The following is a 72089-nucleotide window of genomic DNA, read 5'->3' as shown; positions in this document are numbered from 1 at the left end:
CTTGCCTGCCCCATGTAAGATGTGCCTTTGCCTTCCGTCATGATTGTGAAGCCTCCTCAGCCATGTGGAACTGTGAGTCCATTCAACCTTTTTCCTTCATAAATTACCAAGTCTCAGGTATATCTTTATTAGCAGCACGGGAACAGACTAATATATACATCTCTCTCTCTGCATATATGGGCTGAAACAAGGAACTTAGTTTTTATAAATTGTTAGAGATTTCAAAAAATGTATTTCATTTTCAAACACCTCACAGAGGGGAGGGAATCATGACTCAGGCTGGTTCAGAAGCAGTCTCTAAAGGAAAACATTTTCTTCCTGGACCTGTCTGGGAGGAAGCTGTGCAGCCCCTTCTACCTGGAGGACAGGTTAGTGCAGACTTGGGGTCAGGGATCCCACAGCCTGGCCGCATTGCTCACGTCTGGACTGGGTGGCAGCTTTGCAGAGTCACGCTGAACCATGAGTGCACTGGGGGTGGCTCTGGTTTTGAAGTTTATGATTGAATTTGAGGTTAATTAGGGATCACTGGGCACACTGCCTTACCTATATTGCATTAAAACACAGGTTTCCAACTTGTGCTTGAAGTCAATAGATGAATCAGCTCAGTGATTCACTGTCTCCTTATCTTGTAAATTTTGTTATATCCTGAAAGAATCATCCTTGAATATTGATGGAAACCCTTTGAAGTTCCAATACATTGTGTTTTTCAAAATAAGGTCATCATTTTTCTCTAATCCCTGACCTATGAAAAATCTCTGCTTCAAAACCCATGACGATCCTCCAGCCACGTGGCCAAGCTGTTTACCGGCATTTCCTGCATGTGCTTCCTGGGTCCGGGGTGAGCTGCGGGTTCGGGGTGTGAGGCCCTGGGCTCTGGAAGGACTGTCTGTGTGGCCGACAGAAGGATTTGTGTCCCAGCCTTTGCTGCTCTTTGAACTACAGCGATGGTGCTGGACCACGCCCTGCAAGACGCCTCGTGGACTCTGTTGGATTAAAGCCGCTGTACCCGTGGTCCCCTTTCTCCTGTGCACCTGTGTGTTGGCTCGTGAAGCCCACCTGTTGGCTTAGGATGTAAAATGCCTTGGCATAATTCGTTCAGTAGCAGAAAAGTCAAATGCACACTCAGTTGGCCCCTTCCACTCACACAGTGACGCGAGGCGGCCCAGGCCCGTGTCAGAGCCTGCTTCCAGGTCTACGTCTGCCTCGCCGACTGGGCTTAGCAGTTTTGAAGTAGAACTCCACAGCCAAGCAGCCCAGGGACAATTCCTGCAGGGTGGCGCGAGGCGCGCTTTGTTTCATCTGGGAGTGTTTGGTTGTCAGAACAGAACCCTCAATCGTTTGGGCCGAGGCAGGAACGGGGCCGCTCCCGCAGCACTGCAGGGTCGGGGCTTCCACTCTGCCTCTTCTCCAGGCGGCTGCTTCGCTATTTCCTGGAAAACCAGCCCCCTGGGGACCCACAGCCCTGGCACAGTGCGGTGACCCGACCGCTACCCTCCCAGCGCGGGCTCCCGCTGTGATGCGCCCAGACCTGCGTCCCCGCCTCAAGCGCTGGGGGAAGGAGCCTGGGAAGCAGGCAGGTGCCCCGCTTCGAATCCAGACTCTCACTCAGACTGGCCGGTAGGAACGCCCGCCGGGGCCCCGGCTCTCGGTCTTGGGTGGTCCTCGCAGTGTCGGGGCTGGGATGGGTGGGTCGCGTGCCCTGAGGAACCAGCGTCCGAGCGCCCGCAGGACCCCGGCCCGTGCAGATACGTGGCCGTCACTGGGAGACGGAGTTACGGACGGTCCTGAAGAACCATCGGCGGCTGCGCTCCGTGACGAATGCGTTGTCCAGAACCACGTGGGGGTCTCGGTGTGCGGAGCAGGAGAAAGTTCTCAGACGCTGTGCGCCTCAGTTTTATGGCCACTGGACGGGGCCACAGGGATCCCGGCGTGATCAGGCCTTTCCCTGGGTGCCTCCGGCGGTGTTTCTGGACGAGGTTAGTGTTCACATCCGTCAGGCCGGAGCCCGCATGGAAGAGGCAGCCCTTCCCAGAGAGAGAGAACTCCTCCCGCCTGGGGCCCTGGGAGCAGAGAGAACCACACAGAGAACCACACAGAGAACCACACAGGGCTCTCCCGGCCCGGCTGCCCCTCGTCCTGCAGACCCGGCACTGACCGGCCTTGCCAATCAACAGTCCGCTCCTCACAGCAGATCTCCCTCTGCGTCTGTCCGCGCGTCCTGCTGCTTCTGTTTCTCGGGAGAACCCTGACCAATGCGGAGTCTGCACCGGGGAGAAGAAAGAGCCACAGGCAGAAGATGCCCTCCGGAGCCACAGGCCCAGTGCAGGCCTCTGATTGGACCAGATCACCACGCCCAGTGCAGGCCTCTGACTGGATCAAATCACCACCCCCCAGTGCTGCAGGCCTCTGATTGGACCAGATCCACATGCCCAGTGCCGCAGGCCTCTGATTGGTCTGGATTACCACACCCAGTGCCACAGGCATCTGATTGGACAGCTCATCATGCACTGGCGACACAGATGCGCACTGAGCACCCACCATGCTCAGGGCCTGCTTCTCATGGGGTTTATTATTAAAGAACCCTAAGAAGCTCCTGACATCCACAAGAACATTCTCCATGAAGTCCCTCGACCACACATTGTGGTAAAGAGAGCATTCCCTGGACTGACGTGGTGGCCTGCTGTCTGGGACTGTCTGAGACAATGGCTCTGGCAGCGGCCTCTGTGGCCGGCAGGTTGTGCCACAAGATAGGTTGGTCTTGTGAGATGCTGCCCGTCGGGGACCTGAGTGGCCTCTGGACAGTCTCCAGGAGCACCTGGAGACTCAGGCCGGGCCTCACTCTTGCCTCCCCTTTCGAAGTCTGGGGACAGAGTGGAGCCCTGCTGTTCAGCATGGGAAATGTGAGTGTTGAAAGATCAGAACCTTTATGTCAGTTTTACACAAATAATTTTTTCATCAGGGAAAACGACAAAGGACACCGCTGCAAGTGTGGCAGTGACAGAATTGAAAATGCCTGCCCTGAAAAGCAGGTGCAGACTCAGCTCATGGGAAGCCCCGTGGTTCCCCCAGGCAGGGTCAAGAGTTCTGGCTCTTAGAATTCTGCCACCTGCAAATTCCAGAATCGCCTGCAAGGTAGGAGAGGGGCTCACTGAGCCTGAAGAGCGAAGTCACATGTTAATACCTCCGTAGGCCTCGTGACCAACAAAAAAGGACTGAAAGTGAAAAAGCAAATCCTGTGTTTGAAGACCTTTGTGTACTCAAGTTGTCTTTTCCTTCGTTTTCTTTCATTTATCTTTCACAAAAGTCGCTATTACTCACGCACATAAATATCTCTACTCCTGACTCAAGTTGGCAACCTATGGAGATTTAAGATATATGTAACCCCAGGCAAACAGCAGCGCTCAGCAGAGCAGCTGGCTCTGAATGGAGCTGATGTCTGGGAGTGCTGCACTCAGATGAGCCAGTGGAAGATTCTATCATCTTGAACCTTCGCTGTGTTCACTGTGAAGTGCCTGACTCTGGGGGGACTGTGCCCTCACAGCTGCCGGGTGAGGGGGCCTTCGTCCCTCTCCTCTGGGTGAAGAGGGGGGCCATCTTCCCTCTCCTCTGGGTGAAGAGGTCCCAGCTCACACAAGTCACCCCTGGTAAGAGACAGAGTCCAGAGCAGGACCTGGGTAGACGCCAAAGGCAGCACTCCCTACTCCACACATGGGTTCCTCTCAAGAAAGTCACCAGCCGGGTGAGGTGCACACGGTGTCTAGGGAGACAGGACACCCTGTCGTCACCCTGTCGTCACCTCCTTCAGCCGGGAGGCCCCACACGAAGCACCACGGCCTCCACTGTCTGATGCCACAGGGCAGACGTCACGCACTGGCTAAGGCAGGAGAAACTGCGGGTCATCTTCCATCGTACTGGAAATCACTCGCTCACACTTTTGCCTCATCTTCACTCAGTACCCGCCGACTATACCAGCCATAGTGTAAAATAAACACAGCTTAAAGAAGTAGGAATCCTTTATTCCTGGGACTTAAAACCTCGACTTTCCACAGTAATTCAACGACCAGTGCCCATGGCGTGAACAGCTCTGATGCCAGGGTTGACAGCAAAAACAGAAGGGGTGTTTGTATTTCTGGGGCCTCAAGAAATGGGAAGGTTCTCCCAAGTACACTGGTAGGGGTATTGTTGCCCTATGTTAGAATTATTACCCCGAAGATCAGCAAATTGAAGTAAGTCGGTTGATCTCATGCCACAGCACCTGTGCTTTTCCAGCAGGGGAGGGACAGAGTCCAGTGCAGGAGTCCCCGTCACAGAGAAAATCGCTGTGATGGGACGTCTGGGAATTAGGACCCAACGGCAGGTGGGATAGGGTGGGGAGTCTACATATTTTTTATTTGGATGCTTTGATGGATTAAAGTTCCAAACCAAGTGTGGATCAGGCAGAGGGCAGTCCAGGCTGTGGTTCTGCTCTGTGAGGCTGGGAGTCCAGGCAGGTCCTGTGTCCACTGGTTCACTTTTACAGGCTGAAGCCCCTCGGCAGGACATCTGCACAGAGGCCTGCAGGTGACTCCAGGGTGCTGATGATTTCCACAAGGCGAGACTCTGCTAACCAGGGCACCCACGGCCACCTGTGCGGTTTTCTCCTGCAAAGAACAAACCAGTTTGCAAACCACACTTTGAGGCCAGAGGCATGGCGGTTACTCACCAGTGTCTCCTGAAGGCTGGAGCCCCCGAGGGTTGATTCAAAAACTGTATTTTCTCATAAAATGTAGTAACATTTGGACCTTAAAAAAGGGCTGGGGAATAAGCTTATCTAGCCTTTGATGTAATTTTGTAACTGAGTGGGTTGAAGGCTAAGGAACAAAGGCGTCTGGCGCCAGCACCCCTGCAGATCTCTGTCCTCCAGGGGTTTGCCTGGGTTGGGAGTCTATCCAGCAGAATCAGGCTGGAGAAATGAGATTCTAGTTAAACAAGGTCCACTGTTGCTTTAAGATGAAATGTCAAAGTTTTAAAAAATGTATTAACTTGCTCTTGTGGCCAAGAGATAAATAGATGTACTTCCTTCTACTCCACAGGCATTGAGTTGACAGAGAAGTGAGAGCTTGAATCATCAACATGGCGTGAGTGACCACGTCCCTCACTCCGAGCCCCACCCCACAGCAGATGACTTTGAGTCACCCCGGATAACGGTGTGCCCGGCATCCTGATGCTCTGATTAGTCCTGAATCAGCTGAGGTGGGCAGTGCGGTGGCTGGGCTGTCTCAGAGGGCACCACGGGCTGGGTGGATGAGGCCGGCCCGGAACAGGGCAGCGAGCATTTGACAGGGACTGGCAGGCTACTGTCTGCCTCTCCTGCAGTTTGCGACACTTAGGGTCATGGGTGGGACCGTTTTTCCTCACGCAGTGGCCTGAAAGACGAGGAAACTCCCGCAAGCGTTCAGAAAGCCTGCGGGCTTCTCAGGTATCACTTCTGCAGACATTGATGTCTGACCCAAAGAGCTCTGAATGTTTGCCAGGATGTGTAGTCTTAATCCCAAAGCCCTGAATGTTCTGATTTCCTCATTAAGACTGACTTAACACGAGCTATGTAGTCAGCTAAGTTATCAACTGAATGAAATAACCGGTGTTTCCCACTTACTTTCTTCTGTGGTCATTTGAAAACAGCCGTGGTGAGGACAGAGTTCATGCAGCCTTGATGGTGGCGTGTTCCCAGCTCCAGGCAGGCGCTAAGCCTTTCATTCATTTCAGTATAAACACGTTAATGAATATGCACACATCAATGAATATGCACATGTTAATGAATATGCATACATAATGAATATGCACACATTAAAACATACGTTAGTAAATTAACTGGCATAGTTTTAGTCCCACTGAAGTTTTAAACTCACCAATTTATCCAGCTTCTCTGCACTGGGTTTTTATTCAAGTGAACTATTCCAGTCTTGTGACTCCTGATAGAATAGGAACAACTAATATTTATTAGAACTCTAGTTTACCAAGCACTCCACATTTTATTTTTACAGTTTGTCTTTACAAACCCCCATGAGACAGGCATTCTCATTATTCATAGTGTTAATTGGCATGCAGAGGCTCAGGGGTTGAAATGGTTTTTCACTGAAGCAATGTGATCCAGTAGGCTGTTGTTTTCCCATTCTTCCTAATACTACCATGTTTAGATATGGGCGGCCGAGTGAGAATAGATCATTTCATGCACGTGTGTAGACATAACCTACACTCACAGGCAGAACACTGTGCAGGCTGAGAAGTGAAGCCCCCGGCTGAACGACCAACAACAGCGTTCTAGGACCCCCTCGTCCTTGCTCCGCAGGCCACACCCCTCACATCTCCTCGGAACCAGAAAGAAAAATCTGCAGTTGCTTCTCCCTTTGACAGTCAGCCATGGTTCTCTTCAATGTTCTCCCAGGGACTTGGGTCAATGTTCTCCCGTGCAAATCTTAGCCAGGCCCAAGGTTATTGTGCCTCCTATCCCCCGCAGGCCTCCTATCCCCCGCAGACCTCCTATCCCCTGCAGGCCTCCTATCCCCCGCAGACCTCCTATCCCCCGCAGGCCTCCTATCCCCCACAGACCTCCTATCCCCCGCAGGCCTCCTATCCCCCGCAGACCTCCTATCCCCCGCAGACCTGTCACGACACACGACTGCTCCAGACCGTATCTTGCTCACCCCGTCCGTGTCCTATCTGCCACCCGTGCCTCTGGCTGGGCTTCTTACGAGGTCCTGACACATGCTGTTGCTCTCACTTCATTTGCCTGTAGCTGGACGCATGGTTCATAGGAGCCCAGCTGGCAAAGCAAAACTACCCGAGACTGTGCTGATAAGCTACTCATCCCCTGCATCCTGGGCCGGTGAGAAGCTGAAGAGAAATGAAAGCTCTACCTGTGAAGAGGCAGCACTGCAGAGGGGAAGAGGTGGACATTCAGTCCTCAGTGCCCACGGCCCTGCCTGGATCTGGTTTTGCAGAGGGGAGGTAGAGATTCTGTCCTCAGCACCCAGGGCCTTGCCTGGATCTGGTTTTGCAGAGGGGAGGGAGAGATTCTGTCCTCAGCACCCAGGGCCTTGCCTGGATCTGGTTTTGCAGCCCCAGGGAAATGTTTTGCACAAATTCTCACTGGTAGCATTATCAGGGCTGCAGCACTTCAGTCTTCCCTGACCTGAGTCCTTTTAACATTAGCTGTGATGCTGAGAAGGATGAAATTGATGTTACCCACATCTGGTGGAAGACAAAAACCAGAGGGATTTCTACCCAGGCAGAGCCCCTCTGCAGGCCTCCCCTCTTGGTGGCCTGAGGTCGGAGTGGCCTCTGGAGCAAGCCAGGGGATGGAATTCTCAGTTTTCTTACATTTGATTATTTTCCTATTTTGACGTCTTTGAAAAACGGCTCAGCCTTGTGGTGCATGCGTTTTCTGATTGCTTTTGTCTTTGTTTTATTCTAAGTCAGGGACGGTGGCCACTGTGGGCTCCTCATCCAGGACGCAGGGACCCTCCGGGGCCTCAGTCCCTCCATGCTGCAGCACACGGCGATTTTCATGCAGAGGATGATCTCAGGGATCAGCTTGAGCTGGCAGAGAATTAAATTATACGGTTTATAAGATTCCTGCCTCAGGGTCAGTGACACCAGGCCTGTCTCTGCTGCCAGCAAGGCCGACTTTCTTACGTGCTCTCGCAGCGGTAACGGCCTTGCCCACATGATGAAGATCCCGGACCAGCTCCACTTGAGACAAATTTCAGCTTCCTTGCCTGGGAGTCTCTGGTGCTTCTTCAAGGTTCTACTGAAGACAACGACATCATCCAAGTACCTCGCAGTGCCAAAGTAGCTCTTGCCTCGGGAGCTCTGAGACCCCCTGTTGTCTATTTTCGAATTGGCCAAGTCCCCCCAGCCAGGCAGGGGATGCTCTGCCCATCCTCGTCAGCCCTCGTGTCTTGTGATCCTCCCGCAGCCTCCTGGCAAGCATCCCCGTGCTTTCCGTGGGTGCGTGTGGCTGAGCTCAGTCTCCCTTACTACAACCGCAGGCACCAGGTCTGCGGAACTAAGTAGGCGCCTCTTTGCTCACTGGCCTTTCCTGTAAGTCCTCGGTCACTAACCTCTGGCAAGACAATCCTTGTGTTTTCTGGTGATGGACTTGGGTGATTACATCTAAGCGGTGGCTCCTCCTGGGGGCATGTCCACTTTCCATTGTGAGGGGAGCGTCGCCCCTCCCAGGCTGCTGCTGTCCTCTCAGGACATGCCCACCAGGCCGTCCCCCCAGATGGCCTGGTACCCACACCGCCTGGGAATGGCACCTCTGCTGCAGCTGTCCAGCGCTCTAGAGGGGCCGGGCCCTGCTGAGCACTGCTCCTAGGCCCTGGACGTCGGTGTGGATCTCTGTCCTTGTCCGGGTAATTTCCTCTTCTGTTTCCAGCATGTCAAGTAAATTCCTTTCTCATCATAAGGTGCCCTAGAGAGGACAGACGCATGGCTGTGGAGTCTCCTTCTGGGATATGTCAGGTGTGGGCTCAGGTGTGCAGAGGCTGCAGGAGGTGGATACCAATGGCCTTTCTCTTGCTCTGAGTCGCATGTTGTGGGCCAGCCCAGGGGTTCTGTGGAGGAGAATCCAGCTGCCCACCTGGCTGAGTCTAGCCCTGGGCTGGCGATGGCCAAACCCCAGTTCCATTCTCCGACCGTCCCTAGGCTGCTGGGTGGGTTCCCTGGTCACTGTCACTGGGCTAACCCATTCTATCTTCTCCTGGGGCGAGGCCATTGCCGTGCTGGGCTGGTGCTGGCTCTTCAGGCAGCTCTTGAGCTCCGTGGCTCCCAGCCCAGCCCAGGCCTAACACGGGCCTGACCCTAGTGTTCATGCACTTAGCTTTGTGTCTATTGCTGGTTTTTGTTTTCTTTTAAAACCTACCTCACAGAAGGAATTCGGCCTAAGCAGCTGAGCTTCCGTAGTGGCCTCTCCTGCTCAAAGCCGTCGTTTGCTCCCACAGACCTGGCCTGCCAGTTTCCATTCTCTCCTTCCCTCGTTTCATCTTTCCTGCAGTAGGTCGTCTAGTTTCAACCGTAGGTGTTTAGCGTGTTGCAGTTTTAATTTGTCATTGTTGCATTTAGTTTTACCTGATGCGTGTTCAACACTGCACCATGCTGCTTCCTACCCGTCTCTGATGCCACCAAAGGCTGCCCAGAGGTCTGCAGCACATTAATGATGGTCTTAGTATTACACAGCTGTCTGGCCAGTACCACAAATCCAGAGCCCAAGCAGCTTGTGTTTGCCTTCTCCCAGTCTCTGTGGGTCCAGCGCCCTGGGCTCAGCAGGGCCTCCTGCTCCTGCTCCTGCTCCTGTGGGCTGGGCCTTCCCACCCGGGCCTGGGGAGGAGCCGCTCGCAGGTGCTGGCAGGGCCATGGCCTTTTCTTATTCCCTCTGCTGCCAGCTACTGTGGCCTTGGCGGCGCCTCCCTGGGGGTGCCCAGGTGTAGCTGTCCTCTGCCGGCCGTGGGCGTCTCATTCTGTGTCGGGACCTCTCTGTGATGTGAACCTTGGACTTTTTTTTTTTTTCATATGTTAACGGAGTCTGCCACATGTTTCCATGGTAACGGCTCCTTTTCCTGGTTTACTGGAGGGTTCTGGCCCTCAAGGCCTCCCGCGTATTGACTGGGTTATCGCCTGGGGGTTCTATTGCTTTGTATTTTACATTTAGGTTTCCTGTTCCCGGAACTGAATTTGTGGTGTGAGTCAGAAATCCTGTCACATTTTTCCACGTGGATATCCAGGGCCCGTGTGGTTCGTAGGAAGGCCACACCTTCTGCCCGCTCTGCTGCCCACCTGCGTGGCCGTCTCCGCAGGCTTCTCTCTGCACGACTCGTTCTGTCCCGCGTGTCCGTGCTTGGGATGGTTTTTCTCCGGCCTAATGATTGTAGCTGTACAGTGAGTCTACAGTTATTCCAAGTTTGTTTAGACAAGACTTTCTTAACCTTGTAAATTATTCTAGCTTTTTTTGTTTTTGTTTTTATTAAACCCATAGGACTCTTTGGTGAAAAGTGACATAGTTAAAATGATTGAGTCTTTCAGTTCAATTAGGTCATCTTTATTTTCTGTAATATTTTCTGGATTTCTCCATTCAAGTCTCATGCATTTTTTTGGTAGGTGTGTTGCTAAGATTTGACTTTTCTAACCCACTGTAAAAGTATCTTTTACATTTTATTTTCTAATTGTTTATTGTTTGTATGTTAAAATAAAGTGAATACTTATGTTGATCTTTATCCAGCATCTTGTTAAATTCAGTTATTGACTTTTTAAAATTTTATTTTCATACTTTATTGTATACTTTATTCTATATAAACAATCATGTGATCTGTGTATAAAGGTGGGTTTTTATATTCCTCTCCAATTCTTACACATTTTCTCTTGTTCCAGTTTCATTCTCATGACTGGGGTCTGCAGGACAAGCTTACATATAGGTAATGATAATGGACCTTCTTGCTTCATGCTTCATTCTCCATCTCAGCATGGACAGTGTTCAACCTTCTGTGACTAATTACAGCCATGCTGTAGGCTTTTCATAGATTATCCTTTTTTTTGACTCGGGAATTACATTATCTTCTTATTCCTGGTTTGCTAAACCTTTTGTATGAATGGTGTCAACTGTGAATATATATTGCATTTCATCAAATACTTTTTTTCTGCATCAATAAATATGATTTATCTTTCTTCTGTTAATATGGTGATTTATATTAATTTGTCTTAGAATGTTCAGTTCTTTCAGGTCCTTGCTGATTTTTCGCCTGCCTTTTCCATTAGTTACTGAGACAAGCATTTTAAAACCAAACAGCATAACTGAGGAGCTGTCCGTCACCCTTTGTGAATCTGAAAACACGCGCTGCATGTGTTTTGAGGTTATGTTATTCGGAGCATGTGCATTTGCAATTGTCTTATTGCCTTTGAAGTCTGAGTTTTTATTAAATGTTCCTCTTCATCTCTGGTCATGCTTTATGCCTTAGAGTAGAGTCTGTTATTGGCAGAGCTACTCTAGGTTTATTTTTCATATCATTTTCACTTCTTTTTACTTTCCAACTTTTATATCATTATGTTGAAGGTATCTCTTTTGTAAATCATAGTTGCATTGTGTGTTTTTTTTTTTTCAAATATGTATGAGCAGCATAAAATTGGATGTTCCTTTGAAACAATGGCAGTCAGAAGTCCATGGGGAGGCGTCTTCTGAGTGCTGAGGAAAAGGGTGGATCACCTTCATGCAATCAGGGAATGACGTGTTAGAAGCGTCTATAGTTCCTACTTCCCCTAATTTCTAGCTGTAGCCATTTGAAGATTCTAAGCAAGTCCTCAACTGTTCAGCACAGGCCCCTGGTCCAGCATGAGACCAAAACCCAGGTATTGTTCCTCTGCTCCTTTGAGACTCCGGAAACCTCTGCTGTGGTTTTCAGTGTCCCAGAATCGGTCATCACCTCTATCAAAACAGCCTCAGAGGCTGAGCTACCCACCTGTCTCCTTCCCCACATAGGAGCTGGTCTCGCCCTTGGTCCTGCTAACTCTCCAGCATGTCCAGCCTGACTGTGAGAAGCGTCCTTTAGGTGTTTGGCTGTCTAAGTGCTTCCTGCGGGGACACTGGGTCTGAGCCTCTGTGAGAAGGGGAGATCCCTGCGCAGTGTGGACCGACTTCTTTCCCTTTTCCAGGCTCCCAGTTTCTCCGCCTGTGCTGAGACCTTGTTTCCTAGGACCTCGGTGGACCTGGCTTTCATGACTGGTGCCTCACCCCAGCACATGCACCTAAAATAACAGAAAAACACAGTGCCTGCATTTCATAATCTACTTTTGCCTGAGATTTGAGAACCATCATTGAGAAAATACGATGGTGAGTGGGCAGAAATAAGCTCTGAAACTCGGCGTGGAGAGATGACAACTGTCCCTCCAGCCGCGAAAGGCTGGCGCGTCTCCTGGTCATCTGCCCTAGCTCAGGTGCTCTTTTCTCTCATATTTAAGGAAGGAAATCTCGGTATTTATTCAGAGAAAGTAACAAAAAACTTGCATTAGTGGAACTATTGGCAGAGTGTGCAATGCCTTTTACACCTGTAGCTCCCAGGGATTAAGGATCCACCCATTACCTTATAAAGGGAATGCTGCCTGGGGTCTTCCCGACCAGGAAACAGGAGAAGCCAGTGACTCACGGCATTCCTGCATGCTAAAAGGACATTTTGTCCTTGGCAATTGTCGAGATTGTCTTTCTAAAGGTTTTTCTTGTTTTCCATGTAGTGTGAACCTGCTCACGGTTGACTTAGGGCGGCTCTGGGGCTGACCCCTTTCTTCTGCTCTGGGGCTGCGGCACTCACAGCACGACTCAGAGTGAATCCCTCTCTTTACCTAATTAGCAAATGAGTCACACCTGAGGGCTCACTCAGCAAAATTAAAAACTTAACTGGGCTCCTCCTTCAGCTAATGTCACAGTGGATTCAAGGCAATGAATCCCGGCTAGAATTAAGAGTTTACTTAAAAGTTGATGGAAAATAGGCTCCATTTTCATATCACAGTAGGCACCATTCAAGCTTTTGGGGGAATGTGGGTTAATGAGAAAATCCATTGACTTTAAGGATTCGTGATCTTTGCTTCACTGTATGGGAAAGCGAATCTCTGTCATTTTTATTGGCTGTGCTACTGGGTGTTCTCATTATTTCAATGCTGGCTTTATAATTATCACACAGTATTACTATGGATGTGACACGTACCTAAATATGTCAGTCATGAAACTATCACCTCTGCACGCAGAGTGCACCAGTAGAGGTGTATGCAAAACCTGCAGAAACCGCCCAGGATCCCGGACTACCCCTCCTCACCTATCACCCCACCTTGAAAAGGCCCCCTTTCAAGGCCCCACTCAAGCTTTGCTGTCTCCATAAAGCTTCCCATGCTTTTTCTGGCCAAAAACCATGATTTCGTTCACTACAACGTTCTGCAGCTCTTTACCTGTGCGTGGGCCTGCGCTGCGCTGCGTCCCCCGGGGTGTCCAGTAGGGGTCGCCAAATCCATCCCTTACGGTTTCTACCCCTTCCGTGTCACTCGTGTCACTCTACCTCCCACCCTGGGCGTTTGAAAAACTCGGAGACAAGCGTGTCCATGGGGAGCAACAATGCGCTGAGACGAGAAACCAGAGGCAGATGTTTCCGAGCTGCCGCACCTTCCAGGAGCCGAGACACAAACTCTCAGAGACTTCTGCAGACCCTGGGTGCACCGGGGTCTCTGCATACATTTTTGCTGCAGATGAGTTTATCGTCAAAGTGAAAAACGCACGAAAGGCATCCACATTTCCACAAACAGTAGCATCCTGTCTGGTTTTTCAGAGGCGAAGGGAATAGTCAAGGGGCCGTGGTGTGTGTCTACAATCAAAGCTCACTGCAGAGGCCCTGGGGGAGGTTCAGGTGTGCACCAGGGGGTGCGGTCCAGCGCTGCACTGCCAGGGGCCTCACCTTCCTTAAATTCTGGGCCTTTCCCTGGGTGCTGGTCACAAAAGGTGGGTTCCATGAACCCTAAGCCCTGTGGCCGCCACCCATCTCAGGGCCGCGCACGTAAGATTCCACCCCCTCCACCTTCTGCTGAGGGTCCAGGTGACCCCCTGGTGGTAGAGCCCAGGCCCTCACCCCTAGGAGACCCTGAGCTTGCTCACCATGGAGTCCTTGGGCTGGCCTCCTGCACACGACCACACACCATCCAATGCTGGGCACCGGGAGATGCGGCGTGGAGCCCCTGCCCCAGGCAGCACAGCCCTGCTCCTGCTGACGCCAGGGTCCAGGTGGTGCCCATTTTCCTGCCTGCGAGTCCCATTGATGAGCAGCCTAAGGATGCAGCAGCACCCAGAGCTCGTCCTTCCAGGAAACCTGGCCCTGCCCCTGCTGGAAGCCCCACAGCTGTGAAAACCAGGGCCTCCTGCCTTTCAGAGCTGAAGTGCAGGGTGGAGATGCACCCAGTGGTCCTGGGAATGATGAGACGCTTGGGCAGGGACACTGGGCTTCCGACAGCAGTGGGTGCTCCCATTGCCACATATTCCACCTGGTGGGACATGGCACTGGGCAAAGGTGATGGATTCACCTAGACGCTGTGTCCTCCAGGCTCAGCCCTGACCTTGCACCTGGCCCAGGCGGCTGGGTCTGCAGCTCCCAGGGGTGCAGGTGCTGTGACCAGCAGACCCTCTTCCTCCCTCTGTGGCATGAAGTCCGTCCCTGTGAGGTCTCATCCTGGTGGATACTGTCCTGTGGCCCTGAGGAAAGTCCAGCTCATCCCTGCAGGTTTAGCTGTTTCTGTCAAATGCATCCCAGTCCCTCCCAGGGTGTCAGGGCCTGGTGCAGTTGTCCCAGTCTGGCAGGCAGTCCTCTTGAGGGTTGCACAGGCGAGGGGATGCACAGCCTGGGTCTGGCTCTCCACCCTGGCAGGGGGCAGCTGAGCCTGGGGGCTGACCTGTACTTCCTGCTCAGTGGTGGGAGACATCCGGCAATATTTCTTGCCTGTCCTTTAGAGAATGTCTCCCAGCCCAACTAGGCCACTAGACTCCTAAAAATGTGACTGGTCGGCAGGCCTGGCTCTCTGCGGTGGTTTCCCCCACTCTGAGCACCTGTGTCTTCCAGGCTTCCACCTCTGCCAGCTTCTCCCCACCCGAGCTCCTGGGGCAGGGCGAGGACTGTATCATGGCAGACAGTGCATCAGTTTACACAGCTCTGGGACAAAACTATTGGTATACATTATTGTATGTCCCAGTTAAATGAACCCCATTTCTGGATGCTTTTTGGACACGGAGGGAAGAAATGCGTCGGTGAGATCCACGGGCCAGAGCTCCCCAGCCTAGAGCTCCTCAGCCTGTGCTCCGGCTCTGGGAGCCGCTGTGTGGCTCTGGAGCTGTGGGTAGGGCTGCTGTGTTTTTGCTCACTGTGTCCAAGGCTTTCTTTGTTTCTTTGTTCAGTTTGTTTCCTTTGGCCCCTGTTTAGCAGTAACGAAAACCAAGCATTCCTAAGAGGTGGAGACATTGCTTTGGGGCAGGGGCAGGACATGGGATGGAAATGGAGGACAGGTTTAGGGTGGGAATTTCATTTTCCCAAGCACACCGTGCAGCCTCTTAATGGCTCGTCACACATTCACCTGATAACCTGAGTGGCCGTCGTGCGTCTCCTGAGTGGTGTGCGTGCTTGACAGTCACATGAGCAGGGCATGTTCACGTTTTCCAAGTGAAGGGCGAAGACGGCGTTGTCCGCAGACTGTAAGCCTCAACTACGCCAATGTTTCTCCACAGTAAACCACACATGTCGGGAGCTTAAAAAAATTTGGCAAGAAAATGACAGTCACAAATTAAATTATTACTGTAATATACATTGTTCTTAAGTTACAGTTACATATTAAGTAACAATTTTGCAGAAGTTTCTCATCCACCAGTATTTATTCTTTTTTTTTTTTTTTTTGGTATAATCAGTTTCCTAGGAACTCTAGTGACAGGGACTGTCTCCTTTAAAATTAAATTTTGTAGTTAACTCCCAGAGTCATGGTGGTAAGAAACAAAACAAAATAGAAATGTGAGACGAACGTTGGATTTCTGCTGAAAAGAAGGATGCAGCAGGGCCGTGCCTGCTACGCGGCCCCACAGCTGATCCTCGGGCTGAAAGAGCCACCCGGGTGAAGCTCCTCACTCCTCGTCACGGGCTGTGGGGGGACCAAGGCAGGCCAGCTCCAGATTCCACCATCAGTCCTGGGAGTTAGAACATGTCTCTTAAATTCTTTGAGCTACAGTTTTCACATATGTAAAGTGGAAACATTTTTAAAAATTTATTCTGTATTATAACCTTGTGTAAAGATAAGATGCAATAGTACATTTGAAAGCATTTTAGCTGAAGTCAATGTTCGTGTGCGTGCATGTGTGTGCACACAATGGCTTCTTATTTGTTTTCAGTTATATTTAACTAACCTGGTTTTACTAGTACTGTCACTAGCACTGCTACTTCTCTGTGTCTCTGAAGACCATGAAATACTTAGAATTAAAACAACAAGAAGCACCTGTCAGAGTGTCCTGTGCCCAGTGACATTTGAAATAACTGGATATAATAATGTCTTCGATTCTTCATTGTTCATAGACTCCCTGTGAAGTGTCAGATTATTTCTGCTTCATTATACATTTTTGTTATAAAGTGGGGACCTACGTTCCTGATTTGGGCACCTGCTTCCCCAGGGCAGGAGAATGAGCCCAGTGGAGCTCCCAGTGCTGAGCTAATGACTCGTCATGCCAGCATCTCCAGAAATGTGGCAGGTCTGTGGCATCTGAAGGTTCCCAAGTAGAAGCTCAGCTCAACTGTGGTGTAGATAATGCACATCTCTCCTCCTCCTGGTTTTACGCTTTGGAGCAGCAACTGCCTCAGGCCCCTGCCTGGTATGGCCTCCCTGGAGCTGGAGCCAAGGCTGTGGGCATTGTCTGCTTCATTTGCATGTGGGTTTTCTCATGCTGTAAAACGGTGAATTCACTGTACGCAGAGGAAGATCTCGACCCAGGGCAGTGGAGGGCGGAGCTTCTACGTCCTGGGCCTTCTGATTTTGTGGGCTCAGGAAAGTGAAACTATTCCTTTGTTGCAGTTTTTTCTGCTTCCTCCTGGGTCTCTCAGCCTGTCTGCATCTCCCTACTCTTGCTGGCTTGTCTTGTCTCTACCAGCTTCCCCGGATGTCTGCAGCTTCTCCAGTGCGATCGAATCATCTCAGGTTAGGGTTTATCATTCTATCTGCACATGCTGGCATCAGCCTTTCACTAAACCGAGGATATGCTGCTTTGCTGGCATGCAAACACGAGGCTGATTGCATTTAAATTAATTGAATTAAGTAAGTTGAACACCCTGGTCCCAGTCACAGTGGCCAGATTCCAGGTGTGCCGTGACCATATGGCCAACACCCTGGCAGAGGATGGGCAGGTGTCAACCCCCAAGGGCCTGGAGCTGACCTGCCTTGCCCTGGTGGAGCGGCCCCCTCTCACTTCAGGTGGTGGGAGTTGCTGAAATAGGCACGTGGTTCTTGTCACCTGCTGATGTTACTTTCCCTGCTTTAGACAGGTATTGATAATGATAGTTTCTGAACCACAGCCAGGGTCCAGACCCGAAGAGAAGTCGGCATCTTCAGGGAGTTTTTGCCACAGGATGCTGCCCAGTCACATGGCCATACCTTCATTCAAACACGGGGCTTCCTGTCAAACCACACTAGAGTTTTATTGGAATAACCTTATGTTATATGTCTACTTTTAAAACAATATTCAAGACCATGAATTTCTGTTCTACACACCCATTTGTAGACCAAAGCACTTACAGTTGATGCAGACCATGTTAAAAAATCAGAGCCCAGGGCATTTTACACGATACAGCCTGAAAGGCGTGGAAAAGCTGCTGTACGGTACTTCCGTTTTGTTTAAATAACTGAATAAACAAGCCACCTCTACTCATTAGACTGGGCACTCTGGTCAGTAGTAATTTCTCTCCTGCCTATTTTTATCTTTAGAATTGCATGTGGCTTCCAATAATCTTTAATCAGAAGTAACGTGATTTGGAATTTAGAATACTATTTTATATACACATCTGTACACATGCATTTATACGTATAGAGGTGTATGTCTGAAGTGACGTGATGAAGAAAGCACCATCTTTTGAGCAAATACTCAAGGCCTCATCTTAAAGGCCAAGGGGGCATTTTTCAGAGCACTCGGTGGGAAAACGACCTCATACCTCAGCGGCCGGTTTCAAGAGCGGCTGCTGGGGCCACTCAGAAGGATTTGTTAACAAACGAAGAAATGAAGCCTGAACTAACACAGACGGGGCCTCCCTCTGTGACTTCCTGCTCGCCAAACACAAAAGCAGAAGCAGACAGTTTTCACTGATTTTACAGCATTTCTTTTTTGAGGGGGACTAAAGCTTGCTCTGTCGAGTCTTCCCCCAGGAACTGAAAGTAAGTGAAGCCCACCGTGAATGTCCAGGTGGGACATTTTCCCAGCAACGTGTCAAGGGTGCCAGGACCGCCGAGGAGGCGCCGCTGCCTTGTGGGTGAGTGGGAACGGGTTCCCTGCGACCGGCAGGGGTCACTCTGAGAGGGTCAACACTTATTCAGACACACACTTTTCTGGTGTATTTGTAAAACTCACACCTCTTATTAGGTCTTTTCTTTATATTTTAAAAATCCTGTCTGAAATCGGGGTTTAAAGACTGATAATATTAAATTTGGGTTTCATAGATGAAAAGTTTCTTTCTACTATTTTTATTATTGCATTACAGAAAATCACCCAAAGCAATAATCAGTTGTAAATATGAATTACCTTCCTCATGCCGTCCCGGGCTCTAGTTTTCCGATAACTCAAATGCACCACCTACGAAGTACACAGGAGGCTTTGCACTTTCTTCCAGTGTCAGAATGAATAACCTCACCTAAATAAATATTCCTAAGAAAAGTGGATGCACACATGTGAAAAGTTCCTGTGAACCAACAAAGGGACGCTCGGGACGCTGGAGGCCGAGGCGTCACGCCTGGCAAGCGTGTTCTCGGCACTGTCCCAGGAGAGCCTCAGCGGGCGCAGCCTTCTTCCTTCTGCTCGGCCCCTCCTGAGTCCTAGGCGCTCTCACTGCAGAGCTCAGGATGACCCAGGAAGAAGAGGGACCGATGGTTCTGAACTTCTGTCTGCTGCGTTACAGTCTCAGGATAAATAAAGCACAGTAATAGCAACTGAGTGCACCTTGGAGCAGGATTCCGTGAGCAAGCTCTGCGTGGAGCTTCTTCCTCACACACTGGCTGAGGTTCTGTGGGCTGCAAAATGAGGGCTCACGGATTGCTCTTGTTAAGAATATTGAAAGAAGAGCTGGAGAATGGAAATGCTTCCGTTCGCCCTGAGTTTCCCGTGGCTGTTAGGGGTCTGACTTCTGCACCGCCTGCTCTCTGTGCCCCTCGCCGCTGCTGGATGCTGGTGGCATTGGCCTGGTGGTCGAGGCAGCCTCCATCAGAACCCGGCTGCCTCCAGCGCACAGCTCAGCCTTGTTTTTCATCTCAAGGAACATTCCATGTTCTTTCTAATCAGCCTCAGCATCTCTCTGCCCTAATTACATTTTGCTGTTTGCTAGCATTAACTATTATTTATGTAAATGATTACCTTCTAATACTACTTGCAGTACAGAATTTATTTCAATTAAGGACAGAACTCTTCCTTTCTAAATGTCCCTGTTCTTTCATTTCCAGATACAATGAGCCAATTGCTCGTCACAGCCCCAAGGCACCTTTATGTCATTTTCATCAATGTTTTCTAACTGTTCTCAAGGTTTTTCTGCTTATATAATGCAATTAACATAGAGTTTTATTCTAATTAGAGAAACATCTGAAGAGAAGGGGGAGCTTTAGGAGCTCTGGACAGGGAAGGGATCTGGAACCTTGTTTCAGAACACACTGTTTGTCAGCGTAGAGGCCGAGGCGCACAGGAGTCGTGCTGGCCTGGACCATAACCTCCACAGAGGGCTGCAGAGGGACGCAGAGGTCTCTCCACATGGACACAGGCACTCTGGTGAGAACTCGGGAATTTCTTGCCAAATCAATGGCGAGTCTGGCATCTTACGATGGAGGCCGGGTGCCTCAGCACAACAGTCAGCTCACAATCCTTAAACTTCCCACAACGTTTCATCAGCACCACACTCCCGGCTGTGTGCACCGGCTAAGGTCCCAGCCCTTACCCGCCTCGGCTGCCCTTTCCTCACTGCCTGCCTTTGACTGTGTGTCTAGGCCTGGGAACCTTGCCTGACAAATTACAGGGCTCTCCACAAATAGGCAGTCACTTTTATTTTTCTTTTAATAATGCTTTATGCTTACACCCACAATGCAATCATATAAATATGTAAATTACCTTATTAGGGGTGCATTCCTCATTTTTCTCTTATTGTTTTTTTCTCTTTTCCGTATTCAATAACCTTTTTTCTCCTTGCTGCCTCCTCTCCCACTCCCTCCTCCAGATAGAAACCTGGCAGTAGACTTCCATGTATTTTTCTCCATGATCACATAATAATATGCAAACGCAAGCATAAAATATTTAAATTTACATTTACCTTAACCATTATTAAGAATCCCATTAATACAAATGGGATTCTGTTGTACGTCTCCCAAATCTGTTTTTTTTTTTTTAACTCAGCCACAACTTTGAAACCCAAGTCAACTGATATATTTTTAATTAGCTCTTAATAGCTCATGATGTTAAAGCTCTGTCTGCTTCACCCTCCTCCGTGTGAAGTACAATCATCTGTTCAGCTGTTCTTCTACTGATGGGCATTCGCCTGGTCTCCAGACTTCTGCAACTGTGAACATTGTTTGCCATAACTTTCCTTGCACATTTATTCTTACTTGGGCTTTTATTCCACAGAACAGATGCTGGGGACTAAGCTGGCTCACACAAAGGTGTACGCATTTTTAACTTGAATGCATGCTGTCAGATTTCTCTCCAAAGTGCTTTACCAAGCCCAGCAGCCACGGACGAGACGGTGCATCTCTCCCAGACCCCCACGGGTAATAGGAGCCTCTCTTTGTATCATCTTAGCCAGGCTCACGCAGTGATGTTTTATTATCGAGTGGCCACCAGCCGTAATGCGAGACTTGCAATGTTCCTTGGGAATTGAGATTTGATGTAAGGATTACCCTTTCATGCTGTTACCCACTTCACTATTACTGCTTTTATTACTTTTCGACTTCGAAATTTCATGTTTTTAAATGGTCAGTGGATGTTCATGTTTTCTATTCAAGTAACGTTCTATATATATAGTTACTGAATTCGTTGTACTGACTGGGTGTTCAGTTTTTCTGCATCACGACTTAGCTTTATGCACTGGAGCGTCCCCATTCTAAAAGTTGTGGTTGAAATTTTCCACTACTATTTTACTGGATTGGATGGGACTGAAATCCATTGGGCTTTTTATGTATTTTGTCCCGTTCTTATTACGGGACGGAGACACGGGTGCCGGGTACAGCCCAGTCCTGCCCAGGCCGACCTCCCTGTGAGCGCAGGCAGGATGGCTGCCTTCCAGTGGACTACAGAGGCAGTGGGCAGGCTGGGAGCAGAGGCACTGACCGGGCCTCAGGCTGCACCCTTGTATTTGTTTGTTTGTTTTACTGACATCTTTGTATTTGTTGTAGCTTGCCAAACTTTCAGAAGATAATAAGAGCTCTAAACACAGCGCTTCATGAACTGTGACTCAGCACACAGCTTCCAGGTCAGCACGCAGCGTCCGGGTGAGCACACAGCATCCGGGTCAGCACACAGCAAGCGGGTCAGCACACAGCATCCGGGTCAGCATGCAGCGTCCGGGTGAGCACGCAGCATCCGGGTGAGCACACAGCATCCGGGTCAGCACGCAGCATCCGGGTCAGCACACAGAACACTCCTGGTATTTCTGCGTCTCAATCTCCCTCCATCGCCGTGCCCTCTTCGCCAACGCAGCGTCATCCTAATTCCTAACAGAATTCTGTTTTCCTATTTTAAAAAAATTCTAATTTTCAGGCCAGGTGTGATGGCTCAAGCCTGCAATCCCAGCACTTTGGGAGGCTGAAGTGGGTGGATCACGAGGTCGGGAGTTCGAGACCAGCCTGACCAAAATGGTGAAACCCTGTCTCTACTAAAAATACAAAAAAAAAAAAAAAAAAAAAATTAGCCAGCCGTAGTGGCACGTGCCTATAATCTCAGCTACTCAGGAGGCTGAGGCAGGAGAATCACTTGAACTCGGGAGGCAGAGGCTGCAGTGAGCTGAGATCACACCAATGCAGTTCAGCCTGGGCGACAGAGCAAGACTCAGTCTCCAAAAACAAACAAACAAAAATTCTAATTTCCAATATAAATTTTGACCAATTTTTAAAAATGTTCAATTGATGAGTAAAAATTGTGTATATTTACGATGTACAACATGCTGTGTGGATGAATATGCATTGTGGAATCAGCTTTGACTAATGTTGACATTTCAGTGAAGAGACTCATGTAATATATTTTTCTGTGTCTGGCTTCTGCGCAAATGTTATTTCATAAAATGTATCCTTTTTATTATATGTAACATTTTGATAATTTTGTTGTTCTATGGTATTTTATTGTAAGCTTATAACACGACTTACTCAACAATTCTACTGTTGACGAGCATTTGAGTTGCTTCCAGTGAAAGGATATGAAATCCTGCTCTGTGTATTTTTCTAAGTAGATGTTGGTGTCAGTCTGCGTTTCTCATAGGCTATACATAGCAGTGGAATTGGTGGGTTCCAGGGTCTGAGCACCTCCAGCTTCCATGAGAGACGCTAAAACGATTCCCACTGTAAAGGTGCCGGCCCGACAGGCTCAGACCGTTCTCCTCCTCCACATCCTCCCCATCACTCAGTATCACGAGCATTCACTTATTAGCTATGGTGAGTGCATTTGTTGTAGTAACCGTAATAATTACAAAACAAAGATTTTATTTTACATTTCTCTGATGACTGATGAGATCAAATACACTTTCATAAATTAACTTGTTATTTGGTTAACTATGTGTTCATGTGTAGTTTTGGTCTTCTCTTTTTTGAAGTCCCATTCATGACTGTCGCCATTTTCATTATAGATCAGGGTGTCTGTTCCTCGCTGGCCTGTAGTTCTCCCTGTGATTCCTCGCTGGACTGCAGTTCTCCCTGTGGTTCCTTTCTGGCCTGCAGTTCTTCCTGTGGTTCCTCACTGGCCTACAGTTCTCTCTGTGGTTGACATGTAAACCCTTTGTTGGTTGAATGAATTGTAAACAGCATCTACTATTGTGTGGCTTGCATTTTGGTGCTCTTCATAATGCCTTGTGAGATAAAGATTTTAATTTTAACTTTAACTTGCAAATATTTCCCTTTATTACTTATTTTAAAAAATTAATTGACATTATAATTGTATATATTTATGGCATACAATGTGATGTTTTTACATATGTTTACAATGTGGAATCATTTTCAAAATAATTAGCATACATATCACCTCACATACTTAATCTTTTTATAGTGAGAACACTTAAAATCTACCGTTTACCATAAAAATTGAGATATGATATCAGTGAAATTGAAAGCAGAAAAAGAATAGAGAAAATCAGTGAAACCAAATCTAGTTTTCTGAAAACATTAATATCCATAAGCTCCAAGCCAAGCTAACTAAGAAAAAAAAAAACAATTGCCACTATCAGAAATGAAAGAGAGTCTATCACTACTGATCCCACGATCATTAAAAGGATAAAGGGATATTATAAATAGCTCTAGGCCCCAACATTTATAATTTATATGAAATGCACCAATTTTTTGAAAGACACTAATAAAACTCACTCAGGGAGAAAGAGACAATCTGAATTGGCTCATAGGAGTTATAATAATTATTATACAGAGAAATTAAGTTAATATTAATAATCCTTCAAAAATGAATTATCAGCTGTCATCTGTGAAAGGCACTAAAAAATAACAAAAGACAAGAGAAATACTGCAAGAACATCTTTGCAATACACATATCTGATAGTTGACTTGTATTAAAAACATACAATGAACGTTGAAAATTCAGTAAGAAAGCAAAGAACACAAGAAATGAGCAAACAATGGATATGAACATCTCACCACAGATGAGGCACAGATGGCAAGTAAGCACATGGAAAGATGCTCATGGCCACTCGCCACTAGGAGACTGCAAACTGAAACAATGAGGTGCCATGAAACATGTCTCAAAAAAACACAAAGTAAAATTTTTAAAAGCCTGACAAAGCTAAATGCTGAAGAGGAAGCAGAGAAAGAGGAGCTCCGATCCATGGCTGATGGGAAGGCCCAGTGAAGGGGTTTGGCAGCCTCCCACAAAACTAAGCATAGCCTGATTGCAGCACCCAGAAGCCACACTCCCAGCCACTTACACAGTTTATCTGAGAATTGTGTCTGCAAAAAATTCGGTATGCAATGTGTAAGGCAGCTTTCTCCATAACCACCAAAACCTGGAAACAACCAAGCTCCTTCCACAGGTGGATGGACAAACAGACCCTAGTGCATCCCTGCAATGGGAAATTATTCAGCACTAAACAGAAGTGAGTTACTAAGCCTAAGAAAGATATGAAGTAAACTTAAATGCATATTTCCAAGTGAACAAAGCTAACCTCGAAAGGTTGTATACAGTGTCATTCCAATTACATGGCATTATCTTAAAAAGCAAAATTATAATTCCAGTAAAGTGATGAGAATTGTCAGGGGTTCGGTGGGTGTGTAGTGGAAAGAGATAACTAGGCAAGGCACAGGACATCCTTCAAGCACTAACACTATCTGTACAATACCGTAATGCAGCAAAAGCATTTGACAAAATCCAACATTTATCAGTACTCGTGATTAAATGGTCTCTCCAAACCACAGTGAATACATAGACTTAGGCATTTGTCAAAACCCATGGAATTTTACAGCACAAAAAGTGAAGCTTTAATATACACAAGCTTTTTAAAAAGTTATTTAGGAAGTTGGAGGATGCCAGGAAGAAATGCCAACTGTAACAAGTGAGTCCAACTATATTATGAATGCATGAAACACCGTCACTGAGGGGTGAGAAAAGGTGCTGACATCAGTCGCTTTGGAAGTGAGTAGACACTGTAAAACTACAGGCAAAAGGAACTGCACATCAGCACCGTACTCTGGTTGATAAGGTTGTGTCTCTCAGGTTGGGTTAATAATTCTAGTATCACAGTGTATATATATGCCCAATATAGACAGACATAGTTACACATGGAAACAATTTATTACATGTGTATATACATGGGTTAGTACACACACATTTCATGAGATGTGTACATACATGGGTTGGTACACACACACCTTTCATGAGATGTGTATATGCATGGGTTAGTACACACACATTTCATGAGATGTGTACATACATGGGTTGGTATACACACATTTCATGAGATGTGTATATGCATGGGTTAGTACACACATATTTCATGAGATGTGTACATACATGAGTTGGTACACACACACCTTTCATGAGATGTGTATATACATGGGTTAGCTCACACACTTTTCATGAGAAGTGTACATACATGGGTTAGTACTCACACATTACATGAGATATGTATATACATGGGTTAGTACACAATTAAATGAGTTGTGTACATACATGGGTTGGTACACACACACCTTTCATGAGATATGTGTATACATGGATTAGTACACACACATTTCATGAGATGTGTGTATATACATGGGTTAGTACACACACCATAGTTTTTCCTCTGGCAGATGATAGGGCCTAAAAGAAAAAATTACCTCAGTGGCAACTGGCACCCCTACTACCCAGATCTTATTTCCTAAGGCCATTTCCCAGTGGAAGGAACCGGGATTCCTTTGAGAAATAGCTGTTTCTAGGACTTGGGTGGAAAATATATAATAAGCCGGGAGGTAAAAAGATGATGAAAACAAACAAACAAATTAAAACAATGTGTCCATGGGGATGTGTGGAAGGAATATAGACACTAACTGAAACACCCCCAGTGACCAAAACTGTAACAATATAATCAACAAAATAAACAAATTAGTATTGGGTTATAACTCAAAGTATAAAACACCATATCCATGATGCCATATTGATATGCATGATCAAAGAAAGAAAAAAAGAAAGAAAGAAATGGGGAGAACAGACAAATTGCTCATGCAGTAGAATTCCAGAAAATGCATGCAGATGCTGTGACTGTGATGAGGGGTGTATAACTTCCCATCCTTCGTGTGTGTGGCTGTATGTAGATGCTGGGACCTCGATGAGGGGTGTGTAACTCCCCATCCTTCATGTGTGTGGCTGTATTTAGACACTGTGGTCTCGATAAGGGGTGTGTAACTCCCCATCCTTCGTGTGTGTGGTTGTATGTAGATGCTGGGACCTCGATGAGGGGTGTGTAACTTCCCATCCTTCATGTGTGTGGCTTCATATAGATACTGTGGTCTCGATAAGGGGTGTGTAACTCCCCATCCTTCATGTGTGTGGTTGTATGTAGATGCTGTGACCTCGATGAGGGGTGTGTAACTTCCCATGTTTCATGTGTGTGGGCGTATGCAGATGCTATGACCCTGACGAGGGGTGTGTAAATGCTAGGACCTCAATGAGGGGTGTGTAACTTCCCATCTTTTGTGTATGTGGCTGTATGTAGATACTGTGGTCTCGATGAGGGGTGTGTAACTTCCTATCCTTCATGTGTGTGGCACACAGTAACTTCCTCCACATCGTGCAATGTGGAAACGGGGTAAAAAGAATCACTTTGCCCTGGAGAAACCTGGTGACTCTGCCCCAGCCAGGTGCCTGTGGTCAGTTCAATAGTCATCAATCTTGCTGACAGCACAATGTGACCCCTGTTATGATATCATGGAAGTGCCACTTCACCTCTGTAGTCTTCCTTCCAGCAACCCATAAACTTAGTATCATCATGAATGAAACGTAAATTTCAATTGCATGTTTCAATTCAATTTTGTGAGATAGCCTACAAAATATTTGACCACTACTCCTCAAAACTGTCAAGGTTGTCAAGGGAAGTCTGGGAAACCACCATATCTGAGAAGGGCCAGAGGAGACAAAACAACTAAATGTCACGTGATGTCCTGGATGGGACCCTGGAGTGGCAAAGAAGCACAGGTGAGAACTAAGAAAAGTGAATAAATGATGGGCTTCAGTTAATAATAATGAGTCAATATTGGCTCATCCTTGTGATAACTAAGCCATGCCAATGTAAGACATCAACCACAGAGGAGCTGGGGACAGGCGTGTGGGAACTCAGTAATATCTTCACAAGCTTTCTGCAAATCTAAAGCTGTTCTAAAAACTAAAATCTATTTTTATGAAGATGATATAGATAATTCCCAATTACATTCAGAGATTTTGACACCAGTTTTTTTCAGTAATTGATGGAATAAGTAAATAAAAAATCAGTAAGGATATAAAAGAATAACATAACACTGTTAACCAACTTGACCTAATTTTCATTTATAGAGCACTACACCTAAATGCAAAAGTCATAGACTTCTCAAGTGCAAATGAAACTTTCTTCAAGATAAACCATATTCTGGGCCATAACAAAGGTTCAAGAAATTTAAAGAATTAAAAAACATAAAGAGTATATACTTTGTCTAAAATGGAATGAAATTAGAAATCAATAGCAATGAATACCTAAAATTATTTTAAAATTTGTAATACACTTCAAAATAAAAATGGACAAAGATAAACTCTCAAGAAACTTGGAAATATCTGGAATTTAATGATTATAAAAGCATAGTATATTAAAATATATGAGATTCACCTAAAACAGTATATATTATAAGCAGAGGTTGTAAAATATATATATTATAAGCAGAATTTTAAAAATCAATTAGCTAAGCTTCTCTTTCAAAAGCAAAAATAGCAAGTTAAAACTAAGATAATTAGAAAAAAGTATATAAAAGAAAAAATTAGTTGAATTAAAAACAGAAAACAACAATGTTAACATTTTTTGAAAAGCTTTAAAAACGTAATTTTATAAGAAGACTAATTAAGAAAAAAGTGAGACAATACTAATGATCAGTAGCATGAATGACAGATGAGACATCACTACAGATCATACATACATCAACAGGAAAACAAGGAAATATTATAAACTGCATTATAGAAATATATTTGTCAAACTTGAGAAAATAAATGCATTCCTTGAAGAGTGCAGCTTATCAAAATTGACATGAAAGGCTAATCTGAAAGCTTATATTTATTAGAGCTGTTTAATACATAATCAAAAAATCTTCCCCAAATAAAATACCACAGGCATGTAGCCTTACTGGCGAATTATATCAGTCATTCAGGACAGAAATGAGGCCAGGTGTCGTGGCTCATGCCTGTAACTCCAGCACCTTGGGAAGTTAAGGTGGGAGGATATCTTGAGTCCAGGAGTTCAAGCCCAGCCTTGGCAATACAGTGAGACCCTGTCTCTACAAAAAAATAGCCAGGCATGGTGGTGCATGTTTGTGGTTCCAGCTACTCAGGAGGCTGAGGTGGGAGGATTGCTTGAGTCTGAGAGGTTGAGGTTGAGGCTACATGATTGCACCACTGCAATCCTGCCTGGGCTCCAGAGCAAGTCTGTCTCAGAAAAAAAAAAAAAGAAATAAATAAAAATGATACTTTCAGAATATTAAGAAGGAAGGAATATTTCCCAATTTATTTTATGAGGCCAGAATTATTGTGACACTGCAAAGCTGCAGCAGGAGATTTTGGAAGTGATGATGTCATGTTCCACACCCTGGTTTGGGTAGCTGATTTTTTTTCACACTGGTGAATATGATTGCCAAAACTCAGTAAGTAGTACAATGATGATTTCTGCATTTTATCTTATAAAAATTATACTTCAATACAAATTACATGTGAAGAGACACATCTCATACAAGCTTTTCTTTGTTATTTCCACTTTCACTGTCCTTCAGACCAGCAGCACTCAGTAGGACTCTCACAGTCATTCCCTAACAGGCTGTGTTCCTTCTGGCCCTCCTTCTCTTCCTAGAACACAGAGTTGGTTACATCTCTCATGCTCCTAAACAGCCGCCCCTCTAAAGGCTGCCCATTGCCTTTAGGATAAAACCCAGACTTCTCAGTGGAGGCCCACAGGCCCTGCATTGCTGTAGCTCCCGTGCCCACACCCTGTTCATTCACTCAGACAATTTCTGTGACAGACACAGGAGTGGGGGGTGAGGGTGGCATGCGTGGCTGCTCTCTGGGGACAAAACCGACCTCACGCACAGTGATAGCCATGTGACTGAACCAGGAGAGGGATGTGCAGGGCCCACGTGAGCTACCTCAGCCTCCTTCATCTTCTGTCTCTCAATGACTGCTGGTTGTTCCTGGGTCTCACACCCGTGAAGAAGCCTCTCGCCTGCCACTCTCCCTCGAGATGTGCTTCATCCTGGGGGTCCCTTCAAGGCTCACTGAGCCCCTCCCTCCCTAGACTGGGTGTTTCTAGGTCGTCCTCCGAGGTGCACTTTAGGGTCTTTTCCTGGAAGCCTTCCCATCTGTCTCTGGTGGACTGAAGGGTGCATCCTCCACTAGGACCCCACAGTTCCCTGGACGCATCTATATTGTTGTAATTTTTCATTTTTGATGACCACCAGATTACAAGACCCTTCAGGGCAAAAAAAAATCTTATTTACCTCAGCAGTATCAGCACCGACACAAGATTGAGTGCGTAGTAGGTCCTTGATCCGTGAATGCACAACAGATTTTGACTTTGACGAGTTTCTGTGTCTACCCAGCTAACCAGCTAAGCAGCATGCACTGGCTCTCACTGAGCCTGTGCCTCACCCTGCACTCCGTTCTGATGCTGTTTCATGGAGCAGGGCATTGCTTCTCTGGGGCTCTGCTGCATTCAGATCCAACGATAGGCCAGTTTATTCTTCACTTCTATCCCTCTCCTCTTATGATATGAGACACACAATGAATTAAGCTCCATTTATTACAGGTAACTTGGATTTTGGATTTAAAAGAAAGTTAAAAAAAAGATTGCACCAACAACGCACCCTTGACTGGCCAAATGTGCCTGTGATGGCCCCTTTGTTGAAGCTTTGTTGACCGCATGATTAATGAGCTGTTGGTAGAAAATTGCAAGCATATTTTCACTTCTAAGTCATATTTAAACTTCGATTTATTGACTGGTTAAAAAAAACAGAAGATGTAATTTTATGTGGCAGACATTGTTAATTTGAGACTGTAGAACCGTAAAACAGAGCTTCAAATTTCTATTTATCAAACATTTAAACTGAAATAATAGCAACCTCACTTAGGTCTCTGTTTTCTTAAGGTGGAACCAAATGATCATTTTCAGGCTTTTAACCCATCATCTGTTTTTCCAGCCCAAGCCATCAGCCAAATCAGGTAAGTTAAGGCAGAAATACAAGGGGCTGCCAGCTGGCATCTGGAGGGTCCATGGGTGGGCTGGAGCCCCGGGGTCATCTGCAGAGTCCAGAGTCCCATGCAGTCCATCTTCTCCCAGCACAGGAACCAGAAGCTGGAGCAACAGCTGTGGTGGGATTTCAGGGAGGAGGGAGGACTCCAGCTAGGTGCTTTGGATGTGGAGATGCTGTCTTGATATGCTAATTGGAGACAGATTCAGGCTGAGGCCTCTATTTTCTCACTGCTTGGCTTTCAGGGAGGCTTCAGTGAGACTTTCAGAAAAAGAGCTTTTATATGCGTGCCTTGGGTACCAGCAGTGAACGTAGACACTGTCTGGTGGAGCCTGTGGTGCACGGCAGGCACCAGGTCAGTGTTCCCTGAGATGGTCCTGGAAACTGCCCTGCACTTTAGACTACAAGTCACCCGTGTGTATCAGTGATGCTGCATAAATGTCTTTTAACAAAACAACCCTTTCTCTTCTTTTCCATAGGTTTTAACTTCATTGAGACTTACGGCTTCTTGCCAATATTTTTGCCAAAACCCTGTAATCAGTCTCATTTATTTTTATCTTGCTATACCAACTTACAGCTCCCAAAACAAACAAACTGTTCTCTTCTTGGTCTTGGAACTGGTCTTCTAAAAACAGTACGGAGTCACCTGAGTCCTCCTAGATAAGTAGATGACTTTCCCATCGTGATTCATCAAATTCCCCATCAAGCTGCAACCATCTCCTCTCTCCACCCCACTGGCTGAATGACTGGAAACCACCAGAATCTCTCAGACCCCATGGCTCATAAATCCTGAGCCTGGCATCTCTCCTCTCTGTCATGAAGGACTTCACTCCCCCTCACACTTAGCAGATTCCTGGACCCTTCAAAGTCCAACTTGTGAGGTTCAACCTGTTCCCCCAGAAGGGCGGTCCCTGGCACTTCGTGGACATTGGCCCCCACTGTGCTCTAATTGTTTGCGGATGATCTTGTCTCACTGTATAAAGTAAAGCACTGGGCGGCCTCTGGTGTGTCAGAGCAGGTGTGACACTGATGCACAGTCGGGCAGGTTCTCTCCAGAGGTCCCTGAGGATGCCTGACAGCCCAGGTCTATCTTCACCACAGCTGGCATCACAAAACAGCCTCAAATGATGGGGTTTAACATTTCCAAAATGGGTTTAGGTATATATATTTTTTCATTTTGAATCAGTTTATTTTTTCCCATTTCAATTTTTAATCTTCATGGACACACAGTAGGGGTATCTATTTAGGGGGTGCATGAGCTATTTTGATACAGACATACGATGTGTAATAATCACATCAGGGTAGATGGAGTGTCCATTGCCTCAGGCATTGATCACTTATTTGTGTCAGGGACATTCCAATTCCACTCTTTTAGTTATTTTTAAATGTGCTACAAAGTATTGCTGATTGTAGTCACCCTGTTGTGCTATCAAGTACTAGGTCTTATTCATTCTAGCTACTTTACTTTTGATCCATTAACCATCCCACATTCCCCCAACAACCCACACCCTTCCCAGCCTCTGGTAAGCATCATTCTATTCTCTATCTTCATGGGTTCAAATTGTAGCTTCCACAAATGACTAAGAACATGTAAGGTTGTCACTCTGGGCCTGGCTTTTTTTCACTTAACATCATGACCTCCAGTTCCATCCAGTTGCAAATGGCAGGATCTCCTCCTTTTTTGTGACTAAATAGTACTTCACTGTGTACATGGACCACATTTTCTTTACCCATTCATCTATTAGTGGATGCTTAGGTTGCTTCCAAATCATGGCTATTGTGAACAGTGCTGCAACAAACATGGGAGTGCAGAGATCTCTTCAATAGATTGATTCACTTTGGGGTATATACCCAGCAGTGGAATTGCTGGATCATATGGTAGCTCTATGTCTAGTTTTTTGAGAAACTTCCAAACTGTTCTCCACAGTGGTTGTACTAATTTACATTCCCACCACTGTAGAAGGGTTCCCTTTCCTCCACATGCTTGCCAATTTTGCTATTGACTGTCTATTAAATAAAACTCATTTTAACTGGAGTGAGATGATGTCTCATTGTAGTTTTGGTTTCCATTTCTCTGAGGATCAATGACATTGAGCACATTTTCATATGCCTGTTTGCCATTTGTATATCTTCTTTTGAGAAATGTCTATTCAGATCTTTTGCACAGTTTTAATTATTTTTGCCCAATTTAATTATTTATTTAAATAACAATCTAATTAAATTATTAGATTTTTTCCTATTGAGTTGTTTGAGCTTCTTAAATATTCTGGATATTAATTCCTTGTCAAATGGATAGTTTGCAAATATTTTCTCCCATTTTGTGGGCTGTCTCTTCACTTCGTTGATTGTTTCCTTTGCTGTGCAGAAGCTTTTTAAGTTGATGTGATCCCATTTGTCCATTTTTGCTTTGGTTGCCTGTGTTTGTGGGGTATGGATAAATAAATCTTTGTCCAGACCAATGTTCTAGAGAGTTTCCCCAGGGTTTTATTTTAGTACTTTCATAGTTTGAGATCTTGGATTTAAGTCTTTAATCCATTTTGATTTGATTTTTGTATATGGCAAAAGAGAGGGGTTTGGTTTTTCATTCTTCCACATATGGATATCCAGTTTTCCAAACAACATTTATTAAACAGACTATCATTTCCCCAGTGTATGTTCTTGGCATCCTTGTCAAAATGGGTTTACTGTAGGTTGTGAATTTCTGGGCTCTCTATTCTGTTCCATTGGTCTATGTGTCTGTTTTTATGGCAGTATCATGCTGTTTTAGTTATTATAACTCTGTAATATACTTTGAACTCAGATAATGCAATTCCTTCAGTTTTGTCCTTTGTGCCCAAGATAGCTTTGGATACATTTTATGATTTTTTTTTTCTATTTCTGAGAAGGATGTCATTGGTATTTAGATAGGGATTGCATCAGATCTGTAGATTGCTTTGGGTAGTATAGATATTTTAACAACATTGATTCTTCCAATCCAAGAATATAAAATATTTTCTCTTTTTTTGTGTGTTCCCTTCAATTTCTTGTACCAATGTTTTTCACTTTCATTGTAAAGATCTTTCATTTCTTTGGTTAAGTTTATTTCCAGGTATTTTATTTTATTTGTAGCTATTGTAAATGGGATTACTTTCTTTTTGATATTATTTGCTGTTGGCATATAGAAATGATACTGATTTTTGTATGTTTATTTTTTGTTCTGTGACTTTACTAAGCTTGTTTCTCAGTTCTAACAGTTTTTTGGTGGAGCCTTTAGGATTTTCTTTGTCATCTGCAAACAAGAATAAATTGACTTCTTCCTTTCCAGTTGAGGTGCCCTTTGTTTTTTTTCTCTTGTCTGATTGCTCTAGCCAGGACTTCCAGGGCTGTGTTGAGTAACAGTGGTGAAAGTGGGTATCCTTGTCGTGTTTGAGATCGTAAAGAAGGCTTCCAGGTTTTCCATGTTCAAGACCAGCTGTGGCTATACCATATGACTTTCGTTGTGCTGAGGTATGTTCATGCCGTCTCCAGTTTTTTGAGGGTTTTTTTGTCATGAAGGAGTGTTGAATTTTATCGAATGCTTTCTCAGAATCAATTGAAATGATCATATGGTCTTTGTCCTTTATTCTATTGATATGATGTATCATGTTGATTGATTTGTGTATGTTAAGCCATCCTTGCATCCCAGGGATAAATCCCACTCAATCATGATGAATGATCTTTTTTGATGTGCTGCTGAATTTGGTTAGATACTATTTTGTTGAGCATTTTTACATCAATGTTCATTGGATATACTGGCTTGCATTATTATTATTATTATTATTATTATTATTATTGCTGTATGTTTGGTTTTTTATCACAGTAATACTGACCTTGTAGAATAAGTTTGGAAGTCAAAACATATTTGTATTTTAACAAGATAATCTTTAGCAAACAATCATGCAAAAAACAAGCAAGCAAACATGAAAAGATTTGCTATGGAAGCCAGTGGCTGAGTAAGTGGAAAGAGGATGCCATGGGACCACCCTGCCCACTGGCCACCTATGCCTCAGCAGTGGATGAGGTGCCTTGTAAAAGCTCTTGCCTGGTGTCTAAAAACAGTACAGTTATTTACTTCTGGCACAGGTCTGCAGAAATACGGATATTTTTATTTTGCAAAATAAATCATGAATAGGCTCCAAACTGCTGTCACTTTAGAACTGCCTTAATGAAACAATCGGGTGGATTAGACGATTCTTGGCCAGCTCTGGGAGGCTGGGAACAGGAGACCTGGTATCCTAAGGCTGGACTGGACCCACAGTGGCCAACAAATGCACACTGCTTTTGGCTAAATGGATACACCTTTTAACTTAATTTCTCACAACTAAATGGCCTGCAGAGGCTGCTGATATCATCTACACAGCCCTTCTTCCCTCTGTCTACTCTCCTCACACCACACACATTTTGCCATTAGAATCAAGAAAACTAGAAATGTATGGAGTTTCGTGGTGTCAAAGTGCACAGGAGACAGGGTCTGTGGCACAGAAGGGGGCATAAGCCCATCGTAGACCACGGGCTGCATCCTGTTCTGACTTTACTAAAACTTAACACAAGACAAAAATAAAATGGAGATTTTGTGTCATTATTCTTGGTGCCTAGAAAGATCTATTATGCCATGAATAGCTTTTTCTGTTGCCCTGAATTTATATTTGTCTTTTGACAATAGTCTTTAGGCCAATGCTCCCTACAGGCTAGAAGGAGCTCAGTGCTCTAGGACACAGTTAATAATAATGGAAAAACTTTGACATGTGCGTTTTCTAAGTTACTGTGTGGAAAATATAGGATGCTTATGAGACTGTGTTTTCTCTATGTATTTAGTCTTGTAAAAGGCAGCAATATCACACATTGCACATCAGATAACAGATTCTATTTCATTTAAAGCTCAAAACAGCTTTGTGCAGTCAGATCATTATTCCTGCTTTACAGGAGCCAAAGCTGAGCTTCGGATCACCCCTGCTCTGGCGACTTAGTGATGGCAACACCGGACCCAGAGGCTACATCTTCTGATTCCAATCCCCACTCTTTTCTCAGCACAGGCTTTCTCTAACTATTCCCAAATGAAGCTAAGCACTGGCCTGCTGTTGGGAAGACAGATTCTTCTCTGCATTGCAAATAACATATTACTTGTTTAGGTTACAGCTAAAACACAACTGTTTGGGTGAATTCCTGTTGTTGGAGAAACAGCAGCTTACATGTGTGCACAAGATGCCAGCTACATGCACAATGTGGCCACAGGCTTTGAACTAGACCAGGAGGAAAACTGGCCGCTTTGCAGGCAACATCCCAGGCCCCTTTGAAAAAGCCAGGTGACTGTGGGCAGATGCCACCCAAACCCACCAAGTCCAGAGGTGTTCACAAGTCTGTAAGGAAGGAAGGTGCATTTGCCTTGCAGGTGGCACTAAGCATAGGTGAAAGCAGGGGTTTGGAGTTGATTTCAGAGTCAGGGCAGAGGCCAGGGGAGGCTCTGGGCTGGCAGGCTGAGCAGCTGCTGGACGTCAGGAGGAGCTCCTAATGTGGGAGGAGAGCACTGGATATGCTGAAGAGGAAGATGTCACCCGCTTTGGCAGAGGCACACGTCTTAAGGGTGGGAAAGCTGGGGTGGTGGTAAGATAATACCGTGGTGCTCAGCCCGAATCTGCTCTCAATTACGATGATGTTGTCCGTAGAGCTATTCACAGCATCTGAGTATCAGAGTCTGTCCAGCAGTCTTCCGCCTTGAAGAACATGATCTTGAGCCAGCTCCTGTTTTCCATTTCTAAAGGAATGAAACTGCATTTGGCCTCCAGTCATGCTGGCCGCCCAGATGCAGCACACGTCTATGAATCATGTAATTGCTCAGCACGCAGGAAACGTGCAGGGAGAGGCTGAGAAAACACAGCGGGGTGGGGGCAGCCTCGGCCTCAGCCCCGAAGGTGGGCAAAACGGAGGCACGTTTCTCTCTCTCTTGCGACTGTGCCATGGACCCGTCAGATGGAACAAAGTGCAGGACTTACGGCTTCCCTCGCCGTGATTTTTGTTAAGGTCATCGACATAGGTGTTTACAGATTCAATCAGCTACGCTATGGAATACGAAAATTGCGTCAGAACCCAAAGCAAGAAGTGAGTTACAAGCACCAGGGAGATTTGCTTGAGATCAAATTTTCAGCCCAGAGGCTATATTCCTAAACCCCCACGCAACTAATCCCAGTGAATGTGTTTCCTTAAAAAAGCATTTTCCACGCCACATGCTCTGCTCCGGTGACTTACGTAAATATATATGTTATTAGAGATGTGATTCTTATCGGGGTGGCTGTAAGGGAAAATTGTCATGTTTTCCTTTTTGGCACTTTCTACTTTCATATTTCTAAAGATTATCTTCCGTATATGCTGGAACTTCTACATGTTGGTAGTTTATGGCATTACCAGGATGGACAGGGACCCGGCCAGCAGCCCCATGCAGATCGGCCCTGTATCCTCTCTTCTTGTGAACACCCAGCTTGTTCTCACCCTCTTGAGGCCTCACCGACACCCATAACAGCTCTGAACTAACACTGGGTTCCTCTCCTCTCTCACTCTTGGGTTTAATCCACTTCTCCATGGCAGCCTTTCACGTATTTGTAAACAACTGTTCCAGCTCTGACCATGGACTCCCCTGCGTTGGCTCCTTAAGTTTCCTTCACTTAAAAGCAACACAAGCTAGTTCCTTCAATAGTTTTCTCAGGACAAGACTCTGAGAGCTTCTATCTTCCTTGTTTCTTAAGTACACTTGACCATATAGAGTGCATCAGGCGAAGCCCCAACAATCAGTACAGAGAATGATGGAAACCAAACCCTGAGCCTGCAAAACTCCTCAGATTTCTCCTTAAAACTTTGCCGTCTCTAAACATCCCTGCAAAGCCTGACCAGAGGTGCCCCATGGAGTGTGGTAACCAGCCAAGGTCATCCATGTCACCGTGGAGTGTGGTGACCAGCCAAGGTCATCCATGTCAGCTGAGGTCATCTGTGTCAGTCGTGATGGTGAAGGAACCTTCTGGAAAGGCAGCCAGGCTGGAGTTGGCAGCTGGCAGCTCCTTTCTCAGGAGCTTCTGTGTCTCCTGCTCACTCTGGGCGTTGGTCTCCAGCACTGTTTCGTGAATTAAACAAAGCTTCAAGGCTGCAGTTCTAGGTGATGCTCCTCTTCCTCTGCCTCATACTCTTCTTAGGCTTCCTGTGTTACCATGCATGTTTTCTCAAGAACATTTTCTAGTCTAAAGTGCTCAAGCCCCTTCAGTCTCCCTGACATGATACCCATGTTGCTTTGGAGACCACATTGTCTTTGTTCATCAGCAAGAAAAGCGAGCACATCTTCAGATACTGCTGAAGCTGTTTCCATGTAATTAAGTAAAGATTAGGATCCAAATTGTGCCCAGTCCCAAGGAATAAACATGTGAAAATAGACAGCAAAGTTCTGGGGAGAAAGAGAATGAATACAAGATAACTTTCAAAGCTATTAAAAAGCACTAAAAGCACTGATAGATAAAAAGCTGGTGCTAACATCAGAGCATTCATTCATTCACTCATGTACCCCTCAGCAAATGTCTCCTGTCCACACGTACTGGGCCCAACTGTGAGTGTGAGGGGCGCACAGGGAGTGTGGCCAATGGGAATCTCTGTCCTGGAGCACTTTGCACAGATGAGCAATGAGCCATGTGGATTCCGACGAGGGCAGGTGGTTAAAGCAGGGGCTGCCTCAGTGACCATCTGGGAGGCGACGGGTGCTTGGGTTGACACGGTTGAGAGGGACGTGTGAAACCAATGGGTTCCAGACACACTTTGAAAGCAACTGTCTGAAACTGGAGTCATGGGAAAGTAAAGAAATAAAAGATTGCTCCAAGATTTTAAAAGATGAAGTTGCTATTTAATGGGATTAGAAAGACTGCTGGGGCCAGTTTGGTGGGGCAGAAGGTCAGTTTCAGAAATGTTAGCTCTGAGCTTCCCGACGATCATCTAAATTAAGATCTAAATTAAGATGTTCTACGGACGGGAGAGATACGATAGCAACTGTCTCTCAAAAAGGGGATTCATGTTACTGTTTGCCTTTGTTTTTTTAAAATATATTTAACTTTTCCCAAGTGATGGTTTATTAATTGTGTCACCTTAAAACTTATTTTTCGGAGATGTTTTCTCTATTTGACATGCTTAGCTTTCTCTCCTGTAGAGTAGCTCTTTGAGGGACAGGCCCAAAACCTATTAACTGAAGTGTTCGCAGCACTTTGGCTCCAAGATGCATTTATGGAATGATAAAAACCAGGGAAGATGAGCCTCTTGGCTGGCGCGTGTTTATTATTCCTCATGATCCTGGGAGCTCTTTCACACAAACTTCCCCTGGTCCACGTGGACTCACGGCTGCTTCATGTTACCATTCACAGGCCTGGGAAGAAGTGGGTAGCCCGGGACCTCATCTGTCAAAGGCCGGGGCTCTCAGGCAGTGCTGGGGAGGGCGGCCCAGGGAGGGGCAGTGACTGCTCCCACCCCACACCTTTCCTCTGCTTTAAATATGTGGGTTCCCCGCATTCCACTGCTTTTACATGTGACAATTGCTTCAACAGTAAGAGGGATCTGCAGAAGGTATTGGAGCAAATCATTATTGTGCAGGCGGGCTCTGGGGCAGAGCTTCTGAAGTAGGAGCCAGCGTCATTCAATCCGGGGGACAAACCCTGTCAGACGTGCAAACGCATTTTTAATTAAGATTAGGCCCAAATACGGAATAAAAAAGAGTTTGCTAACACTGGGCCGAGTGAGCGTCTAACACAGATGAACAGTGCCCTTTCCAACCCCAGTGCCGGCTCAGATCAGATGTTCTTACCAAAGCCTTGGGGCTTCCTGGGACAAGTCCCCACCAGCAGGACCCTGCAGCCACCGTCAGGGGGATCCGTGCCCACCACCGTCAGGGATCCGTGCAGCCACCATTGGGGGATCCGTACCGCCACCATCGGGGGATCCCTGCCGCCACCATCGGGGGATCCGTGCCGCCACCACTGTCAGGGATCCGTGCCGCCACCATCGGGGAACTGTATCACCACCAGCGAGAACACGCTGCCCAAGGTCTCCCTGGTGTTCCCAGACCATGTCTTCCATTAAGCCTCCCGCGTGGCCCAGCTCCATTCAGACATGGCTGGCAGCACCGTTGGACAGTTCCAGGCACCCCCAGCACTGAGGGGTAGATGCGTGGCTGCCCGGCAGAGACTGAGGCCGAGGAGCCGCCATCCCTCTCTCCACAGTAAACAGCGCCGAGTGTGGGCTGGGAGGGGTCGCGTTTCCCATGTAAGGCAGTCCCCGGCGGCCAGGCCAGGCGCCAGTGAGTGTGAGTGTCCACCTGGCCTCCAACCACGTGGGCCCTTCCTCCATACCTGCCTGGACATGGTTCCCAAGGCCATGGTCCTGCCTGCCCCCTCTCCTTCCACTAGACAACCGCAAATGAACCCTGCTGGCTCCACACACTGGTTCCAGATTTGCTCCCTTGAAACGATTCATCACGCGGTCCCTTTGGTTACAGTTTTCTTTACCATTCTGCGGCTGTCCCCTGCCAGCGCCGAGTGGTGCCAGCTCCGTAATAGCTGCATGAGGCTGTCCACCAAGTGGCTCTGCTCCAACCTGACGCCTTCTCCAAGCCTAATCTGCCGTGTCCTCTTTATAAATTGTACGCTGTGCTACATATTTTTAAAACATCAGTGAATGTCTCCCTCCAATCATCTGTGTTAAGTAGGGACTACCATTAACTACATTTCATCAATGAAAAACAAAAATATCAGAGAAGCATAAGCTTCACCAGAGACAGAGACAGGTGTCACAGGGCAGGAACTGTAGCCTTTACCCTGGACTCTCCCTCGCGGATGCAGGACCCTCCCACCCCAGCCGGACACTACACACCACGAGCTACGGACTCGTCTTCCTAAGAAGAGATCGTCTCAGCTTCCACAGGGCCCCGTGTGCTTTCGGAGCACATGCATGCTGTATTTCACTCATATGATAACTGAGGGCATGAGTTAAATTCCTAACCAGCCTGCAGGTTCTTTCAGAGCAGCAATGATTTCATTTGCATCCTTAAATCTGTTCACTACTTAGAACAGTAGATCACCTCAGCAGGTCTTCCCCTGGCCAGGGATTTAGTGGTAGAGTCTGTCCCTCACAGATACGGTTGATTCTATTCTGTGCAGAGCTGTTTTAAAGGTAACGTTTAGAAAACACGGGTGTCCTTGTGTTGAGGGGTCATGGTGGTGAGCACTGAGACCTCCTCTACTAGCGGGGCCTTGTTGGGGAGCTGCCTGAGGCAGGACGCTTGACCAGCCTGAAACGCCACAGATAAGGAAAGGAGAGCTCAGACAGATGCATCTGAAATAACTTCCCACCAACCATCGTTATCGAAATTCAATGGTCTGTGTATCACTTATGCTAATTAGTAGAGATCTCATCTGAGGGCTTGCGTTTCTATTTTCCACTGATGCTTTTTAATTTGGCACCAGTCTTCAGTGCCTTTTAGCAACAGAAAGAGAGTGCTGGGTGTTTGGGAACTGCCAATTGGGGTCAGTAATAGTCTGATGACTTTTCTTGCACATTCTGAATGCAACCTTTTCATGACAGGAGATGGCAGGAGTCGGGCCTCCTTGCAAGAGTTGTGTGGATTATACAGAAGCTCTACTGATATTTCTGCTTCCCTGGTCAAGACAGGCAAGGCCAGTACACGAAGACAGCACGTTCATAAATCAAGAGGGTTCATCTGCGCCCCACAGACAGACTCGGTGAAAATTGTGGCAGATGTGGATTGAGACGGGTGGTACTAAGTCTCATTAGAACCTTACTTGACCCTAGGACATTCCTTAGAACTTTTTTCCATCTCACTTTTATCTTTAAGGTTCTTATTAATGATCATCTATGGGACCACGGGGTCTGGGGCTTGTGGGTCCCAGGGCTAAGCGCTGCCACAGAGAGCAGCCATGGGCAGGTTTCCTCATCTGGAAAATGGGGCATGAGAAGGATGAGGGATGGCAGACGAGACAGACGACAGGAAGGACCAGCATCGCCAGGGACAGAGAAGGACATTTCATATTAATGAGTCCACTTGCTTAGAAAACCTAATGATCATAAGCATGCATGCACCTGATACAAAATAACAAAATACATGAAGCAAAAATAACCAAATTTAAAGGGTAAATGCTTGAATTCACAATTTGACAATTCTAATACCTATGTCTCAGGAATTAATAGAAAAATAACAACAACAAAATGACAAGATAGAAGAGATTATAACTAGAGCACTGGGAGAAAACCGCAAATCCAATATGCTTAAAATTATTAGTCAATAATTTAAGAATTATTTTAAAAAGTAGGACCCTAAAGAAAGGTAAATAGGCTGGAAAACCTACAAACCAGCATAGGAAGGAAGTGGAAAAAGGACATGTCGATTGAAAATAAGTCTGGAGAAAGGAAAAGAGAATCAAGGATAAAGTTTTGCAAATCCAAAATCCAAAATCACATGATAGAAATAAGTTCAAATATATCACTTTTTCCTACCAAACACAGAGGGATTAACCACACATATTAAAATACAAAATTATCAATAGCAAAGCAGCACTTTCAAATTAAGGGCAACAAAGAATGGAAATGAAACCACTAAGTAAATATTCACAGAAAGCACGTTGTTATAGCAAAATTTATCTTAGTTCAAATACAATTTAAGGAAGAAATAATAAACAAGAGAATGGATGCCACACGTGAGCAATAGAACCAAGCAGGTGACACAGGGTTAAGTCTAATGCTGGCCTCACCTCCAGGACACACAGGGAGACTAATGGGACGACATCGAGAGAGGAAAACTGGGATTGTACTTCTCAAATTAAATGGAAAATACACAAAATCTTATGAGTATTAAAGGTTTAAAAATCACAACAAATACTGAACATACATTATTTTCTAACACATGGTAATACTTACCAAATGGGACCATACTAAGTTGCAAAAGAAATTACAAAAAAACTGGAGGTGGGAACCAAAGAATTAATAGAAGTTAAGAACAAAAACCAAACCCCACATATTTTGGGGAAAATGGCACAGTGATTAAATGGTAAATCACTATAAATGTGAAGGGACTCACCTAGAATAGAGATAAGATGCTAGAATTCAATCCACAACAAGTGACAGCCTGGCATTCTGAAGGACGGCACAGGAAAGTTTGCAGTCCCAAGGGAGTACAGAGAAGGACATCCTCAGGTCCTGGATGGAGAAGGATGTCCCTCAGGTCCTGGATGGAGAAGGATGACCCTCAGTCCTGGATGGAGAAGGATGACCCTCAAGTCCTAGATGGAGAAGGATGAATCCCAGTCCTGGATAGAGAAGGATGAACCCTGAATCATGGATGGAGAAGGATGTCCCCCCATCCCGGATGGAGAAGGACACACCCAAGCCCTGGATGGAGAAGGATGCCCCCCAAGTTCTGGATGGAGACAAATGCCCTTCGGTTTCTGGATGGAGACAAATACCTTCGGGGACCTCAGGGGGAAGGAGGCCCCCTCCCAGCCTTCACATCTGTAGTTGTCCTGACCTGTTACCGTAGAACAAAGAGATGTGGAGGAATAAACATGGGGTTAAACTTTACTCCTAATCCTTTAAACCAACATTATTTAAATTCTAGATTTCATTTTATAAAAAAAGTCAAATGTATGACACAAATACAATATAACAACAGATTAAACCTGTTTTTCTAAATCTGAGCCCTGGCTACAGGTTCCATTATTCACTCTACTTTTCTGTATTTCTAAAGCTTTTCAAACTTGAAAATAAAAAAGCTCGTTGAAGAAAATGTGACTTTCAAAAATTAGTTTATTCTATGGGCTCCTTTGGAGGGGTTATGATCTACTAAAATTACTAGTGGATATATATTACAAGCTCAGTGGTGAAAACAGACAATAAAAAAATATTCTATTTTGTTAGAAATTAGTGTTGAGTGAATATTAATCAAAAGTTTAAAACCAAAATACATGGACGTAAGAATAGATTATTCCACTTAATTCTCCACTGACTTTAAATCTAATTGCTAAATTTACCCTTTGCCCTTTTCCCCTCCTTCAAATCTCCCAGTAACTCTTCATTTTCCTCTCCTGTCAATATTCTGTTCTCATTTATTTATTTTTTCCTATTTCCTGATTTTTTGAACAACTCTCAGGGACTCATGTTTTGCTTGTATTAGAATGAGTTCGTTACACAAACCCCTTAGGCAACAAGCCCTCACCAAGGAGAGCACCTGGAGACTCCAGACCACGGAGCCTCTCCCGGTTCTGACTCAGGCTACCTGACAAATATGTTTGAGTTACAAATTGTTTAATTTTTTTAGATCCCTTACGGAAAAAGAAGGATTTTAATAACCATTCATTTAAAATGCACCTGGGCATTTTATAACTGACATTTCTTGCCGTTTCTGCGCTGTGACCTCATAACTGCCTCTGAAGAACCTCACTATCCTCATTCTACCCTTGCTCCTCAGGCTCCAAAGGGCAAAGTCAGAAATCTGTGGATATAAAACACGGAAACATTCAGTCTCTGAAGGAAAAGCCTATAAACCAAAGACAGGAACGGGGACAGAACGTGACGCTACTGCCTGGGGGCATTTTGCTTTGTTTTTCATACCTTACCATGGATGGAACATCTAAGCCCAATGCAATGACTTGTCTCCTAGAGAAGCCCTGTGAGATTCCTTTCCTTACAATCCCGACTTTCCCTTTTCAGGTGAGAGGAGGCTCTTCTAGGTCAAGGGTTAAGTAACTTCTGCAAGTTTACTCGGCCAGTGAAGGGAAGGGCAGGGTGGGAGTCAGACGGACCCTTCTAGAACGTGAACCCCATGCTGCAGGTGCCTGCCACGCGCTCACCCTTCGCTGGGGTTTATGCATCTGAAATTATGACATGGGAAACGTCCACACCACGCATGTAACATGTATGCTTTCCGTGCCCTCCAATGTGGTAAGAGATGGGGGAGTTTTTCTGGTTTTACTGATTTAACACAGCAAAGGCCTTTCACGGGTAATGGAAGAAAATGTCCCTCACCAGTGCAGCCGGGAAGCTGTGAGGGCAGTGGGGGCGGCGACGATGATCCAGGAGAAGGGAACGCACAGGAGGGGAGACAGCAGCCCAGGTACCCTGCGATTGAATTTGCATTTTATGGAGAGCCTCACAGGGAGCTGGGGAATATGAGACCGGACTCCATCTTCAGGAGGCCACTGGGTGTCCGTGGTACCCGTGTGAAGAGCGGACGGAGGGGCGGGACGGGGAGAAGCTGTTTCCGCCAGGAGGAGGGCGCTTCCGGCGGGAGACGGAGCGTCCTGGAAGACGAGAGGCGGGCCCAGCCGATTGGACCAGGAGGCTGGAGACCCACGAGACGAGGCTCCGGGTGACTGGAGTTAGGCAGAGGAGGCATCGGATCAGGGTTTTGCACAAGGGGGTGGCTAAACTGCTGTCTGTCGAGGGTGTATTGGACCTCACCTTCCTGCTGTGTCTGTACGCTTTGTATGGCCCGGCCACCAAGCCTGGGAGAATGGACTCCACCAGGGCGGTGAAGCTCTCAGACGTTTCCGCAGAGAGCGGCGCCTGGAGCCGACTAACCTCCTGCAGGAAACCGCAGAGGCGTCCGGGGCTCCGTGTCCTCAGACGGTGACCGAGAGGATGCCAAAGGGCCATTTTCTGAGAACGCAACCGAGAGCTGCAGTGGGTTCTACGTCCTCCCACGTGACTAGGAAGAAACTGAGGCCTTTATGTCTTCAGACGGGGTCCAGGAAGGACGCCAGGGCTCCATCCCAGGGCAGCCGGGTTCCTGTTCCTCCTGAACGCTAGCTGGTCCCTCTATCTTGAAAACGTTTTGGCATTGGAATAAGGACAGGGTGTGCTTACCTGCAGCCAAAACAGTCTTCAGTGATGCAAATGTGCAGGTGAGTCTCCCTGACGCCAGTACTTTCCGAGCTGGAAACCCAGGCAGGTGGGCCCCAGGTTGTGCAGGGCATTCTGCAGATCTAACCACCCAGAGCCAAGGTTTGCTCATGTATGAAAGTTAATCCATCTCCACAACCATCACCAGAGCCATTTACACCAAAACCGTGGGAAAATGGGATACATTTATCCGAGGGTGGAAGCAAGCACAATTGTTTCCTAAAACATTCCGTAAGAATGCCCAGAAATGCAAACACACATGAGGTCCTAGTGCCTGGTGGGAACCTGAGGTCCCCCTTCAGGGGAGTTCCTGTGATGCTGCTGCGGCTCATAACAAAACGTGAGGCAGCAGGGCCTAACTCCTGATCGGGTAATTACGCCAATGAAACGGCAGCGATGAAGCATTTAGGCAAATGAGCCATCTCATACAGCTGACTATCATTGCTCAGTAAATGATTCGCAAGACAGCCGCCGTTAACTTTAGAAAAACCACAATTTATAAATTTGGAAAAGCAGAGAAGATTTTATTTCTTGTGAAGGGTTACAGCCTGCAAGGTGGCCACCCCATGGGCTGGGAAGTCCAGCCTCCTGCCAAGACCAGAGATGGGCACTTCCAGGAGGATGGGTTGGGGCAGGAGCTTCAGGCTGAACGGGCTGGCTAAAGATACATGTTCGTCAGGCACAGGAGAGCTGTGGATATTCACGAAGGTGGTGCTGACACATATGTATTGAACAGACACGTGTGTAACATACGACTCATGTTCACCTTGGGTTGGAGATGTAACATTTACATGTATTACAATCAGGTCCTGTATGTCAAAAGGTGTTTTCAGAATGTGAAGGCAGCCTCTGTAAACCGGTCAGAACCCGTCTGTGGTCTGGGGTTGCTTAGGAGAGTTACTGAAATCAGCCTCTTGTGCAATCAGAGCTGTAGTTACGGCCTACGGAACAGCGTCTGGGAGCTGGATGAGCTGCGATGGGTTTGATGTTGATTTGAGGCCAGTGCTTGTTTGGCTGCTAGAAAAGAAGAAAAACCTTGTGGCAGTGAGGGCAGTTTCTTCTTTCCATGTGGGTGTGTGACTTCACCTTTGCCTGCCGTGGCCTTAGGTTCTGTTCATAATTTGGTATCTCATTGCCGCAAAGAGTCTGTTCTGTTCGTTTTATAACCTGTTTTATAACCTCTGTGTCTAAACTGTAAATGGAAGGGGTATCTGAGGCCCGTCCAGCCTCCCATCCCATCATGGCCAGGAACGCAGCTTTAAGATTTTTCTGGGGTTTCCTTGGCCATTCCATCAGTCGTTGGGGGGCACTTAGGATTTTATTTTTAGTTTGTATTACTAAGAGGAAAAACAATAAAAATGCATTAAATTTTTCCATGTCCCTCAGAAAAGTTTTGCATAGCAGTTTTTAGTTATTCCACAAATTTGTCCAATGGCTCTGCACATGATCATATTTAAACCTTTCTAAGGGAACATACAAAAGATAAAATCAAAAGCAATTATATGGTGGAAGTTTCAAGGCAGCACAACTTGCAGGAAAATGAGGCAGCAGAAGGAGAGGAAGGGGACTCATCGTGAACACTGGGTCAAAGGAGGATAGAGAGAAGTCCATGGAAGAACCTGCCCATTTCAAGTTTGGGATATCCTGCCTAATCCCTAGCTTCTATTTCTTCAAGCTTTTTAGCTGCTTTTAAGTGATAGTCTCTGCTCTGTGGGGTCTGGAGACTGGCAGAGGCCCAGCAGGAAAGAGCTGCCGGCTAATTCCAATAGCACTGCTCTTCTACCAAATGGAGGTGTTTAAATGTTGATTTTGGCAAAATCTGTGAGCAGGTTGCTCTCCCCTCCCCGGATCTCTCAGGATACTTTGTAAATCATCTGTGAGTACACTTTTACTGCTCCTGCAGCAATCTGCCTTACTTATAACCTATCAAAATATTTTAAAGCGGCGCAGATCTGGGGCATGTGAGGAGAGCGTGTAGATACATGCCCCGCTGGGGTCCACAGTGCCCTGAGACCCTCCTCTCCCCCACAGGCTGTGACAGGAGGGCACTCTGGGTCACTGAGGGGAGGTCGTGGAGGAGCAGAGGTCCTGTGTTGTGAGTGTCTTCCGACCCTGCGCATGACCCCCTGTTCAAGTCCACAGGCTCTGAGTGCCTTCCAACCCTGCGTGTGACCCCCCGTTCAAGCCCACGGGCTCTGAGTGCCTTCCGACCCTGCGCGTGACCCCCTGTTCAAGTCCATATGCTCACCATGGCCTGGAAAATGCTGCTCGTAAGTCCACCTTTGAAAATTGACTTCAACATGAGAACATGATCATTCCTGTTTTATTCATTTGCATGTGTTCCACAGGTGTTTAGTTGTTCTTGTGCCAGGTGTAGGGTAGATGACAAAAAATCAAACACGCTGACCTTCAGAACATAGCCAAGTGGGGAAGACAGACTTCGAGTCAGTGAACACGTGATCTTGATGTGTGTGAATCCACTGGTACCTGGTAAGTGTGTGTGTGTGTGTGTGTGTGTGTGTGAGACACAGAGAGAGGCTGTGAAAATGACTGATTTAGAGGAAAGGTTCGCTGAGATATTGTGGAACTTTCAGCCTAAAAATATCATTTTCAGAAATAGGACTCTGTAGATTTTCTGTTAATTGAATCATTTTTCAGAAATTTGGCTTAAAAAATATCTTCCAGACAGTGTTTTTGGAGGCGAGGCTTGACCTCAGTTTTCTAAATAATAGATACTCCCAAGAGTTAAAATTTTAATAGGTGAACTATTATTGATTCTTTAAATTCAGGTCCTTATAAACAAAGCAGACACCACCAAGACTCACGTTAAGCAATAATCTAAGGAAACAAAGCCATCGGAGCATGGAATGACAGAGCAGGAGGCAGCGTCTGGTCTCCACGCCCTGCAAAGCAGGCCCACGTCACCCCCAGGATACAGCGACAGCCCAGGCAGAGCAGGGAGGGCCCCAGATCAGAACAGGATAAGGACAGATCTAAAAAACGTGAACTGTAAAATCCACTGTCTTCCTTGAAAGATGACAATTTTAAGGCTGTATTCCTCATAATACAAAGCATTTAAATGTTTCCCACGATGGAGAAAAATGTTGAGTGTTCTTTTTTTCTGGTTTTGTGAATGAAAACTTATACGTGGGCAGAGGCAAGTCCCACGGGGGCCCGAACACTGTGGGCACACAGGAAGCTGCCTTAAGAAGCAGGTTTTCCCCTCACCGCACACCCAGCCGTAGTTTTCTGTGTCCAGTGTCATGATTGAACCAGGGACACAAAAGAAGTTCTGTTCCTTACCAGATTTTTAAAAGAAGTTATTACGTTTTTTAAAACTGACTTGTCAAATGAGAATAAACCCCCTCTCTGTGAAGCACAAATTAAACAATGTGGGAACCAGATGGAAAACAGCTTCCAGTGTCCTGCAGCCGCTCAGCGAACTTGTTTCCTTAAAACACTCAGATCTTCGTTGAACTGAAACATTTTATCAGGAACGAATAGAAAAGATGGGCCATTATAATATATATTAAGAACCAGGTGCTGCACCCTCGGGGGGCTCACACCTTGTATACTAGGGGGTCAGGGGCCCGGGTAAGTTAACTCACCAAAATGAATAGAGTTTGGCACAGGACAAATGGGCTAAAATTCTGGACATACCACCTACTGTGTCTGTAGCCTTGGACCCGTTATTCACCTGTGTAAAAGCCAGGATAAGAGCACTTGCCTCAGTTCTCTCAGGAGCCCTCCCCACCTCCTCCTGGGGGCAAAGGGACCCACCCCACCTCCTCCTGGGACTACAGATATCCTCGCCACTTCCTCTTGGGTGAACAGGGACACCAGCCACCTCCTTCTGGGGCACAGGGACCCCCCGACTTCCTCCTGGGAACACAGCAACCCTCACACCTTCTGCTAGGAGCACAGGCCATCCGTGAACTTTTGCTGAAGTACACAGAAATGTGTAGTGAATCTTCAACAATTGAAGACACGTTTCAGTTTCCACCCTGGGCACCAGCCAGCCCCCCGGAGAAGTCAGGTGTGATCAGAGCAGGGGGGTGGCACAGCTCTCCCCAGACACCATGGCCAGCAAGACAGACGTGAAGGATGCTGAGGTCTGGCCGGCCCCTGCTCAGGTCCCAGAATGGCCAGAACGCACTGTTCTCTTCTGAAAAATCAGACATAACCCAGGGGAACTGACATCAGATAAGCCGAGTGTCTCCAGCAAGGAAAAGTGTCATTTCGTGTGGGCAGCACTCCCTCAGCCCTGCCCACACCATGCACCGTGCAGTGCCACTGAGGGCTCTGACGGCATGCCCTGCATCTAAGGGGACCGGATTCAGAAAAGAAAGTGCAGGCGTTTATTCACCACGTGTCACGCACAGGAAAAATCAACATTTGTTCTGTTTTTCAAATGAGAAAACTGAATACAGAACGAGTCATGTTTCCTGAAGCCACAGTCATAGCCGTTTGTGGGAACCTGGAGATTGGATTCTGGAGGGACGTCCCTGTGAGCCAAGGTTCCCAGGAGCTTCACTGTCTCCTTGTCATTGCTGCAAGGACGGGGTGCTGGAGGTGTGCATCCTAAAAGCCTGCTCCACTGTGGTCACAGCCCAGGGGTGGAGAGCGGGAGAGCCAGGGCCTCACCTGGACAGCAGGACTTTCCCCAGTGGAGAAGCACGTTGCACACTACCATCTGGGGTACAATCAGAAACTTTCATGGGGATTAAATTTTTTAAACAAGACCTGTGTGACATGTAGCTGCATTCTCATATCCTGAAGCATTTCATGGAAATGCCTAATATATTGACGTAGAAATGGGATCCTGCCAGCACTCAGCCATCCGTGTGCCCAAGAGCAGGCTTGGTCCAAACCCGTGGCCACCAGGCCTCCTCTATATAGCTCTGATGTAGGGTGCATGTCGTTTTGGCAGCAACGCCTAACAAGGTTCAATCAGGCTATTGTTAAATAGGTTTGCCTTTTCTGAGTGTAGAAGAGCTGGTCAGTGTGCGGCGGTGGGTGGGGCAGGGCTGGCTAGGAGGTGAAGGGAGTCGTAGTTTTAGTATAAATTGGCGTCAGAGACTCCTTGAGATACACAATGTGCGTGGGAAGGCCTTGGCATGTTCTGCTTTTGGACACACTTTCTGTCTCTGGCATCAGCTCACCGATGTGCAGACATTTCTCTGTTTTGTGGGGCGGCCAGAGTCAAACAGGCAGGGAAGGAGTTGCTGGAAGCCATTTTCTTATTTGACAAAGTTTCAGTGTGTTGAGAAACGGATGTTAGTTATTGAGTACTGTGTTTGCAAGTGTCTGAGCCTCATCACTGAACAAAACTAGCCCAAGTGCGTGTCCCTGCAGAGCTCAGTCTGTGGGCCGAGTGCTAAACACCAGCAGGTGTTTGTGAGTAAATTGTGTGATGTCAGAAGATGGCAGAGGCCATAGTTTTTGTCTTTTGTTTACAAGGCCGTGGTGCCTGTGGCCGTGCAGGTGGCATCCTCAGAGCAGCCTTGTGGATACCCTGGTGTCTGGCAGGAGGCCCGCGGGAGGCACTGGGACAGCAGCATTCACACAAAGGGAACAGCAGGCGGGGGCTCTTACAGGGACGTCTGCCCTGTGGCGAAAGAACAGGAAAGAGCCCATGGGCTGAGGACACAGGAAAGTGGGGGCAGTGGTGGGAAAGGTCGATGGGCACAACCTCGTGAGGGCTTCACAGGACCCAGGAGGGCGTGGCAGCTCTTACCAGAGAGTGTCCGGAGAATCAGGAAGCCTCGCAGGGTTTTAAGCAGGGAAGTGACAGGATCTGACACCTTTTTAAGTGGATTGTCAGGCTTCTGGGTTGAGAAGGGCTGGGCTGGGAAGGTGGCACCTGCCCGAATCAGGAGGGGCATCCGCATGGTTCAGGCTGATCCACCAGCAGCAGTCATGGGAACTGCTTTCTGTGTGTGCTGGGAATGGGCCATTAGGATTTTCTGAGGAATTACACTGGGGTATGAAAGAAAGAAAGAGATGGATGATTAACTCAAAGCATTTGCATAAGCAGCTGAGGGAGGTGTTGCGGCACCTGGGGTGGGGGTTCACGGTGCCAATGATACTAACCTCCCAGAGTGAGTGCCCGAAGGCACAGCATGCATTCTGTGTCCCACCTCCCTCACTGCAGGCTCTGTCCTGAGACTTGTTCTCGTCTGTGAATGGTGACTGAGAGGAAATAGCTCACATCACTTCCAGGTAGAAGCAGATGGAAGCACCTTCCCTGTTTCATCTTTCCCCATGCAGGGACCTCAGAAGCCTGACCAATGACTGTGCAGCAGTCAGACCCTGAGTGACTGCGTGGAGCGGAGCTCTTTGCTGACAGCTGCACAGCTTCTGTGAATGAGAAATGAGCCTTCGCTGCCTGCAGTCACCAAGGCCTGGAGGCTTCTCTGTTGAAGAAGCAAGCAGCCAGGTGGAGAAGGCTGTGGGTGGGGAAGTTGGAAGCTCAGTTCTGAGCCTTTTGAGTTCTCTATTAGACGACCAAGTGCAGACATCAAGCAGGAACTTGAAACATGAGTGAGCAGTCTGGAAGGGCATGGACTTTGTGTCGTGGAAAATGGTAACCCTCCCCCAAAAACACAACTCAGTAGATAAATTGAACTTTTTTGAGTTTAAGAAGCTCACTTTCTAAAGAGCAAGCCATACAATAAAATTAATGTGAAGAAAAACTATGCAAATTAACATGATGCTGTCATTTGTAATGTCATGTGACTAAACCTTTCGATCTCAATGATAGTTTGTAATACACTGGTTAGTTCAGAAAAGTGCTGAGGCCTGGCGAAGCTGCGGAGGCATCCCAGCAACCCTGCTCTGTATATTGTCATAAAAATGATAATATTAAAAGCCACGATCTTTAAAATGAAGATGACCCCATGATATTTGGGCATAGGAATTCCCCAAGCTCTTACAGTTCTTTAATTTCAACTTTGAATGGTGTTTCATTTTCAGCAACCACCTGCATAAATAATTCATTCTCTTTAAAGATGCTGGGAACTAAGCAACTGGGATAATTGACAATTTTGAAAGGAAGAAGATGAACGTGCATGTTATGGAAAGGTCATTTTTCCTATAAGGTTTTTCTCTCTGAGGATTTGTGTGGTGCTGAATGAAAAAATATTAAATCAACTAAAATGTTTTTCTTGAAAATCTCATAACTTTACAAAATAAAGTTTCTTTTGTGTGAAGTTAAATAGAAATGAAAATTGTAAGTGGAATATTTAGAATACATAATGCATCCTCTGTGTAGATAATTTTAATCTAGTCCAGTCTTTTAAAGTCAACATAGTTTTTTGTTTCATGTTAATTAAATATAGATGTGATTTGTCAAATTGAAAGTTGCAAAATTTTTTAGAAAGAGATATACACTGCTATAAATAGCAAGTACGAGGATGGTAAGTGAGCTTTAGGGGTGTTGGCTGTTGACTGGTGATATTAAATACAACTGATTTCCCCTTTGTCATACTGGAGCCTTGTTCCATTTACAAAGAGATAACAATGTAAGTCCGGCAAACCAGCTAGCTTACTTTTTTTTTTTTTTTTTTTTTTGAGACGGACTCTCGCTCTGTCGCCTAGGCTGGAGCGCAGTGGTGCGATCTCGGCTCACTGCAAGTTCCGCCTCCCGGGTTCACGCCATTCTCCTGCCTCAGCCTCCCGAGTACCTGGGACTACAGGCACCGCCACCTCGCCCGGCTTGTTTTTTGTATTTTTTAGTAGAGACGGGGTTTCACCGTGTTAGCCAGGATGGTCTCCATCTCCTGACCTCGTGATCTGCCCGTCTTGGCCTCCCAAAGTGCTGGGATTACAGGCTTGAGCCACCACGCCTGGCCGCTAGCTTACTTTTAAATGAAATTCTCAGCATTTACTGAGGCCTCAGGTACCAGACATGCACGACCAGCTGCAGGTACTAAAAGGCAAACAACTTGGTCACCCTTCTTGACTTGTTACTAAAATAATAAATTATTTAAAACATGAAAAATAACTGTTGTTCATTGAAAAATTAAATATAAATATATTAAATATAAAATAATTAAATAGAAAATCAGGCAAGGATTTATAACTTACTTAAAGAAGTAGCCAGGTCCTAGCTGTACATATGGAAAAGTCCCATTGCTAGGCTGACTCTATGATGGCTAAAGCATATGGCACCCTTTTTTGCCAACAACGGGAAATGCCTGCTTCCTGAGCCACTTGCAAGGTTGATGGTCTTGAGGGAATATTACTTATGTCTTGGCGAAAGATCAGTGGAGACAGTGGCATTTTAACTAGGGCCTTAGGGATGGGCTAGTAATTTCTTTCTCTAGTTTCTTTGAGTTCAATCTGACACCAATGTAAATCATCAGAAAAAAAAACATTTGGCACCACTGTGGCTCCCCGTAGAAATGCTGTCACTGAACGGCACTTCCAGGTGTGCCTTTAATTACTTGTATAATTACAGCACTATTCACGATCACACACAGCTAAGAAATTAGCACTGACTGAATGATACCATCTAGGATGCAGCCTCTGCTTACATTTCTGTGATTGCCCTGGAGAGGGTTTCTTTTATTGTTTTGAACCCCAAACCAGGATTGTTTCAAAGTTCACGAATTGTATCTGAAGGGTTTGTCTCCATTCTGTTTCTTTAAGAATTGACTTTTTAAAGCAGGTTTTAGATTCAGAGCAAAACGGAGAGGAAAGAACGGAGGTTTCCCACGTGTCCCCTGCACACACAGGCTAGCAGCTACCAGCCTGCTACCAGCATCCCCGCTGAAACAAAACAGTGGTTACAGCGGATGAGCCTCCAAGGGCACACACTATCACCTCACAGGGCATCCACAGCTTCTGCTGGCATTCACTCTTGGCGTTTGGCCCGATGAAGAAGGGTGGAGAGCGTAGGAAGTTGAGGGAGCCACTGGGGGTCCCACAGGGAGCCTGTATTGTGCACAGACCACCAAATTCTGCACAAGAGGAGGCGCTTTGAGTGCATGCTCCTGAGAAATGGTCTGACCACATGCACATTTAGGAAGATGGCCAAGGAAAGGGTAGACGTCCATTTAGCTGGGCATTGGAAGGATCCAGAGGACAGAGAATAAAGCAACAGCTTAATGGCATTTACTTCAACCCCATGCCCAGCACTGCATGCCTGCCCTTCCAATGACAATGGCCTCTTTCTCCATCTTTACTTATTTTTATTTTAACTATATACATATAGAAAGTAATATACAGTTATATATATGCTACATGTGTGTATATATAATTAATATATTATTATTCAATGTAATATGCATTTTAAATATTAGGTCGGTGCAAAAGTAATAGCAGTTTTTGCCACTAAAAGTAATGACAAAAACCACAATTATATCAACCTAATATATGTTCTATATTTTTCTACATATATGTTATATATGTTTTAAATATAAACCTTCTCCAGTACTGTTTTGGAAATAGGTGTGATGCAATTAATACATTTCTGCATGAGTAGCTTATTCTTTTTCCCTTAGCAGCACAGCAGTTTCCTAGAACAATCTCTTGGAGGGACACTATGTTCAGGAGGGGGTTCTCTGAAGACAAGGGTGGACCTTTGGCCTCTGAGGACGCAGGTGCCACACAGTGCCCACACCTCACCACAGAAACGGACACCAATGCTGCTTTGAACAAGACCTATTTCAGAGCCCATGTTGATTAGGAGAATCTAATTTACATGACTTCCGAGTCTCTAGAATTTCTCTGTAACATCACCAGGCTCAGTTGTTTTGAGTTGAGCCAAGCAGTGACCAGATAAAAATACTGTCCTGGCCTCTGGGGATGAAAGCGGATGCTGTGCCTGGGGGTCACTCTATGTTTAGTGGGACACTCTCCTCGTGAAGGTGTCTCCCTGTGCCCAACTGTCCCTCCCTGTGTAGTGAGACACTGTCCCCATGAAGGTGTCTCCCTGTACCCGGCTGTCCCTCCCTGTGTAGTGGGACACTATCCATGTGAAGGTGTTTCCCCACATTCCTGGCTGTCCCTCTCTGTGTAATGGGACACTGTCCTCATGAAGGTGTCTCCCTGTACCCAGCTGTCCCTCCCTGTGTAGGGGACACTCTCCTCGTGAAGGTGTCTCCCTGGGCCCAGCCATCCCTCCCTGTGTAGTGGGACACTATCCATGTGAAGGTGTTTCCCCACATTCCTGGCTGTCCCTCCCTGTGTAGCAGGACACTCTCCCTGTGCATTCTGCTTTCATGCCTTTCTCACATCCCAGCTGTGGGGAGGAGCCCTCGGGTCAGGCATTCTTCAGAGCTGAGTCTTCAGAGCTGAGTGCAGCAGTGGAGCTCAGTCTTGTTGAGCAGCCGCTGCTTACGGCACAAACACACTCATACCCTTTAAATTGTTCTCTCCAAAGAGCCATTTCTGCTTTCAAAAATAGGACCACGGCGGATATTAGTTTCCAGAAAATGCTTTTTGGGACATCTTCCCAGCACAGAGCACCACCCTGTTGTATTCTCCGGAGCCTTTTCCAGCTACCGGATGCTTCCAGGAACGTTGGCTGGCTGCATAACAGTATGGGTGTCAAATGCATTGCAGTGATGTGCCGCAGGACGGAGCAACTGACTGGAATTTCATAGCCTCACGCCCAGCCCCGCAGCAAGTCCCAATGCCTTCCCTATCCACATGGAAATCGCTGACATTAGTGTCAGATGCGTGTGATAAATAACAAAGATAACTGTCTTTAGAAGGCACCTATTAGAATAAAAAACTCATCTTGCTCTGTTAGCACCTCTATAGGACTTGTTTTTCAAACCAGCTTTTGATATGGTTTGAAGTAAAGTACCCTGAACATCGGAGGCGGCACAAAGTTAGAGCCCAGAGAGGGGTGTGCGGGACTTGGCTTGAGCTGCGGCTCCACGGGGCAGTGACAAGAATGTGGCCCTCTGGGCTGGCTGGACTCTGCTTCAGGAACCCAACAAGCACATGCTCACAGCACCTGCCGTGGGCCCGTCCCTGCCCTGGGCACAGCAAGGGAAATGTCACTGCCTCTGCTGTAATGAGAGTGCGGGCAGGCAGCCCCCGCCCCCGCTGCACCTGCTCTGTGGCCCCTCAGTCGCTGGTGCTCCCTGGAGTCCGGCCGGTGCCTCTCCTTCCCGCCATGGCCTCTCCTGCCGGCTGGTGTCACTCAGCCCCACGGTCCTCAGTGTTCTCTGTAGACAAATGACCCCAAGTTTTCGTCTCTACTCCGGAGGGCTCTCCTGAGCTCCACACTTGTGACGCGTCACGTTCCAGCTCAGATGTCTCACAATGTCTGGACAAGAGGTAACAGGAGGCACCTCTGAGGCCTGGGAGAAGCCCACCAGCATCCGTGGCCGGCCCCGCATCCAGGGCACCACACCCGCCCGCGGCCCTCACCAGAGCCTGGAGGTCCAGCTTCACTCCTGCTGCAGAGGCTGTAGCACATTTGAAATCTCCTCCAACTGGGATTTCTAGTCTGCTGTTTTCCTGCAGGCCCTCGCGGTGGTTTCCCGGGGGAGACACTGAACTGAGGAGACCGAGGAGGGAGGTGCCTCAGGGCGGCGTGTGGGGCTCACGTCCCAGACCATGTGCTGGGCCTTGTGAACACCAGACACTGAGTCCTTCCAGCAGCTCACTGGGTGCTACTCTTGTTGTTCTGCACATGAGGAACCTGTCAGAGAACTTCACTGACCCCAGTGATACAGATGACGGTTACGGAGTGTTAGCTCCTGTTTTAGGGATACAGAATCCGTCGGTAAACAGCAGAAGGCCATTATTCAAAGGATCACAGGACTGGATCGTAGGAGGAGCTCTAAGAGTAACTGACTTTGGGTTCTCTCCGGCGGGCAGCGTCACAGGAGACACCCTGCAGGGAATACGGAAGCCTCCCGCAGCTCTGACTCCATGTGCTTCATCACAGCCATGATGCTTCTCAAACGTCTGTGGGCATCGGGAGAAAGGACAGATCAGGGTGCGACACGGCCCACAGTCGCCTCTCACCACGACGGAAGGATGGGTGCATCTGTGATTGCACGCTTCATCAACGGGATTCTCCAGGAGGAGGCTGAGGTGAGCCTTCCAAAATCTTTTCTGCAGTCAATTTCCATCTCTATGTAGGTCTGTAAAATCATCCCTCAATGAATTGCCAGTTTGGTAAGTGGGCAGTTGACATGAAGCAACACCCCTGCTTTATCAGTTGCCTGGATTCCATTCAAATTGCAAACCTCTTCTGGCTTTGTATATTTCATTCCCTATTACTTCTTTCCATTAAAAAAAATCAGAATGTTACATTGACTCATGGTGAAAATGTTTTATAATCCCAGCACTTTGGGAGGCCGAGATGGGCGGATCACAACGTCAGGAGATAGAGACCATCCTGGCTAACATGGTGAAACCCCGTCTCTACTAAAAATACAAAAAAAAATTAGCCAGGCGAGGTGGTGGACGCCTGTAGTCCCAGCTACTCGGGAGGCTGAGGCAGGAGAATGGCGTAAACCCGGGAGGCGGAGCTTGCAGTGAGCTGAGATCCAGCCACTGCACTCCAGCCTGGGCGACAGAGCGAGACTCTGTCTCAAAAAAAAAAAAAAAAAAAAAGAAAATAAAATTGTTCACTTGTGCAGGGATGCTATGCCCTGAAAAAAATTAGCTGAAGAATTGGAGAGAAAAGCCTCCTTCAAAAACTGCCCCCAGCTTTGACTGAGGTCACAGGATCTCCTGGAAAGCACAGTGAGGGTGTGAACAGGGGCCAGGGGAGATTCTCTGTGCTTCTTCAGCCCCCGCTGTGGAGGGCAGACAGGAACGGGCTGTGCTAGGATGAAAGCAGAGTGGGGCACTGGCCCTGGACTCCAGCTGCAGGGCCAGGAGGGGCCTCAGGAGGAGATGGCGTTTAAATTAGAACATGATGGGCATGCGTCGAGAATTTGACAGCAAAGAAGCTTGCGGGTTATTGTAGCCTAAAGAGTCACGGGTGAGTCACAGGCTGAACTAAATAGTGGGTTTTCACTACAGTGTTATTACTTCAGGAAAATAAGAGGGAACACTAATACTTGCTGAGGGTGACGTATTAAACCAAAGCGCAGGGGAGGTTAAACAGATCGCGGTGACTGGCCAAAAATACAGTGTCAAAATAAGGAGTTATTGCTGCTTAACTCAAAGAAATGCCAGGGTGCCTTATTCACCATGAGAGTGGGGCTTGGGGAACAGCAACAAGGCAGTGACGAAGGTTAGTGTGAACAGGAGTAGGTGAAGAATAAGCCACTAATCTTCTCCATAAATAACTACCCAATGTAGTCCCCCAAATTCTATCCATGGAGTATGTAGTAAAAGTGTTATTTGAGGTCAGTACATGGATTCTTAAATAACTAATATTGGGAATATTAGCTCTATTTTTAAAAAGTCAGATCCCAAGACACATAATACGCTACTCAGATAGAAATCTGCATGCTATAAAAAGCAGTGTAATTAGAACTAAATATTTGAAAAAGTATATAATCTTACATTTTCCATAAGCTGCAAGGAAAAAAAAATAAATGTTTTTCACAATAGCTAAAAGACTTTGTATGGCCAAGTAACAAACCAAGATAAAATATATGCGGCCCATGTAACTGTGCACGCCTTAGCCTCCCTGCCTCCAGCATCTATCCTCCCTGCCTACCCAGCATCTATCCTTCAGCCTCCCTGCCTCCCACCCTCCAGCCTGTCTCCCACCTTCCCTCCTCTCTGCCTCCCACCCTCTAGCTTGCCTGTCTCCCACCCTCCCGCCTCCCTGTCTCCCACCCTCCAGCCTCCCTGCCTCCCACCCTCCAGCCTACCTGTCTCCCACCTTCCCTCCTCTCTGCCTCCCACCCTCCTGCCTCCCTGCCTCCCACTCTCCAGCCTGCCTGTCTCCCACCCTCCCACCTCCCTGCCTCCCACCCTCCAGCCTGCCTGTCTCCCACCTTCCCTCCTCTCTCTTTCCCACCCTCCCACCTTCCTGCTTCCCATCCTCCAGCCTGCTGGCACGTGGCCCCTCCTCTACACAGGCTCCCAGGAGGAGAAAAGAGGAGACAATACCTGATAATACCTGGAAGGTGATATTAAGTAAAGAAGGGAAAATATATAAATTCACAATTCAAAAAAGCAGAGTGCTCAATAAGCATGAGATGATGTTCAGCTCGTAAATATAAGAAACTAAACATAAAACTAACAATATCATACCATCTTTTCTCTCCTAGGACTGGAAAATATTTTTTAAGTGACAGTTACTCGAGTTGGTTGAGATGCGCACTGTTGGCACCAACGTGGACAGATGACCATTTGACAGGATCCATGAAAGTAAAAAGGCATGTTTGTAACTGGACAAAAAATGCTCTATTTTAGAAATCTTTTCCTCAGAACCTGCTCTTACTGGACAAATCTGTACATTTATGACTCTTCACCTTTTTATTTATCTTTTACAAGTTTTGGCTCAGCCATGTATACACATGCTTAGAACTAAAAACAATGTATAATGTGCACAGAGGAGAGAGTTGCTTCGTTACCCCCATAACGGCTCATCTCTGCCAAGACCAAGATAACTCCTTTATTAGTTTTTGCAGAGTTTTTACACAAATACAGCAAATGAAAATACATAGTTGGGTGGTTTAGAAATTGCAGACCCATGCTTCTGTAAAAAAACAAACCTGTGAAGTAAAGCACGGCATTCATTTGCAGTCCCCTAAGTGAAGCCTGATGGTCAAATGCTGCATCCTGAAGGTATTTGGTTAATCTCTGCAGGCTGCGCACCCCCGTCCCATAGGTATGGTTGTCATTCATTTGAAATACAGGTCTGTTCATTTGCTTCTGTCTGCATGCCATTTGGGCATTTCCACCCACCTGCGTTGATTCTTTTATGTAGTGCTAAAACAACAATACAAATGGTCTATTCAATGAAGTGATGTATTTGTGGGATAGGTATGTGAAGTTTAACGTGGTTCTCAAAGCACAAAAAACCCTACTGAGAAGCATCCTGCAACTAACTTTTCTGTTCTGTTCCCAGCCCCATCCATGACAAGCTTGGCCTTCCGCTCTCTGTGTCTGTGTTCTACAATTAAGCAGATACATGTATCTTATTTTCAATAATTTACACACATTGTGAAATACTTTAGACATATTTTGTACTATTTCCCACGTAGTAATATATCCTGGAAATCAGTTTTAGTCACTTCCTGTGGCCCTTTCTCTCCTCTTTATTTTACAGCTCTTTTCTATTCCACTGTGCAGATGCCACACAATTTCCTCACCCACTCTCCAAGGCATAGACGTTTAGGTCATTTTCAGTAGTTTTTCATTTCAGTGAGGCAGGCAGTAACCATGTGTTTGTGTTTTATATTGTTGCAGGTGTATCTTCAGAAAGAATTCCTATTGTTGCAGGTGTACCTTCAGAAAGAATTCCTAGGTGAGGGATTGCTCATTCAAAACGTACCATGCGTACTTTGATAGATATTGCCAAATGTTCATTCAAAGGTTTTCCTAGTTTCCATTCCCACTTGCAACCCTATCACAGCATTTATTTCCCCACAGCCTCACCAGCACTGTGTGTTGTCACCGTTTTCCCCAAATTAATTAGGTAAGAAATGGTATCTCAGTGTAACTTCTATTTGCATTTCTCAAACTATGAGTGACCTTTGACTATCTTTTCATGTATTTAACGGACATCCCCCCGCAACACGCTTTTTTTCTGTTGCCCAGGCTGGAGTGCAATGGCACCATCTCAGCTCACTGCAACCTCCACCTCCTGGGTTCAAGAGATTCTCCTGCCTCAGTCTCCTGAGTAGCTGGGATTACAGGTGCCCGCCACCACACCCGGCTAATTTTTGTATTTTTAGTAGAGACAGGGTTTCACCATGTTGGTCAGGCTGATCCCAAACTCCTGACCTCGTGATCCACCCACCTTGGCCTCCCAAAGTGCTGGGATTATAGGCGTGAGCCACTGCACACAGCCCATCCCCCTTTTTAATAACACCTTTATTAAGACATAATTTACATATCATACAATTATCCCTGTTTATTGTTTGTGTGTTTATTTTCTTTCCAACTTTAATTTTAGGTTTGGGTGTACATGTGCAGTTTTGTTACATGGGTAAATTGCACGTCACAGAGGTTTGGTGTATAGATGGCGTACAGATTATTTTGTGACCCAGGAAATAAGCATAGTACCTGACAACTTGTTTTTTTATCCTTGCTCTCCTCCTGCCCTCCACCTTCAAGTAGGACCCACTGTCCTGTCCTTCTTTGTATCCATGTGTTTTCAATATTTAGCTCTTATTTATAAGTGAGAAGATGCAGTATTTGGTTTTCTGTTTCTGTGTAAATTCGGTTAGGATAATGGCCTCCAGCTGCATCTATGTTGCTGCAAAAAAACATGATTTCATTCTTTTTTATGGCTGTGTGATCTTCTGTGGTATATATGTTCCACATTTTCTTTAACCAGTCCACTAATGATGAGCATTTGGGTTGATTCCATGTCTTCACTATTCTGAATAGTGCTGCAATGAACATACACATGCATGGATCTTTATGTTAGAATGATTTCTATTTCTTTGGGTTTATCCACAGTAATGGGATTGCTATGGTAGTTCTAAGTTCTTTGAGAAAACTACAAACTGATTTACACAGTGGCTGAACAAGTTTACATTCCCACTAGCATTGCATAATATTTCCCTTTTCTTTGCAGCCTCACCAGCATCTATTATTTTTTGACTTTTTCTTAATAGCCATTCTGACTGGTGTGAGATGGTATTTCACTGTAGTTTTGATTTGTATTTCTCTAATTATTATTGATGTTGAACATTTTTTTCATATGTTTGTTGGCCATGTTTATGTCTTGTTTTCAGAAGCGTCTGTTCATGTCTTTTGTCTCTTTATTAAAGGGGTTGTTTTTTGCTTATTAAGTTTCTTATAGATTCTAGGTATTAAAGCATTGTCAGATTCATACTTTGCAAACATTTTCTCCCATTCCACGGGTTGTCTGTTAACTCTGTTGATAGTTTCTTTTGCTGTGCAGAAGTTCTAGTTTAATTAGGTGTCATTTGTCAATTTTTGGTTTTGTTGCAATTGCTTTTGGTGACTTTGTCATGAAATCGTTGCCAGGGCTTACATCCAGAATGGTGTTTTCTAGGTTTTCTTTCAGGGTTTTTATAGTTTTAGGTTTTATATTTAATTCTTTAATCAATCTGGAGTTGATTTTTGTATATGGTGAAAGGAAGAGGTCCGGTTTCAATTTTCTGCATATGGCTAGCTGGTTATCCCAGCACCATTTACTGAATAAAGAGTTATTTCCCCCTTGCTTGTTTTTTTTCTTTTCTTTCTTTCTTTTTTGATTTTTGTTTTTGTTTTTGTTTTTTTTTTTTTTTGTAATTTCGTTAAAGATCAGGTAGTTATAGGTGTGAAGCTTTATTTCTGGGTTTTCTAACCTGTTCCATTGGTCTGTGTCTGTTTTTACACCAACACTATGCTGTTTTGGTTACTGTAGCCTTGTAGTATAGTTTGGAGTCAGGTAGTGTGATGCCTTTGGCTTTGTTCTTTTTGCTTAGGATTGCTTTGACTATTTGGGCTCTTTTTTATTATTCCATATGAACTTTAGAATTCTTTTTTCTAATTCTTTGAAAAACGTCATTAGTAGTTTGATAGGAGTAGCATTAAATCTGTAAATCACTTTGGGCAGTGTGGTCATTTTAACAATATTAATTCTTGCTATCCATGAGCATGGTATGTTTTTCCATTTGTTTGTGTTGTCCCTGTTTTCTTTCAGCAGTGTTTTGTAATTCTCATTGCAGAGATGTTTCACCTCGCCCTTCTTTCTAGCTGCTTCTAATATGTTTTCTTTCATGCTGACCTTGGAGAATCTGATGACTCTGGGTCTGGGGGTTGGTTGTCTTGTATGGTATCTCACAGGGGTCCTCTGCATTTCTTGAATGTCAGCCTCTCTAGTGAGGTTGGAGAAATTTTCATGGACAGTATCCTCATATATGTTTTCCAAGTTGCTTGCTTTCTCTTTCTCTCTTTTGGGGATGCCAGTGAGTCACAGCATTGGTCCTTTCACATAATCCCATATTTCTCATACATTTTGTTCATTCTTTTTAAATTTCTTTTTTAAACTTTTGTCTGAGTTGATTTGAAAAACTGGTCTTTGAGCACTGAGATTCTTTTCTCAGCTTGATCTGTTATGCTATTAACACTTCTGCTTGTGTTATGAAACTTTTGTAGTGAGCTTTTTAGCTCTGTCTAAATGTAGTTCTTTCTTAAAATGGCTATTTTATCTTTTAGCTCTTATATTATTTTCTTGGATTACTTATATTTCCTGGATTGGATTTTGACTTTCTCCTGCATCTCCATGATTTCTGTTTCTATCCATATTCTGAATTACATGTCTGTTATTTCAGCCTGATTAAGAACCGTTGCTGGAAAGCCAGTCCAGTCATTTGGAGGTAAGTAGACACTCTGGCTTTTAGAGTTACCAGAGTTCTTGTGCTGATTCTTTCTCATCTGCGTGGGCTGATGTTCCTTTCATCTTGGAAGTTGCTGTCGTTTAGATGGGGTGTATTGCTTTTATCTCCTTTGATGCGCTTGAGGGTTTGACTGTAGTGTGAATTGGGTTCAGTCAACAGGCTTTATTTCTGGAAGATTTCAGGGAGCCAAGGCTCAGCTCAGCACTCTTGGGCTGCATGATCTCACCCTAGGGTCTGGTACCAGGACCACAGCTTTGTTCTCTGGCTGCCTGAGGTTAAGCAACTGCTGTACTAGAGGAGCTGAGCTGTTCCCAGTCTGTTGGCAACAATACTCCAAAGGGGGCTGCCAGCCAAAGCATTTCATTGAGGCAGTGGCAGCAGGACCTACACTTGTGTGTGCATGCCAGAGGCAGCAGCAGCCTACTGTTTTAAAATGTGAAGTTAGAGGTTGGGTTTCTGTGTGTGTGTTTTTTTTCAGTATGTTCAGAGTGTGCAACTTTCACCAGTAACAACTTTTTAATCACCTAATGAACATGCACTGCTCATTTATCCCTCAGTCCAGACACTGCCACAAGCAATGCACTTTCTATCTCTGTAGAGTTGCCTGTTTAGGATGTTTTAATCAAAGGGAGTCACACAATCATTTGTGACTGGCTTTTTTCACTCAGCATATTGCTTGCAAGGTTCCTCTGTGTGGTAGCAGGAATAAGTCCTTTATTCCTATTTCAGAAAAATATTTTGTTGTGTGACTACAACATATTATATTTATCCATTTATTATTTGATGAACATTTGATTTGTTTTTGCCTTTTGGATTTGTTCAATAAGACTTATGTGTTTTTGTAAACATATGTTTTCAATTCTCTTGAATATATACCTAGAAGTGGAATTACTGGATTGTATTATAACTCTATGTTTGTCATTTTAAGAAAACGTCAAAGCTGAACTATTTTCCAAAATGGTAGCACACTTCTTGAACACCAATTAACCATATATGTAAGGGATTATTTCAGAAATCTACATGTCCAGTGATTTATGTGTCTCTTTTGCCATTTCCGTCCTGTCATGATAACTGAAGCTTTGTAGTAAATTTTGAAATCAAAAAGTGTGAATTTGTCAAATATATTATTTTAATATTGTTTTGGATATTCTGGATTCTTTGCATTTTCCTATAAATTTTAGAATTATAGCACAATTAGTTAAAAGCCAGTTAGAATTTTGACAGCAATTACATTAAATTTGTAGATAAACTTGGAGAATATCACCACATTAACAAGGTTAAGTCTTGCAATCAGTAGCATAGGGGGTCTTCCATGTATTTGATTCTCTGTAATTTCCTTTTACAATGTTTTATAGTTTTTTACTATACATGTCTTACACTTATTTATGTTAAATTTAAACATAAATATTTTATTGTCTTTATACTATTTTTAAAGATTTCTAAATTTTATTTTGAAATTATTTTATTTCTAGTGTACAAAAGTGTAATTAATTTTTGCATATTGATCTTGTATCCTGGCACTCAGTTTTTTAAGTTCCTTTTTTTTAAATAATTTTTCAAAAAAATTTTTTGTGTATAAGACCATGTGATCTGCAAATAGATATAGTATTATTTATTCCTTTCCAACCTTGATCAGTGTATTATCATAAAATGGTGTTGAATTTTGTTAAAAGATTTTTTTACATCAATTAAAATGATCATGGGTATTTTGGCCTTTCTTCAATCAATATGGTATGTTACTCTTAGCTTTTATGTATTTGATAACAGTCATCCTTACAAGTGTGAGACAATATCTCATGTGGTTTTAATTCGTGTTTCCCTTATGATTAATGACGTTGAGCACCTTTTCATGTACCTCAAGGCCATTTTTATGTCTTCTTTGGAAAATTGTCTGTTCAGGTTCTTCACCCATTTTTTGAGTTGTTTTGTGACAAATTGTTGTTGTTTTCCTGCTATTGAGTTGTGGGAGTTCTTCATAAATTTTGGATAGTAACCCCTTATCAGATATGTGGTTTGCAATTATTTTTTTCCATAAGGTGACTTTTTATTTTATTGATTGTTTCCTTTGCTGTACAGAAGCTTTTTGATTCAAGGTAGTGTTATTTATTTATTTATGGTTTTGTAGTGTAAGTGTTTGATATAATATTTAAAAAATATATTGCCAAGGCCAATGCCAAGAAATTTTTTTCCTCTACTTTCTATTCTAGAAGTTATGGTTTCAGGTCTTCCATTTAGGTCTTTCATTTATTTTGAATTAACTTTTGTGTATGGTGTGAAATATGCATCCAATTTTATACTGTTTCATGTGGAAATCCAGTTTTCCCAGAACCATTTATTGAAGAGACTGTTTCCCATTGTGCCCTTTTGGAGCCTGTATTAGTTATGGCTTTCTAGAGGGACAGAACTAATGGAATATATATAAAGGGGAGGTTATTAAGTATTAACTCACATGATCACAAGGTCCCACAATAGGCTATCTGCAGGCTGAGGAGCAAGGAGAGCCAGTCTGAGTTTCACAACTGAAGAACTTGGAGTCCAATGTTCAAGGGCAGGAAGCATCCAGCACAGGAAAAAGATGTAGGCTGGGAGGCCAGGCCAGTCTCTCTTTTCATATTTTTATGCCTGCTTATATTCTAGCAGTGCTGGTAGGTGCTTAGATTGTGCCCAACCACATTAAGGGTGGGTGTGCCTTTCCCAGCCCACTGACTCAAATGTTAATCTCTTTTGGCAACACCCTCACAGGCATACCCAGGATAAATACTTTTTGTCCTTCAATTCAATCAAGTTGACACTCAGTGTTAACCATCACAGAGCTCTTGTCATAAATTGGTTGATCATATATGTTTGAATTTATTTCTGGTCACTGTGTTCTGCTCCCTTGGTCTAGGTTCTGTTTTTATGCCAGCGCCATGCTGTTTTGTTTATTATAAATTTGTAATATGATTTTAAATCAGGAAATGTGATGATTCCATGTTTGTTTTACTTTTTGGAGGGGATTTTGTCTGGTGTTAGTGTAGCAAACTTCAGTTCTTTCGGTTGATGTTTTCATGGTGTTTGTTTTTCTATCCTTTTAATATCACCCTATTTGATTCTTTTAGTCTGAAGTGTTTTTCTTGCAGACAAGATATAGCTCAACTATTTTTAATTCATTCCGAAAATCTGTGCTTTTCAAAATAAAATGTTTAACCCATTTAAATTAATTTTAATTACTGATAAGGTAGGATTTATATCTTTCATTTTGCTGAGTTGCTTTTGTATATTTCTGTCTCTTTTTTATCCTGTTCCTTCATTGCTATTTACTTTTAGGTTAAGTAGATAGTTTCTAGTGTGCCATTTTAAGCTGTTTCTTTTACTGTATTTTAAAAATTATTTTATTAGTGGCTTCCCTGGGGATTAAAATTAACATACTAACTAAAATAATATTGTTTATATTAATACCAACTTAATTTCAATAGTATTCAAAAATTTGTTCCAACAATGCTCTTTTAAATTTTTCTTCTTTTTGCTATTATTGTCAAACAACATTTTTTATAATAGAAATCCATCAACATAGTTTTATAATTATTAGTATTTATGCTTTATTTCAGAAGAGGATCATAAGCAAAATGATTATTTTGGCATTGATCAAACAAACATCATTAAACCCATCTGTTCTTATACGTATCTTATATAAATCTGTATCTTTATACAAAGGACATATCTATTGTATTATTCATCTTTCCTGGTGGATTCCACTTCCTGCCTGCTGTTCTTTCACTTCAGACTGAACCGCCCCCCCCCGGTTATTTATGGTAGAGCATGTTTGATAGCAAGAATTGTTTTTTTGTTCTGAGAATGATTTATTTCTCCTTCATATTTTAAAGAAAGCTCTGCTGCACATAGAATTCTTGATATTTTGTTTTTAGTGTTTCAAATATGTTTTCTCACTGCCTTCTGGTGCCCATGTTTTCTGATAAGCCAATTGTTAATCTTATTGATAATACTTTCACATGATGCATCCAAGTTGTCTTGGCACTCTCCACATTTTCTGTTTCTTTTGGGTGTTTAGTTTGACTACAATGTGTGTAGGTGTGCATTTCTTTTAGTACATTCTGCTAGGGGTTCATCGAGATTCTTAAATGTGCAGATTAACCTTTTACATCAAATTTTAAAAGTTTTGGCCATTATTTCTTCAAATGTTCTGTATGATTATTTCTCTCTTTCTTTCCTCTCTTAATGGGACACCCATTGGTAAATGTTAGGTATCATGTGTACTGAACTGAAATGCCTGTGTGCACAAGTCTTTACTAAACTGAAATGCTTGTGTGCCTCCAAAATTTATGTATTGAAATCCTAATCCCGACAATGTGATAATATCTGGAGGTGAGGCCTTTGGGAGGTAATTAAGTCATGAAAATGGAGCTCTTGTAAATGAGATTTGGGCCTTTATAAGAGCAAGTCAGACAGCTAGCTGCTGTTCCTTCCACCATGTGAGAACACAGCAAGAAGGCACCATACGTGAGCCAGAAAGCAGGCCTTCTTCAGACACGGAATCTGCTGGCGTCTTGATCTCAGACTTCCTACCCTCCAGACTGTGGGAAATAAATTTCTATTGTTTAAAAGCTGTATAGTACATATTTTGTTATAACAGCCTTAATGGACGAAGATTTTTAAAATGGTACCAAGAAATGGGGGTGCTACTGTAAACAAATATCTAAAAATGTGGAATTAGCTTGGCTTTAGAACTGGGTAATGGATAGAGGCTGGAAGAGTTTTTAGGTACATGCTGAAAAACCTACATTGCCATGAATGGACTATTAAAGGCAATTTGGTGAGAGCCCAGACAGGAAAAAGAAAGCCTGAAGAGAAACACCCAGTTGTCTTAGAGGACACCTATGCAATCCTGAACAAAGTCGTAGAAATATGGCTGGCAAAAAGGCCATTCTGATGGGGTCTCAGACGGAATGAGAAACATGTTATTAGAAACCGGAGGAAAGGCCATCTTTGTTATAAAATGGCAAAGAACTTGGCACAATTGTGTTCATGTCCTAGTGTTTTGTGGAAGATAGAAAATGCAAGGAACGAAGATGAATATTTAGCTGAGGAGATTTTCATACCAAGTGTTGAAGGGGTTGTTTGGTCCCTCTTGATGACTTACAGTAAAATTTAAAAAGAGAAATCACTTGAAGATGGAATTATTAAACAAAAAAGAACTAGAATATAAAGATTTAGAAAATTATCAGCTGATCCATGTTGCAAATAAATGAGAAAGCATGCTTGAAAGAGAACACTAAGGGTGTGGCTCAAGTGCCCTTTGATAGGGAGATTAGTAGCAGTGTAAACTATGAACTGCCTTAGCCACCTCAGCAGAAAAACTGTCAGTTTGATCTGACAATGAAGGAGATGAGAAGGAACAAATGGAGGCTGTTGGATTTCTTGGATTTTATAGAATAGGACTATAGCACTATTCTTTAAGACAAAAGAAAAAAGACCCCAAAAGTAATTCAGGGATTATCAGGACTGCCTCCCCCATTTTGAAAAGGGGGACCATCACCTAATTTCCAACAGGCCAGATGATCTTTGCCCAAAGACATTGGGGCAGGGCCCTTAGGGTGCAATTCCTTCTCCTAGGGTACAGAAAGGGTTGTTGCCACTCCAGTAGGTCCATAAGGCAAGCAAACCACCTCATTGAGCAGGGTGGGAAGTGTACAACATTAAGCCAAAAAGGATCTTTCTCCAGCCTTAGGATCTCATAAAGTTTGCCTTGCTGGATTTTGGACTTGCTTGGGACCCATCACCACTGTTTTCTTTTCTATTTCTCCCTTTTGGGAGAAAGGGGTAACTGTGTCTGTCCCATCATTGTATTTTGGAAGCCCATACTTTTTAATTTAGTGAATTTATCATGCAGAGAAATTTTGCCTCAGAATAAGTAGTGTACATCGAATCTCACCTATATTTGACTTAAATAACATTTTAATAAAAGTTTGGACATTAGATTGCAGACCAGATGCTGAAACAGGTTACAACTTTTGGGCTGTTGGAATGAAATGAATGTCTTTGGTATGTGAGAAGGACATACATTTTGTGGGACAAGAAAGCAAAATGCAATTAACTGAATATTTCTGTCCCCCTAAATTCATATGTTGATGGTATTCAGAGGTGGGGCTTTTGAGAGAATTAGGTCATGAGTATGAAACCTTCATGAACTGAATGAGTGCCCTTATAAAAAGAGTACAGGGAGCTGGCCAGTGCTCTTTCCACCATGTGGGGTTACAAAGAAGTCAGCAGCCTGCAACTAGGAAGATGACCCTCACCAGAATTCAACCACGATGTCACCCTGGTCTCAGACTTCCAGGCTTCAGAACTGTGGGAAGTAAAATTGTTGTTGTTCAGCCGTGTAGTTTATCGTATTTCATTACAGCACCTGAACTAAGACAGTGCCCCAAAGTTTGAGTCTATTTATTTATCTTCATTCTTTTATTTTCTCTCTTTCTTGGACTGAATAATCTCACTTGAAGTATCTTCAAGTTTGCTGATTCTTTCTTCTGCCATCTCAAATGTGCTGTTAAATCACTTTAGCAAGATTTTATTTCAGTCATTAAACTTTTCAACTCTAGAATTGGAATTTAAAAAAAAGTTTGGTTTTTCATTGGTATTATATATGTGGGGAGCCATTTATCTCATGCTGGTTTAATTCTTTGAATGTGATATAATTTAGTTCTTCTATTAGACTTATATCTCATTTAAATTATGTGTCTAGTAAATCTAACATCTGTACTTCCTCAGGATAGTTTCTCTCCCCTGCTTGCTTTCCTGGGGATGGGCCATACTTTCCTGTGTTATATGCATGCCTCATGATTCTTTGTTGAACCTAAATATATGTATTTTTTAATCTGTCCATTCTGGAAACTAAAGCTCCCAATCCGTGTAGTGGTGTTGCTCTTTGTTGTGGTTGCCATCGTTGCTGTTGTTGCTGTTTGCTTGTCAGTGATCTTCCTGGTCTAATTCTGTAAAGTGCGTGTTCCCCACTTTGTGTGAACATAGAAGTCATGCTCAGTTATCTTCATTGTTAGCAAATGATTCAACCAAGATTTCTTAAGCCTCTTTCATCAATGTCTCCCACCCTTTGCAAAGGGCTTCCAATGTGAGATGGGGCATGCCTTCATTCAACACACCGACTGTACGTCTATGCCTTGGCCTTCGCCTCCTCCTTGTGAAGAGCTTCAGGATCAGCCTAAGGTAAGAGATGAGGACTTGTGTCTTTTCTGAGTTGTACGCAGCTCTGCAATCACATAGCTGTCTATATTCCCTGGAGCATGCAGATGCTTCTCAATGCCCTGTGGACATCTTACTTCCCAGATCTTCCTAGTAAGATTCTTGGCCATCCTCTTGTTTGCAACACTGGTATCACCTCTTTAGGTAAGTGCAATTGTAAACAATTTCCATTGATTATTTTCAATAGATTCCCTGAACATGGAATAAGGATTTTCTCACTGAATGAGGTCAAATAATGACAGTTTCTGAGAATGTCACAAATACTTTCTGGTTGTTTGCTAATGTGTTTATAGTGTTTTGTCATGAACTTGTGAAAATATTATGAATAATCAAATTTATCAATCTTTTATTGCATCTCAATTTTTAGTTGTAGATACAAAATCTTATCTTACCCATGTTAAAGGGGAATTTACTCATTTCTTTTTTCTGGTGCATATATGGTTTTGCTTTTTTACATTTAGTTTCCTGATACATTTATAGTTTATTCTTGTGTATGGCATAAAATAAAGATCCAAGTTTACCTTTGTCCAAATGGAAAATTAGTTGTCCAATACATTTATTAAGAAGTCCATCTTTGTTTCAGTGATAAGAGATAGGATCTTTACTAAATTGTATTTTGGGGTCTATTTCTGGAAATTTATTTCATTCCACTGTTCTATTTTCTATCTATGTACCTGTACCACCCTATGTAAATTATAGAGGTTGCATGGCATGTTTTTTTTTTTGAGACAGAGTCTCCCTCTGTCGCCCAGGCTGGAGTGCAGTGGCCGGATCTCAGCTCACTGCAAGCTCTGCCTCCCAGGTTCACGCCATTCTCCTGCCTCAGCCTCCGGAGTAGCTGGGACTACAGGCGCCGCCACCTCGCCCGGCTAGTTTTTTGTATTTTTTAGTAGAGACAGGGGTTTCACCGTGTTAGCCAGGATGGTCTCGATCTCCTGACCTCGTGATCCGCCCGTCTCGGCCTCCCAAAGTGCTGGGATTACAGGCTTGAGCCACCGCGCCCGGCCACATGGCATGTTTTAATGTCTGGTAGAATTAATTCATTTCCACCACTACCACCATGAGTGACTTTTTTGGTTTTTCAGTGTTTCTCTGGCTTGTTTCATGTTTGTTTCTTCATATGAAATAGATTTTTATAGAGGCCTGCAAAATATTCTCTGATGGTTTATTTTTTAATAATTTCATTTCAATATTTATTTCTCTTTGTGCATGTGTATTTGTACATCTATATATATATATATCTGTATCTATGTCTATAGCTCACTTTGTGTGTGTGTGTCCTTTATTCTTGTTTGAGTTAGGTACTGATTTGTGTATTTTGTTCATTTGAAAAATACGGAATTATTATTTATTAATGAAGTCTACTACTTTTCTAATTTCTACTTTATTCATTTTTTATCTATATTATTTCTTCATTTGAGCTTTCTTTGCTGTCTTTTTTAAACATTTAAGCTGATAATTTAATTCATTTTATTGTTTTATTTGTATTGAAAAAACATTAAGAACTATGGA

General features: G+C 44.9%; 2 long non-coding RNA genes across 2 annotated transcripts; both read right to left on the bottom strand.

The window, feature by feature from the left end:
* Positions 1-40933: 40933 nt before the first annotated feature.
* On the bottom strand, positions 40934-44192 carry LOC112636990. The gene is made up of 3 exons (XR_003122369.1): positions 44056-44192; positions 43353-43456; positions 40934-42493 (listed from the first exon to the last, which is right to left on the bottom strand). It is a non-coding gene; the product is annotated as an uncharacterized LOC112636990 (long non-coding RNA).
* An 11431-nt stretch (positions 44193-55623) lies between these two features.
* LOC112636991 lies at positions 55624-56495 on the bottom strand. Its single transcript, XR_003122370.1, has 2 exons — positions 56254-56495; positions 55624-56048 (listed from the first exon to the last, which is right to left on the bottom strand). It is a non-coding gene; the product is annotated as an uncharacterized LOC112636991 (long non-coding RNA).
* Between the last annotated feature and the right edge of the window lie 15594 nt (positions 56496-72089).

The sequence above is a fragment of the Theropithecus gelada genome, chromosome 13, assembly GCF_003255815.1.
Source record: "Theropithecus gelada isolate Dixy chromosome 13, Tgel_1.0, whole genome shotgun sequence".
Taxonomy (NCBI): Eukaryota; Metazoa; Chordata; class Mammalia; order Primates; family Cercopithecidae; genus Theropithecus; species Theropithecus gelada.
The sequence above is the reverse complement of the archived record's forward strand: the minus strand, read 5'-3'. Positions and strand labels throughout refer to the sequence as shown.